General features: G+C 40.4%; 2 protein-coding genes and 2 pseudogenes across 2 annotated transcripts; 2 read left to right on the top strand and 2 right to left on the bottom strand.

The window, feature by feature from the left end:
* Window positions 1-17,227: 17,227 nt before the first annotated feature.
* LOC142447905 (olfactory receptor 7A5-like) lies at window positions 17,228-18,148 on the bottom strand. Its single transcript, XM_075549299.1, has one exon. It carries the CDS (start codon window positions 18,146-18,148, stop codon window positions 17,228-17,230), a length of 921 nt encoding a protein of 306 aa, XP_075405414.1.
* A 13,703-nt stretch (window positions 18,149-31,851) lies between these two features.
* On the bottom strand, window positions 31,852-32,664 carry LOC142447856 (olfactory receptor 7A10-like; annotated as a pseudogene).
* Window positions 32,665-42,739: 10,075 nt separating this feature from the next.
* Window positions 42,740-43,693, top strand: LOC142447747 (olfactory receptor 7A5-like). The gene has a single exon (XM_075549054.1). It carries the CDS (start codon window positions 42,773-42,775, stop codon window positions 43,691-43,693), a length of 921 nt encoding a protein of 306 aa, XP_075405169.1. The 5' UTR covers window positions 42,740-42,772.
* A 2,274-nt stretch (window positions 43,694-45,967) lies between these two features.
* On the top strand, window positions 45,968-60,870 carry LOC142447591 (olfactory receptor 7A10-like; annotated as a pseudogene).
* Window positions 60,871-60,948: the final 78 nt, after the last annotated feature.

The raw sequence follows: 60,948 nt of genomic DNA, 5'->3' as shown, positions 1-60,948 counted from the left end.
CATCTTCATCATCCCTTAAATTACACTTTTGACAACAGTTTCAGAGAGGAGGTAAGGAATTAAATAAAATAACGAATTTAAAATGTCGAGCGTGCCTCCATTGCTCAGTGGGTTCCATGGTGAATTATATTGCAACCCGTCACACTTGACACATCCCTCACTTCTCCTGTGCTGTTTTTACCTCTTCTCTCTGCAAGAATTTGGCAGCAGCAAGACTGGGTTCCTTGCATTGACCAGGACGATTTCTCCACAGGGCGAGCCTGACTGCACACACCCTCTGCTACAGTCTCTGTACCGAATCTCCACAACATTCAGAACGTCAATCTAGTCTTTGTTATCTCACTGCTGCCCACTTGGCCACACTCACCCACCATTTCTCATTCCTGGCCTTCAATCGCCATCAGATATGAGCTATTTCAGGTCATTTTCTAAGCCTAAATAACAGCTTTAAAACAATCCCAATAGTGTCCCACAGTAGCCACCTCCTTTGAGTATTATGATTAAGAGCTTTTCTATGAAGTATTCATTAATCCCCCAAGAAAAGGCCAGTCATATGAGCCACTTCATCAGGATTATTGAACCATCTTAGAAAACGGCAATTATTTACTTATTCATTCTTTTTTACATGTCTGTCACCCTATGAAAACTGTGAGATTCCTGAGAGAAGGAGCAATGTGTCCCCATATATTGGTTTCAAGAAGTTTCGGACTTGGAGAATGTTCTGTTGCACATATTTTTGCCACAATTAGAAGGGAAACTGGAGTTATAACAATGACGACAGGGAAGAAGAAAACAATCTAAAATTGAATATGGTAACACTTTGAAAGCTCTTCTTGCTTTAATTGAATTAGGGCATTGGATAGCATGTGGATGAAGTGCTCATAAAAGTGCTTTTAAAAGTTTTAAAATAGAAAGAAGTTGGATGAGTGAGCCAACACCAAAAGGAAAGAACAGAGAAGGAATACATTGAGTGCGTCTAGAATCATCCTCTAGAACCTGGTACTTTAACTTAGCGGGACTTTATATTATTAAAAGTGCTTTATATATTAGTCCAGTTGATATCCGTATGTCTGTAATAGTGAAGTGCCTCACTCACACCCCGTCCCAGCACCTGTGAGGCTGCTGCAGGTCATCCAGGTGTTTTCCTGGAAGAGTCTCTGTCCAACAGCGCTGTGTCTTCCTTGTGCTGCTGCTAAAGTGAGAAGTGGTGTCTGCAGAAAGGGCATGAGGATGTAAGTATTCGTGAGGCCTCTGGAAGATGAAACTGAGTTTCCTCACCACCTGAAACTGTCAATTACATGAGTCGTGAGAGGTGAAGTATTTACAACCCTGTGGCTTGAGCGGAGAAATCCCCATTTGCCTCATTAAGGACGTAATCTTTTGTCTGACGCAACTTCAGAAATTTATTTCTTTGGATCTCAGAGAAAAACAAAAGGAAAGCTTGTTCCACTTTGACCCTGGGGAGACAACTTGCAGCTCCAGGGTCAAGTTTTTTCCCATCAAACTATTTCTTCCCCAGAGGTTGTCCTTTCTAATTTGGTGTCTCTAGCACACAGGGTAACCCACAATGACTGTGCTATGGGGGCATTTCCTTCTCTAGAGGCTAAAGAACACAGCTGGAAATTATTCACTGAGACCTCAGAGTTTTACAAAATATTTCTGACCACGGACAACTCCACCCAGTCTAACCACTGTGTTTTTACCACATCTTTCATTGTGAGTAATTGCCAATATCGCTTGAATAAAAAGAATGTCATCTTTCTCCGTCAGGTGTTGGCAGAGAGGACTTTCAGATCATCTCAAAGAGTCTCTGCACATCGACAGGTCACAAAGAATGAAGAGAAAGATGACAGTATTGTGAATTTTCACCTGGACAGGAATAGGTTCTTCTATAACACTATTCCTTTTAAAAATAATTTTATTGGGGCTCATGCAACTCTTATCACAATCCACATATACATCAATTATGTAAAACACACTTATACATTCGTTGTTTCATCATTCTCAAAACTCGCTTTCTGCTTAGATTCCTGAAATCAGCTCCGCATTTTCCTTTCCCCCCTCACCTTCCCTCCCTGCTCCTCCCTCCCTCATGAGCCCTTGATAGTTTATAAATTATTATTTTATCTTATCTTCCACTGCCCAGCGTCTCCGTTCATCCACTCTTCTGTTGCCCATCCCCCAGGGAGTAGGTTATATATAGATATTTGTGATCGGTTCCCCCTTTCTACCCCACCTCTCCTCTCGGTATCACCACTCTCACCACTAGTCCTGAGGGGTTCATCTGTCCTGAATTATCTGTGTTTCCAGTTTCCATCTGTAATGCTGTGGATCCTCTGGTCTAACCAGGTTTGGAATGTAGAATTGGGATCATGATAGTTGGAGGAGGAAGCGTTTAAGAACTAGAGGAAGGTTGTGAGTTTCATTATTGCTACACTGAACCCTGAGTGACTCATCTCCTCCCCACTCCCCCTCTGCAAGGGATGTCCAGTTGTCTACAGATGGGCATTGGGTTCCCATCACTTGCTCCCCTTATGCACGATGATAATGATTTTTTCCCACTGCCTTTGGTGCTTGATACCTGCCCCCTCACCCCTTCATGATAACACATGTTGATGTGCTGCTTCCATGTGGGATTTGTTACTTCTGGGCTAGATGGCTGTTTGTTTACTTTCAAGCCTTTAAGACTCCAGACTCTATATCTCTCGATAGCCAATTCCATCGACCTTCTTCACCACACAATGATGGTTTTTGTTCTTTGGTATCTGCTACCTGATCCCTTCAATCCCTCGTGATTACACAGGCTTGTGTACTTATTCTCTGTGGGCTTTGTTGCTTCCGAGCTAGATGGCTACTTGTTGGCCTTCAATCCCTTAAGACCCAAGACACTATATCTTTTGATAGCCGGGCACCATCAACTTTCTTCACCACGTTTGCTTATGCACCCATTTGTCTTCAGCAATCATATCAGGAAGGTGGGTATCATGGAAGGAGTGTTTAGCTGAGCAAAGTGTTCTTGTATTAAGGGAATGCATGCGGGGAGGCCCAATGTCCACCTGCTATCCTACTACTAAACCTATAAATATATGCACATAGGTCTATTTCCCCCATAATCATAAATACATTTACATATGTACATGTCTGTATTTAGCCCTCTATGTATGCCTTTGCCTCCTACCCCTTTCCTCTATTTCCTTACGCTTTCTCTTGTCCCACTACCATGTTCAGCCTTCATTCTGGTTTCAGTAATCCCTCTCAGTTACCTTGCCCTTGGTCACTCCCTACCAGTCCTCCCTCCACTGGTTTTGAACCACTCGTTGTTCCCTTGTCCCTGGGTTGGCCAACACCTCTTCCCTTCCCCCACCTCCCACACTCTCATGCCCCTCTCAGACCTTTGGTCCTGTTATTTTCTTCTCACATGGTTTATGCAGCCTATCTTATCTAGGTGGACCTGCAGAGATAATAATAGGTGCATAAAATTGCAGATGGCTTCCACAGGACCAAACAAAGTAGCCATAAGAACACGGAGGTGACAGCAGCAACACTGACAAGCTAACAAACAAAAAGTCACTTAAACAAAATTTAAAAGAAGAGAAATGCAAAAAACACAACACAACAAAAAGCAAGCAAGCAAGAAAAGCCAGTTAATAGTTCAAGGTTTGTTTGTGGACCTTTAGGAATGTGCGGGGATTTAGACCAGCTATCCCTCATCAAGCTGGGTTCAAACTGAGACGTGCGGATGATAGGAAAATAAAGAGCTATGTACAAAGCATGGGATCGGGAGGACTCCAATCTGATGGATTGAAGTCCCAAGTACATTTGAAGCTTGGTTTTTATATTTTTCTTACACAAGGGAATTGGTCACAAAACAAACATCAAAGAATTTAAACATTCCTAAACTCTTTTCTATGCAAATGTTAGTTAACTAGTCACAGTTTCTTAACTTTAGAATAACAAAAGCACTAGGTTCAAGGACAATCACACAGATAGGCAGGATTCAAGAGAGCCTCAAAGAGATCCTAAATAACTGAGTTATCTCTCAATGTTTTTAGCAGCAAAGTCACAAATAACAGTCATTTTGCAAAGCTTTTGTCTGCAGAGATACAGAGGCACAGGGGACTAAATAGTCAACCACTAGTAAACACCTTGATCAGCCAGATGCTTCCTACAGGAATGTTTTTGGACAGTCTGACAGGGTGCCACGTCCTAGCCCCAAAGTCCATCCTTTATACTCCTTTGGAGCTTCCTTGCTCTGTTTCCCCCGCCACTCCATTGCATAACCCCAGTGTTTTGCCTCAAAGTGGTAGGGTCAGATCAGTCACACATCCCAAATTGTGTCTCTGGTGCTGTCCCATCTGTAGGACCATGGTTCAGTGCAGGATGTTGCATCTTGCAGTGGGGCCGGCCATATGGTCTTCTCTGTGGATTGGGTGCTCTGAGCCAGGCTATCATCCTCTGAGTTTGGTGGGCCCAAGTGTGCTCGACCCTCTTGTGGATTCCTCCATACTTTATGTCACCCACTTGGTTTGCGTGTCATGCTAGGGTCTGTATGCATGTTCTAGTTCTCTGGGAACACAATCAATACTCTCACCTTGGGTGGGCTAGTGCCCTGTTTTCCCCATGCTCTCAAGTCAGTTTCTCCCTGCCCTGATTCTCACTCCACCTGCCCTCCTTCATCTTCTTTATGTTGGACTCTCATGTACCTCCCTGGGTGTGGTCTGACCTCCCCCAACTATCTATGTTTATAACTCACCTGATTATTGTGAGATAGGTATCTATTCTTCTATTCCTGCCATGCTGATCATAATTACCTCAGGGGACTCATGTTATTTCTGTCCTTTGGAGTTTGGCTTACCTCACTTAACATGATTCCTTCCAGCTCTTCCCAGGAAACGACGTGTTTCATGTGATCATCCGTGCTTTTCAGTGCTGCATAGTGCTCCATTGTGTCTATGTGCCATTGTTTACTAATCCACTCATTTATCGATGGAAACTTAGGCTGTTTCCAAGTCTTTGCGATAGTGCCACAATAAACATTGGAGCACAGATGACTTATCATGTTTTATTTGTTACCTCCACTGGGTATATGCCAAGTAGGGGGATGACTGGGTCATAAGGTAGTTCAATATCCATTATTTTTAAGTATCTCCAGATTGCTTTCCACAGTGGCTGTACAAATCTACAGGACCAGCAGCAGTGGAGGGTTCCTACTTCACCACAGCCTCTCCAACACTTGCTGCTCTCTGATGTACTAATTTGGGCTAACCTCAGGGGGGTTAGGTGGTATCTCATGATTGTTTTGATTTGCATTTCTCTTATGGCTAATGACCAGGAACACTTTCTCATATGCTTGTTGGCCATATGGGTCTCCTCCCCAGAGAAAGTTCTTTCAGTTCTTTTGCCCACTTCCTTAGGGGGTTAACTGTTTTCCTCTGTTTGCAGGTCATGATGACGTTGCAGATTTTAGTAATGAGCCCTTTGTCTGATGTGTCATTACTAAAAATCCTATCCCAGTCTGTGGGTTGTCTTGTCACCCTCTTGGCGAAGTCTTTGGAGGTGCACAGGTGCTTTATCCTTATTAAATCCCATTTGATGATGTCCAGTTCACCTATGTGTGTACCCTTCCCTATTGCAGTGAGCCTATGAGTTCCCTGGGCCAGTGCTCTGAGGTTACTCCCAATTCCCTCCTTGATAGTCCTGGTGGTTAGGGGTTTAACTTCTAGGTCCGTGATCCACCTTGAGGTTATTCTTGTGCATGGGGTGAGGTTAACGTCTTGTTTCATCTTTCTACATGTGGATATCCATTGTCTCCAGCACCACTTGTTAAAAAGGGCATCCACATACCACAAGATGGTTTGAGGACCCTTGTCGAAGATCATTTGTCTATATGTTAATGGTTTTACTCTTGGGCTTTCTATTCTTTTCCACTGCTTTGAGTGTCTTTTGGTTTGCCAGTACTATATTGTTTTGACCACTGCAGCTGTGTAATAGGCATTAAATTCGTGTAAGCCGAGTCCTCCAACTTTGTCCTTCTTCCTGAGGAATTCTCTGCTAATTCTGGTTTTCTTCCCACTCCATATGAAATTAGTGATCAGTTTTTCCAATTCTTTAGAGAAGGCTGATGGTATTTGAATTGGTATAGCATTGCATTTCTGAAGTGTTTTACATAAGATTTCCATCTTTACTATGTTAAGTCTTCCAATCCACAAGCATGAGCTGTTCTTCCATTCGTGGAGGTCGCTTTTGATTTCCTGTAGTGGGGTTTTTTAGTTTTCCTTGTATCGGTCTTTAGTTTCTTTGTTAATTATAGTTCTCAGTATTTCATTTTGTTCTTAGCTACTGTGATGGGTCCTACCTTCTGAATCCCCTCTTCCATGGCCCTGTCCAATGTGTATAGAAAACCTACCGACTTCTGTTTATTGATCTTGTATCCTTCAATCTTCCCTATTCCTCTATCGCTGTAAGTACTCCTGCTGTGGAGCTTTTGGGGTTTTCAATGTACAGGATCATTTTGTCTGCAAATAGCGATAGTTTCAACTCCTCCTCTCCCATTTGGATCCCTTTAATGTCCTTCTGCTGTCTCATGTTGTTAGCCAGAACCTCCAGAATGATATTGAATAGACAGGATGCATCCTTGTCTTGTCCTCTTCTTCAGTGGGATTCTCAATGTTAAAAAATTTAAACAACTTCCACTTTGGCTCAAGAAACAGTTAGGTCTCCACTCTGTGCCCCCTCCACCCTTTTCATATTGATAAAATTATTTTTTCTGGGTCTTTGATGCATGATACCTGTTACCATTAACATCTCATGATCACACAGACTAGTGTAATTCCACCGTGTGGATTTTGTTGCTTCTCAGCAACATGGACATTTGTTTTTCCTCAATCCTTTAAGACCCCAGACTCTATATCCATTGATAGCAGCACCATCAAGTTTCTCCATCACATTTGCTTTTGCACCCATTTTATCTTTAGTGATCATGTGGGGAAGGTGAGCATCACAGAATGCCAGATTATCAGAACAAAGTGTTCTTGCATTGAGGGTGTACTTGAGTTGACACCCATTGTCCATCTGCTACCTTAATAGATCTATTTCCCTCTTTTATATATATATTAATATATTTACATATGTACGTGCCTGTATTAAGACCTCTATAAATGTCCTTTGCCTCCTAGTACTTTCCTCCATTTCCATTTACATTCCTCTTGCCTCGCAATCATGTTCAGCCTTCATTAGGGTTTCAGTTATTCTTCACCATTACATTGCTCTTGAATAAGCCCAACCAGGCATCTATGCCCTTCTCCCCATCGATTTTAGTTCACCTGTTGTTCCCTTGTCCTTGGATTGGTTGACACCCCCCTTCTTTTTTCCCATGGTTCTTTCTCCTGTGTCCACCCAGATCTATTGACACCCAGAACCACCTGATTGGGGTGGGCTAGTTAGTTATATTAAGTATTCTCATGTTTCTTGTCAATGCTCACCAAAGTGTTCCCTCTGGAGAGGAAGATTTTCATAAGATAGTGTATCAGATGATCCATTCTGGGAAGGCAGCCACCTCCTCTTCCCACTGATTCTTATCATTACACAATGGGTTCATGAAAAGGGTGGCTATGGTGATAGTTATGAAGGTTATTTGGACACTGCCACTGATGAGGGCCGAATCTCTCAGCGTCAGAGACCAACACAAGTTGAAATATGAGACCACTCTTCTAGGTTGGTTACATGGAACCATCTCCCTTATGAAAAGGACACGATATTGGTCACTTATGAGCCCTGGCTATGTAGTGAATAATCATTTATGAGCCCTGGCTATGTAGTGAATTCCAAGATGGGCTGCTAGCTGCAAGGTTAGCCCATTGAAGCCACAAATGGCTCTGAAAGATGAAACATTTCTCCTGTAAAAGGTAGCAGTCTCAGAAACCCACAGAAGCAAATATAACCCATCCGATAGGGTCATTATGGGTCTCATTTCATTTAATGACAATGAGTTCGGATTTTTCCTTGACACTGATTTGCCTTCTCTGTGCACAGTGCTTCTGCCAAAGCTGTCATTCATAGACTTACAGAATGCCTTACACGCAGAACACTGCCTCAAATCAAAATATTCACTTTCCGGGAGGTCAACTAGTATGATGAGCGCTGCTCCTGGGATACACTGGTCTTACCAGGTTCTCTAACATTCTGAAGTAGTTGGCTTTATGGAACAGTGGCCTGGGATGCAGAAAACTCAATCACAACACCAGCTAGGTGGCAATACCTTGCAGGATTGGGACAGTGTTCTCCAGGAGGCTGTGTATGCTATAACCAATGTTCAATATGTGGTTACAATGCTCCAACAGCCAAGACTCACAAGTCTAGGAACCAAGGGGTGGAAACGGGAGTGGCACCACCCACTGCTACTTCTAGTGCCCTACCTGTACCTCTCCTGGCCATTCTTGATCAGCAGAAAGTAAGAACTCTCCTGAAATGGTTAGTTCAGAGACACTGATACCACCATCCACAGTGTGATTACATCTGTCTGGTGCTTTTTGGTTCCTTGACCAAAAAACTTTTATTCCAAGGTGACCGGAAGGTTGTGATGGTCATTTCTGTTAATGTTTGATCTGGTCATTACTTCATTTGATGAGATATTTTTCTAAGAGGAAAGGCATCAAAAGAGACAGTATAAGGAACAAGAAATCGTCCAAAATCAGTGGTGAGAAGGGTATAGGAGGCCTAGTAGGGCTTGAGCAAGGGTACTGTAACTGAGAGGAAATGCTGAAATCCAAATGAAGGCTGAACATGATAGTGGGAAAAGAGGAAAGCAAAAGAAAATGGAGGAAAAAACTAGGGGGCCGACGGCATTTATAGAGGTCTAAATACAGGCATGTACATATGTAATATATATTTATTTATGAGGATGAGGAAACACATCTATGTGAATATATCAATAGGTTTAGTACTAAGGTACCAGATGGACATTGGGCCTTCACTCAAGTATTCCCTCAATGCAAGAACACTTTGTTCTATTAAACTGGCATTTCGTGATGCTCAGCTTCCCAAAAGGATCATGAAGACAAATGGGTTCATAAGCAAATGTGGTCAAGAAAGCTGATGGTGCCCGGTTATCAAAAATATATAGTGTCTGGGGCCTTAAAGACTTGAAGATCAATAAGTAGAGATTTTCCTGAGAAGTAACCAAGCCCCCACAGAAGAAGCACACCAGCCTGTGTAATCACGATGTTTTGAAGGTATCGGGTTTCAGGCATCAAAAAAAGAAAAATCATATCATTGTGTGGTGCCTTCCAGATAATATCCTGAGGACAAATGATGGCATAAGCAAGTGTGGTGAAGAAAGCTGATGTTACCTGGTTATCAAGAGGTATAGCTTCTGAAGTCTTAAAGACTTGAGGGTAAACAAGCGGCCATCTAGCACAGAAGCAACCAAACCCACATGGAAGAAGTGCACCAGCTTGTGTGATCACAAGGTGCCAAAGGGTTCAGGTATAAAGCATCAAGGAACAAAAATCACATCATAGTGAATGATGGGGAGTGCAAAGTGGGGACACAAAGGCTATATGTGGGCAACTGTACATTTCCTTACAGTAGCGTCTTGAGGAGGAGACTTGCTAATCTGGGGACAGTGTAGAGATGATGAAGCACAATTTTCCTCTAGTTTTTAAATGCTTCCTCCCCGAAAGTACCATGATCCAAATTCTAACTTACAAATCCAGCTGCCCTGGAGGATGTACACTGGAACGGATTGGATCTGGAAACACAGGAAATCCAGAGCAGATGAACCTTGCACTTTCCGTGGTGAGAGGGGTGATATCTAGACAGTGGAGGGAAAGTGGGGTAGAAAGGGGAACGGATAACAAGGATCTACATGTGACCTCCTCTCTGGAGGTCGGTCAACAGAAAGGGGGTGAAGGGAGACCGTGGACAGTGTAAGATATGACAAAATAATAATGACTTGTAAATTATCAAGGGTTCATGAAGGAGGGGAGGAAGATCAGAGGGGGAGAAGGAGGAGATGATGCCAGGGGCTCAAGTGGAAATCAGATGTTTTGAGAATGATGATGGCAACAAATGTGCAAATGTACTTGACACAATGGTTGTATGTAGGGATTTTGATAAGCATTGTATGAGCCCCCCCCCATGAAATTATTTTTCAAAAGAGAGGGAGACAAGTTATAAGGAAGGAAAGTATGGGTTAATTATGATTTCATATACATATTTCATATATATATTTGTTTTTTCTGGGTTTTTGATGCCTGATCCCTAATCCCATATACATCTTATGACCACACAGATATATATTGCAACATACAGTATATCTATTATGTTGTAATATTGAGGTTGTAATTATATACATATATATATTATTACAACAACTCATGACAACTCATCTCCTAAAGGGAGTTTGGGAAAGCTGTGGAAATAACTACATTTCACAGGGTAAGCAGGTTGTGGAGTGATCTTCCCCACATGTTGCTATAATGTTGGACAGTTTGCCATCTGAAATTTCAAATACTAGCAATGTCACTCATGGTGAATAGATAGGATTCAGGGGGTTTCATAGTAAGACAGACGAGGAAGAAGAATGAAATGATCTTTATTTCTGATGCAAAGCATAAGCCTTAAGTGGCAATATTGCAAGATTATAAAAATAAAATATTGAACAATACAGGAAGCAGCAAAAGAAGATATAAAAAACAAACAGGGTCACATTACCAAATGAATTAGTCAATGTTCAGCCATTTCAGGGATAACACATAATTAAGAACAGCTGGGATTGAAGGAAGAAGTCAAATCTGCTCCAAAGAAAGGGAGTGATGAAAAATAAGACTCCCAAAATTATTGAATATTAATTAAAGTGTCTCAACAAGCCAATGCACCCTGCACACTTGCACACATCTAAAAGAAATTGGAAAACAGGTACCAGACCAACTGGTTTTCAGATCCTTGTTCCAAGTCAAAAGAAAGTGAACCCAACACAATGTGGAAATGATCAAGTATTGTCATTCATATCACAAACAAGTAAAATTTTGCTGAAGATAATTAACACTGGTAATGCAGAGGATGACAGGTGACCACAATCCATTAAAAGAACACAACTGTGAGAAGAAAGTAGTTCAAATCCTCAAAAAGCACGAACAAATTCATATCTGGATGATAGAGTCTGCATAGATAATTACTTTACTATTAAAGTTCTGCAGAAACTTTGGAGAGTAGCGAGGTGTAGCATTCTGCCAAAGAGAGAGTGGAGAAGATGAAGGACATGCAAATGTGAAGGTGGGAGTCAGAAATAAAAAAACAGGATAATGAAAGATTCCCTTTGTACGTGACCAGACATGGAAACGAACAAAGTGTTCCTTTGCACGTGGCAGTTACATAATGTAGTGTCAACATGAGAGTATTAAGAATAAAAGGTTGGAGTTTTGCCTGTCAATCAGGCTGCAGCCTCATGACTGCATTTGGAGGTTTGACAATGATAAATAGCCCACTGAGGCGGGACGGTCTCACTGCTTTGTACTCCTGATGACAAACCACATGGAGCTACTCTGATGGAGCCAGAGCCCTGGAGCTGGAGGAACTACGTGGAGACCCACACCAGCACTGAGATGCTTCCACTGCCACAGGACGCACATGACTTTCCATCCATGGGCCTGTGATCTTCCTACATTGAGCATCATTGCATGACTGCATTAGTCTAAAGGGGAATCTATGAACTATGATCAACATGTGGGGTAATATCAGACTTATGGACTTGATTGGGACTGGGCTGGGATGTTTTCTTAATTTAAAATTGCTGTCTGGCTGGGATGTTTTCTTAATGTAAAATTGCTGTCTGGTATAAAGTTCTCTTTTACACATATAGAAATGTCTATGAATTTGTTTCGTCAACTCGCACTAACACATTATAGTATCTTGAGAGTGGAGTACTGGAGAAACTAATCATAAAGATGGAGAGTGGATACTTCCTTGAACTCTGCCTCATGGTAGTTTTTCTTTGGCTAGCCAGAGGTCAGATATGGCCATGGAGTTTACTGGATCGTTTTCTGGAAAGAATATGGAAATTTAGTTTTCATTTCTAGAAATTTCCTTTGGTTAATCTTGTCTGAAATGGTGAGAATGTTTGTGATAAATGTAAATTTTTAGCTGGCTGCTTAGTGAAAATGATTGAGGTCAAAATACCTGGTAGAAGGTCCTGCCCTGGCTTCAGGAAATGCATACAGAGGTCTAAGGCCATATGGGATAAGTTAAGATAAGAATAGAATTTGATAGTTTTAAGATTGAGTTCGGGATCGGATCTACTACTGAGGTAGTTAGTTTATTGTGCCAACCTGTCTGATAAACAGTTGTGGGGTTAATTGGAAGGGTGGAGGGATAAATGGCTCAGTGAGCCTTGCCTTTCTAGGCTTCAAGTCTCCAGCTTTCTGATGGTCGAACCAGCTTGCAGCTGCTATAACCAGGTCCCTGCTTTAGCTTTCAAAGCTCTCTTCCTGCAAGACATTCCTGAGCAGAAGCCTCATGGACCTTCCCCGATGTACCCCTGGGTGCTGGACCACCCATGTGGACACCCCTGCCAACCCTGGGATACTTACACATTCACTATTCACTGACTTGGCTCTCCTCCTGCAGTTGGCATCATTATGTCTGTTTTGTGAGATGGAGAAGGTCTTTGTGGATTGGTGCTGGACTTATGGGTTAATGGATTAATGTTGGACTTGTGGGCTTGGGTAGCACTGGGTTCGGATGTTTTCTTTGAATATGTGCACTTAAACTTTACATAAAATATTCTCTTATACATACATTTCTGTGGATTTGTTTCCCTAAAGTACCCAGAATAATGCAACTAGATCTATACCTTTTCTTCTGCCGAGTTCTTTAATGATTGATAGAAATAATTTGGGGGTCGGGGGAAGAATAGAGGGTTTAGAAGAATAATTGCCATCAATCATTAAATTGAAATTTGAAAGGTTTCAAAACAAAACTTCAAAGAAGGGTCTAAAAGGATAAGCCCCATCCAGTGTCTTCAGTGTTCAGAACCTTCAAGCGTGAAGAATTTTAACCATGGGGCTGTTGACAAGTTGGGTGAGGGGGAAACACTGCCTTTTTGTATTTCAAATTATTGCTTTGTGCCTAAGACTGGAATAATTTGTAACATGGAAGGTAACTCTCCACTATAGGGCTGAACTGTTAAAGGGAGCCTGTGGGCAGGATGAAATGCTTGCTAGGTGACTGGCTGGATCCACATGCTGAGTGCAAGTGAGAGAAATGCAGCAATCAAGAGATGGGTTGAGTCTTTCCACTGACACCCGTGGAGCTGGTTCACAGAGACTAGAGGAGAAAATGAGAGCAGGTTGACTGGTCTGAAGTTCATCTCCTAGCAAAGAGGACTAGCGTTGATAAAAATGTGTGATGTGCCCCATGGTTTAAAGGCAAGGCAGCCAATGGGACACCTTGTTGAGGCAAAGCGAGGCAGCCCCCACTAAGTTAACCAGAACCCGACAAGATAAAGCTAACATGTTTGCACCTGTGAACTGGTGCATATTGCGCCTGACTTTATGGATGGCCTGTTCAGATTTGACTTTGATTATGGATGCTGAAGTCACAAGGTTACAACTTGAAGGCAGAGTCTTCACGTCAAAGATTAGGATTGTTGCCTCAGAGCACCGGGTTGATATAAGATAGCAGTATAGAAATTGGGTACCCAAAATGGGGGATAAAGGCATGAAGTGATTGGGTTACAACTTTCATAGGAGACAGACTGTGTACATAGGACTATGATGGTGGTGATCACACAAGTACAGAATATTTTTGTTTGGTTCACTTGTAGAATATTATGTTTGAATGAGGGGGACACATGTTTTAATTGTATGCATTACAGTTTTATCCTGTTAGATACAGATATGGTTGTATTATTGTTTGAAAATTGCATGTGGTCAAAGAGTTGTGCGAAAGTGTCCAGGTGACAAGGGGTGGGTTATGGTAGTTGCATAATCTGATGTCAACTTGAGACTATTAAGAGTTAGGGGTGGAGTTTAGCATATCAATCAGGTTACAGCTGGTTGGCCTCATTTAGAGGCATTATGAAGATGAATAACTCACTGGAGGTGGGACACTCTCTCTCTCTCTCTCTGCTTCATATTCCTTATGAAAGCCAAATGGAGCTACTCTGGTGGAGCCTGAGCCTTGGACCTAGAGGAGCCATATGGAGTCCCACACCAGCTCTGAGATGCTTCCGCTGCCACTGGATCCACAAGACTTTCCATCCTTGGTCCTGTGATCTTCCCGCATTGAACATCATTTCTGGGTTGCATGAGGCTAAAGGGGAATTTAAGTTGCCTCAACATATAGGGTAATATTGAACTCATGGACTTGCTCGGGACTGGGAGGGATGTTTTCTTAATGTACAATTGCTCTTTGATATAACGTTCTCTCTTGCACAAATATGGGGGTCATAAGAATGTGTTTCTCTCATTAACGGAGATGAGCACACCCTGCAAGTGCCATGAAGATAAATTCTGACATTTGTAGGGAGTTTTCCTTCTTGCTTCTCTGTGGTTGATTACAGTGCTAGAAAAGGGAGACCAAGTCCTGGGTCACAGGGTGCATTCTGAGGGCTGCTGAGATGGTAAATCTTTACATGAGCAGACTGCATCATCTCTCTCCTGAAAGGTTTGAACCACTTACCTAGGGACTAATTTCCTAACACTTAATATACTGCATCACCAGGGATTCTTAATATCACAAGATGTTTATAAAATTATTTCTAGACATCTAGTATGTGTGTGGTGTAAGGTTTAATACACTATCTGATATAGCCTAGAATTAACCGTCATTTCTGTAATGAGAGTGAGCAGAAACTCGAGTGGGACACAGATGACGACTACTTCCTTTACCTTGAAACACCCGGAACTATTCAGAGATTGTCATGAATACAATGTACAAAACTCATTATAGGACATGACATGTCATCATTGGGAGAGAGCTTTCTCATGGACATTTGAATTCTTAGTCTTGATTTTCCGAATTAAGATATTCTACCGTCACATATTTGTTGATGATTGAATTTGGAAATGTGTGCATGTCTCTTTTATAGACTATGTAGGGATTATATTTTAACTTGAATTTTTCTAAAACACCTCCTGTGTTAAATTTTAAACCCAATAGAGAAGTCTCTTTTCTACCATGATTCCATTTGAATATTTGTTTCTAAAAAAATTAAAGTGAATGAGAAGTAAAAATCAATCTTTCATATCTAATTCAGGAAATGCTTCTTTCCCAAAATAGTTAGGATTAAATACAGGTATGACTATATGGAGGGATAAATATAAAACAATATTCGGAAGGAAAACAGGTGCTTGGAATTAAATTTTTTTTCATTCAAATACTTTGGGGATGTGTTTGTATTCTTACTAAAGCTTTTTTAATTACCAATTTTTCTTTAATTTAAAGATGTGTGATATTTTATGGAATTTATTCTAGATAGAGAAAATTACCCATTACCCCTAACTATCTAACTTATGATAGACAAAATTTTTAGATTAAAAACCATTATTGTTCATCATATATGCTATGTACGATATTCTTCCAATAACTTTTGATTGGACAGTTTGAGTTCTAATCCATAAAATCTCTTTCTTTCAGAAAAATAGCTTTTCCTGACTGCTGATTTTTTGTTTTATGTTGTACCTCTTCTTGAAATAAGGATTTTCTTAATGTGTTGTAGCCATTTTTATAATGTAGCATTTGAGAAAAAATTCCTAAGTCCTGAGCTCAAGTCTTTCAATTACCACTTTGTCTACTATAAGAAGTAGCAACCAATCAGCTTCCCTATACTCCTTATCCTGAAACAATTGCTGAAAATGATCAAACACATGATCATCCAGCACTTCACACCTCACCAAACATGAATCTGTTGGTGGTAACACTTTACATAGTAACATTCTCACTTCACTTGACATAACAGCATCACCGTTACTAACAATAGTGGCATATTAATTAAGGCAGAGTTAGTAACACTTGGAGAACTATCAGGTTTTATAATAAATTTGGAAAATTCATACATATGATTCAGTTTCACTACAACCACATTCAGATCAAAGGATGTAGACATCGTTCGTTAGAGAAGCAAAAATCATGATAGTCATAAGTATAATACATAGAAACATTTATATCAAGGAAACAGCACACACAGCTGTAGTAGTGGATAAATTCATTCGGGATCCAAATACAGAGTGTCCGATGTTAGGCAGTACACTTCTGACCAATGTAGCTATGTGGGCTCAGCAGTAACAACATGGTTTCAAGTGTGGATGAAATCAATGACATTAATCAAGCTTCTCAAAGGGGATGAGAGTAAATACAAGGCTTACAGGTCAGAGAAGAGGTTGCCTATATCTCTCGGTATTGGCAGGCAATGTGGCAGACCACTGGGTCAAGTCCAAAGAACTAGAACTCAACAAGACAGATGCAACAACTAGGCCCATCAAGAAATATCCAAATTTTCTCACAGCATCCACTTGTATGAGAATTGGGCTACACGCCGAAAAATGTCCTCGCAACTGGATCAGGGTTGACCTGAGTGAAGAGGTTGCAATCCACACTCATCTTCACGCAGCTAATTGACTGTTAATAGCAGCCCTTATGCTGGCATTGATGACATTGAGTTACAGAACATCATGAAGGATAACCAGGCCGTACCTGCCAACTCACTGAGAATACTGACCATTCAATTGACAGAAACCAACTCTCAAAAACATTCTTATAAGTTCCAAATCAAAACATTTAACAAGACTTCATTTTAAAGAAAATAATCAAAAGATCAAATATCTCCTACCAGAATTGATCATAAGAAACAGGCTATCCAAATAGGAATTTGAAACTTTATATCTCAACAGTTTAAGGTTTGAGAACAATCATAATGCAGTTCCCATGGAATAACTGTAGACAGGTATATTCTGTGACTAGCAGTGGAGGGTGTTTCATGTTTCAATCTGCAGTCGCCCTAAAAGAATTGTATGTTCAGGAGAGGATTTTTATACAAATGATCCCCTTTGAAAGAAATATACAGGAAACACTTGTGTATTGTGTATAAAAAGGGAGCAGATTAAATTGGGATTTTAAAGCAGAGGAGCCTGCTGGGGAAAGTATGATTTAGATATTCACAATTTTCAGCTCTCTTTCTCATCAGTAACTCTCTAATCTAGAGATTGCTCTGCTTTGTAGAGAATAATTGTCACCTGCAAAGTTTCCGTAGGGCCTGCTTTATGTCCTTGTTTCTAAGAGTGTAGATAAAGGGGTTCAGCATGGGTGTGGCTACAGTGTACATCACTGAGGTGATTGCAATGGACCTGGAATCTTGAGAAGCAGCAGAAGTGAGATAAACCCCAAGACCTGTACCATAGAACAAGGTAACCACAGAGAGGTGAGACCCACAGGTGGAAAAGGCTTTATATTTGCCCCCAGCTGAGGCAATTTTCAAAATGGACGACACAATCTTTGAATAAGAAAAAATGACCCCACTGAATGGAACAACCCCCAGAAACCCAGCTGCTAAATAAATTACTAAGGTATTGAGGAATGTGTCAGAGCAAGCAATTTGGAGTACCTGGTTAAGTTCACAGAAAAAATGGGAGATTTCCAACTCCGTACAAAAGGACAAACGCAAAACCATTAACACATGTAGTAGAGCATTCAGCACACTTAATAACCAGGAGGCCAGAAGCAGGAGGCCACAGAACCTTGGGTTCATGATGACCGTGTAGTGCAGTGGGTGACAGATGGCCACAAACCGGTCATAAGCCATCACTGTCAAAAAGAAATTATCCAATCCTGTAAAAAGCAAGAAAAAGTACATCTGAGCGATGCAGTGTTCATATGTAATGACTTTGTTCTGCATCTGGATGTTCAGCAACATCTTTGGGACAGTGGTAGTGGTGAAACAGATGTCAGCAAAGGAGAGGTTGGAGAGGAAGAAGTACATGGGTGTGTGGAGGTGGTTGTCCTTGATGATGGTCAGGATGATGAGCAGGTTCCCAGTGAAGGTGACCAGGTACATAGACAGGAACAGTCCGAAGAGGAGGGGTTGCATCTCTGCCTCTTTTGAGAGCCCCAACAGGATGAAATGTAGATAATGCGTGTGGTTTCTTGGTTCCATGTAGCTAAAGAAGCTATTGGAAAAGAATAGAGCAAAGGAAACTTAGATATAAGAAGTTAGCACCATTGTAAAGGATATGCTGTATATTCCATTTGAGCATGTAGTTTAATTCCAATATGATATTAACTTGATAATGTCATAAGTCCCGAATGCTCAACCTTTTGATAACACACCTTATTAGCCTTCCTTTTTTCGAATCACATTTTTTTTAAAAGTGATATAAATTCTACAATTTCCATGAAACTTTGTCTTCTTCCTTCAACAAATGGGTTCCACTAATTATTGCTTGCCCAGTATTCTCTTTTTTTTCATCCTTTTTTAGGCCCTGTACAGCTCTTATCACAGTGCATACATGCATCTATTGTGTCAAGTACATTTGTACATAGGTTGCCATCATCATTATCTTTTTAAAAAATCATTTTATACGGGGCTCATACAACTCTTATCACAATCCATACATACATCCGTTGTATGTCAAGCACTTTTGTACTTTTGTTGCCTTCATCAAGCTGAAAACATTTGCTTTCTCCTTCAGAACTTGGAATCAGCGCCAAATATTCTGGAAGTCACTGAAAACTGCAAAGAAATTTTTTAACCATTGCCCTTATTTGATGAGTAGTAAGTATAGCATTTCAGGGCTATTAAGAAGTCCGCTGAGTTTTACCTACTGACATCTCCTCAGCCAGAAGAAAGATGTAAAATGAAAGACACATGAAAAGAATGAGGCAAGGAGACTGATGGAGCCTGCCAACATCAGTCTCCACTACTGTGGATCTGAAGAACTAGATGGTGCTGCTCTACAGATATCATCTGCTCTGAACAAGCTCAGGTTAGAAGATCTCAGACAGAATGGGTTGCAGTAAGGAGAGTTTGTGGAACAAAACTCAAAATCATACAGGACACTAGGCATACTGGCCAAGAGAGACTGATGGAAACCCTAACCCTATAGAGCCATTATCCTTCCAGTCTAGAACTGAACCCACATCCAGCTATAGTAATTAAATATTTAAGATCAACAGGGCAGCAATTCCTCAAGAACAAAGTTCAGAAATATAAGTAAAGAAATGGACACAGGAAGTATAGGGAAGAAGTGGGATTATAAGAGATGAGTTGAATGAGAATGTTCATGAATTATGGAATACATAACTATGATCTGTTCTATAAACCTTCATCTAATTAATTAAAAAATTATATAAATCTGCCCTCAAATGTTCATCTAGGACTATATGTGTTGGAGGTGGAGGGCGAATCCCTTACTTTCACGCTCACACCCACTTGATGCCAACTCATATCAACCCTGTGAGGCAAGCTAGAATTGCCCCTGTGGGTTTCCCAGACTATGACTCTACAGGAGTTGTAAGCCCAGACTTTCTTCTGAAGAGAGACTGGTGCTTTTGACCGTCTGACCTTGCACTTAGCAGTTCAAAGGGTAACCATTGTGCCACCAGGGGGCCAGTAGACTATTAATAATAAGTAAATGATTTCTAATTATTGCCTTGATGAAATACGGTAAAGTAGAGCAGTAGCAACAAAAGTGGAACACCCTCAATGAGATGGGTTGATATAGTGGCTACAAAAATATGTCCTCAAACATAAAAATTGTGTCCATGTGCAGGATTGGGCGGGCTTTCCTATTGTCGTTTTCATGGAATTAGGAGTCACAACAACAACAAAAAGCTATACCGAGGAATAGAAAGGCTTTTTTATAGAACAAAACCCACAGCCCTGAATCAATGCTGACTCACAGTGACCCTCCTGCCGGTTTCTGAAACTGAAACTGTTTAAGGGAATGGGAAGCCCTGTCTTATTCCCACGGAGCTGCTGCCTGTTTCCAGCTGCCAACCCTGCAGGTGTCAGGACAATGCATGACCACTACTGCACCAGGGCTCCATTTCGTTGTACAGTCATCTTTAATAAGGAGAATTTCAATAGAAAATCAGAAGGTATTTTGGATGCTAGTCAAACAAAAAATGTGAAAACATCTTATACAAAGATGACTAGTGCAAAGTCCTTGGTACAATAATATTGCTCACATGTTGTGACAATAACAAGGAGGACGGTATGAATGAGTGGAACAGGAAGCTGGATTGAGTTACAGTTAGGGGTAGAGCAAAAACAAGGGTCTGATGAACATGATATCACGGAAGACACCATGGCATGGGGCCTGAGAGTTCAATGAGTATTCCTAGATGTAATATTGCACCACATCATGATACAGTAGCTGTTACTGCATTAAGATTACTTGGTATTACACTTTTATATTATCCTGAGTCCCTGCTGGGACAAATGGTGAAGCACTTGATTGGTACCAGAAAGGTTGACAGTTGCAGCCATATCAGAGGAGCCTCAGAGAAAAGCCTACTCACTAGCTTCCTAAATGCCCCGCCCTGAAACCTTAGAGAGCGGTTCTGCTCTGCAGGCACGCATCTGCCAGGAGCTGGAAATGATACATAATTCAGCTTTCCATAAAATGGACTCTCTCTCCTGTTTGGCATAACATTTACATATTCTGATTATAGAAGACAACTTAAGATGTTTGCTTAAGATATTTGATCAACAGTTGTCTCTTCAGTAATATCTTCTCCTACCCCCTCTACTTTCAACCATAATGGTAAATTATACACCTCAGGCTGAGCGCATCCAGCAAGGAAAACACTCCACAAATGAGCTAATCTGCTTTGCCCTCCTCTGAGAACTGAATTCCATGATTCAGGGATTCTGAGGGGACAGTCATGGTTGTGGGAATATCAAGGACCAGTCAACTCTGTCCCATAGGTTCTTTGTATTGATATTGTAGCATGTAATAGAGAGAGAAAGAAAGCTAGTCTACTGAGAGGGAAAATGGTGTAGACAAAAAGAGGAGATTATTAAAAGATATGAAAGAATCACAGTAAAGAAGACAGCAGCCTCACAATCCCTACTTCCAAATCCCAAAACACCCAGAACAGTAATATAACTAGATAAATATTTCAACCTTTAAGACATAAAGGATTCCTATACTCACATTATAAAGATACTATTCAAATATCAGTAAATGATGAAATATGTATAAGAAAAAATACAAGAGAATACAATGGAAGATTTCAACTATTTTTTCTAAAAATTCAATGTATTTGGGAGACATTTTTGGTATAAGGACAATAATTTTTAAGCATATTAGGGAAAGGCTAATGGATTCTATCAACTTTAAAGAATGTAATGAAATAAATCCTGTATAATCTCTTCGAAAAAATAAGCACAGGGAACATTTCCCAACTTATTCTCTAAAGTTAGCATTAGTGTCATATCAAAAACAAATTTAGAAATTGTAGCAAGTTGCAGATCAACATCACTCATGAATGTAAATGCAAATATCCTCAGCAAAATACTAGCAAATCTAATGAAATACCCTATGAAAATAATTGTATACTGCAACTAGTAGGAGTGGTTTTAGGAATTAAAGACTTAATTAATCAAAATTCCAATTCAGATTATGTAATATATCAGCTACATAAGAAATAATCATATCTTATCAACTGAAGCACATTAAGCATTTTGTAAAAAATAAAATAATTATTTTTGCTTTTTTCCACAAAATTCCTTACATTCATAAAGACCATTTATTAAAACTTGTAAATATGGATCATGCTGAATGTTAAAAATTTAAACAATTTCCACTTTGTCTCAAGACATAGTTAAGGATGACCACTTTTATACATCTCTGTGTGTCCTAACTAGCACAAGAGCAAAAAAATTTAAAATGAGAAGGTATACAGACTGGGAAGGAAGAAATAAAGCACTCTTTGTTCACAGAAGTCATCATTGTCTACAGAGAAATCCTAAAGAGCAACCATAAAAATATAGAAGAGTGAATTGCTGTCTACATATCAACAATCAAAGAAATCACTTCAAAAATAATAATAATACATAGGAGTTGGTGTAACAAAAGTCCTGCAAAGTTGATAGAATCTAAGCTAAAAAATACTCCTAATAGAAGAATTAAATATATTCTTTGTCCATGATTTGGAAGGACCAAAACTAGTGTGAAGATATAATTCCTTCACAATTTGACCTGTATGTTTAACACAATCACAAACAAAACCCAAGTTAATTTACACCTATTGTTAAAAGGATAGGTGAATAAGACACAAAACTCCTGGTTCATAAAAACAGAAAGAAAATCCAAAATAAACTGAAGCATGTGACAGGCATTAGGCAAAAGTCAACTGAAACACAGTCTCTAAAATGTTTGACCACTTTGCCTCAACACTAACATGATCCTCAAAATCAATAAGTGCTTCTCAGCCAGAGGAGTCTAAGCAGATCGTGACCGATAAACGCAACCTGGGACTTTGCATGGAAGATATTAATAACAGGGAACTACAGATGAGGCTAAAGAAAACTATTTTATTGTAGTTGCGTGTTTTCTGTAATTACAAATGTTCAAACAATACAATTCAGTAAAATGAGAGGCAGGAGTTAAATGAAAACCCCTTGGAAACAAGCTTCATGCAGACGCCATGACACACGTTGGAAAAGCAAAGTCACTGTGGTAACTCTCATCTTCATCATCCCTTAAATTACACTCGTGACGACAGTTTCAGAGAGGGGATAAGGAATTACATAAAATAACGAATTTAAAATGTCGAGCGTGCCTCCTATTACTCAGTGGGTTCCAGGGTGAATTATATTGCAACCTGTCACACATGATGCATCCCTCACTTCTCCTGTGCTATTTCCACCTTTTCTCTCTGCATGGATTTGGCAGCAGCAGGACCGGGTTGCTTACATTGACCAGGACGATTTCTCCAAAGGTCGAGCCTGGCTGCACACACCCTCTGCCACCCTCTCTGTACCGACTCCCCACAACTTTCAGAATGCCAATCCTGTGGTGAGAATACGGCTTTCTGTTATCTCACTGCTGCCCACTTGGCCACACTCATCAGCCACTTCTCATTTCTTGCCTTCAGTCGTCATCAGAGATGAACTACTTCATGTCGTTTCCTAAGCATAAATGACAGCTCTAAGAATAATCCCAATATGGTTGCCCTGTTGCCACCTCCTCTGAGGATCAATATGATTAAGAGGTTCTCTGTGAAGTCTTTACCAGACCCTGCAGAAGAGGGCAGTGATATGACCCACTTCTCCAGGATTGTTGAACCAACTCAGAATAGGGACATTTATTTACTCATTTATCATTTTTTACATGTATGTTACCCTATGAAAACTATATGACTCCTGAGAGAAGGAGCAATGTCTACCCATTTCTTTGATTCCAAAGTATAATTTAGTGCTAAATAAATATTTCATGAGTTGATGGATGAGAATATAGTTGAGTGAGTTTGCATAGATCCTTCTCACAACGTGGGGGGAAAAGAGGTGGTGAAATGAGGATAAGTTGAGAGAAAGAACTTGGCTGTACAATGAAGACTATAATCAACGACACTGAATTGTACAAGTAGAAGTTTTGGACTCGGAGAATGTTCTGTGGTGCTTGTTTTTGCCACAATTAGAAAGAAAACTATACTTATAACAATGACTACAGGGAAGAAGAAAGCATTCTAGAATTGAATATGGTGACACTTTGACAGCTTTTCTTGCTTTGATTGAATTACTGCATTGTATACTATGTGGATGAAGTGCTAATAAAACTGTTTTTAAAAAAAGAAAGAAATTGGATGAATGAACCAACACCGAGAAGAAAGAACAGAGAAAGAAAACGTAAAAGTGTTTAGAGAATCGTCCTCCAGAACCTGGGACTTTAACTTAGCAGGATTTTAGATAATTAAAATTACTTCATACATGTTAGTCCAGTTGCTATCCCCATGGCTAGCATAGTGAGGTCCCTCACTCACGCCCCATCCCAGCACCGGTGAGGCTGCTGCAGGTCATCCAGGTGTTTTCGTGGAAGAGTCTCTGTCCAACAGCGCTGCGTCTTCCTCGTGCGGCTGCAAAAGAGAAAAGTTGTGTCTGCAGAAAGGGCATGAAGATGTAAGTACTCGTGAGGCCTCTGGAAGATAAAACTGAGTTTCCTCACCACCTGAAACTGTCAATTCCATGAGTGTGGAGAGGTGAAGTATTTACAGTCCTGTGGCTTTAGCGGGGAAATTCCCATGAGCCTCATTAAGGAAGTATTCTTTTGTCTTATGCAACTTCAGAAATTGACTTCTCTGGATCTCAGAGAAAAACAAAAGGTAAACTTGTGCCACTTTGACCCTGGGGAGACAACTTGCAGCTCCAGGTTCAACTGTTATCCCATCGAACTCCTTCTTCCCAAGAGGTTGTCCTTTCTATTTTGGTGTCTCTAGCACACAGGGTAACCCACAATGACTGTGCTATGGGTGCATTTCCTTCTCTGGAGGGCTAAAGAACACAGCTGGACATAATTCACCACTGAGGCCTCAGAGATTTACCATATATTTCTGACCACATACAACTCCACACAGACTCATCCCTGTATTTTTACCATATCTTTCATTGTGAGTAATTGACAATAACACTTGAATAAAAAGAAAGTCATCCTTGTCAGTCAGGTATTGGCAGAGGGGATTATCGAATCGTCTCAAAAGAGTCTCTAAACATCTGCAGGTCACAAAACAATGAAGAGAAAAGATGGCACAACTTTAGATTTCTACCCAGACAGGAATTGGATCTTTGATCAGACCATTTCATACTGTGGGAGGCATGCCCGAGCCCACCCCACCACACCGGGGTGAGCACTAAGTGTGCACAGCAGAGCAGCAAGGGGAGCAAAGCAACTAAGTGCCAGATGAATACCACATGTGGAGTTTGGGTCAGGGCCTGGCACCCCAGAACTCAACTGGAAACACTCATAAGGTCAGCATCCAGACCTGAAACAGTGTCAGCGCTTTTCCGTTTGAGCTGTTGATGTTCTTTTTGTTTTTTCTTATTTGGTTTTATTGTATTAGCTGTTGTGGATTTATTTTCTGTCTTCTTTTTTTGTTATGTTATACTCCACTTTGTTTTTGTGTGTATTTCTATCTGTACAAATTAGGCGGGATGCACAATCCGGAGCAGAGAACAATGGAACCAACAGTTCCTTGAGGACATGGGGGAGGAAGAAATGGGGGAAAGCAGGGCAATGCCAACAAACCCAGGGACAAGGGAAGAATGAGGTCTCAAAAATTGATGCTGAGGAGGATGTAGGATGCTTGTGGGGCTCGATCAAGGGCAATATAGCCGAGAGGAATTACCAAAACCGAACATGATAGTGGGACATGAGGAAAGTAAAACGAAATAGAATATAGAACTAGGTCAAGTCAAAAGGAAAGTGAACCCAACACAATCTGGGAGTCGTAAAATATTGTCATTCATATCACAAACCAGTCAAATTTTCCTGAAGATAATCAAAACTGGTAATGCAGAGGATGACAGGTGACCAAGACCAATAAGGGGCCACAACAATGAGAGGAGCATGAACAAATACATATCTGAGCAACAGAGTCTGCATAGACAATTATTTTACTACGAATGTTCAGCAGAAACTTTAGAGAATAGTGAGGTGCAGCATTCTGCAAAAGAGAGATTGGAGAAGATAGAAGACATGAAAATGTGAAGGTGGGAGTCAGTAATAAAGAGCAGGATGGTGAAAGATTCCCTTGGAAGGTGACCAGACATAGAAAAGTACAGCCAATGTGTTCCTCCAATGGGTTTCTCGGTGCAGTAGTAACATAATCTGGTGTCAACTAGAGACTATTAAGAATAAAGAGGTAGAGTTTAGTCTGTCAATGAGGTCGCAGCTTAATGACCGCATTTAGAGGCATGAGGAAGATAAATAGCTCACTGGAGGTGGAACAACCTCTCTGCTGTATACACCTGATGATACCCCACATGGAGCTACTCTGATGGAGCCAGAGCCCTGGAGCTGGAGGAGCCATATGGAGAACCACACCAGCACTGAGATGCTTCCACTGCCATCGGATGCACACGACTTTCCATCCATGGGCCTGTTATTTTCCTACATTGAGCATCATTGCATGACTGCATTAGTCTAAAGAGGAATTTATGGACTAGGATCAACATGTGGGGTAATATCATACTCCTGAACTTGTTCGGGACTGAGTTGGGATGTTTTCTTAGTGTACAATTGCTCTCTGACATAAAGTTCCCTGTTAAACATATATGAGTGTGTATGAATTTGTTTCCCTAGTAGACTTGGACTAACACGTTATAGTACCCAACTTCCAAGGTACTATAATGTGTTAGTCCAAGTTGACTAGGGAAACAAATCATAAAGATGAAGAGTGTATACTTCTTTGACCTCTGCCTAATGGTAGTTTTTCTTTAGCTAGCCAGAGGTCAGATATGGCCATGGTGTTTACTGGGTAGTTTTCTGGAAAGCATATGGGGATTTAAGGTTTTAATTTCTAGAAATTACCTTTGGTTAATCTTGTCCAAAATAGTGAGAATGATTGTGATGAATGTAAGTTTTGAGCTGAAGTGGCAAAACAGCCTCTTGAATTTCTCTGAGATCCACTTGCTTAGTGAAAATGGTTGGCTGAGGTCAAAATAGCTTGCAGAACGTCTTCCCCTGGCTTGAGGCAATGCAAACAGAGGTGTAAGGCCATATGGGATAAGTTGAGATAAAGATAGCGTTTGATTGTTTTAAGATAGCTTTTAGGATGTGGCTCTACTAGTGAGGTAGTTAGTTTATTATCCCAACCTGGCTGACAAACACATGTGGAGTTCATTGAAGGGAGAAGAGATAAATGGCTCAGTGAGCCTTCACTTTCTAGTTCTCGAGCCTCTAGCTTTCTGATGGTCGGACCAGGGTGCAGCTGCCTTAGCCAGTTCCCTGCTTTAGCTTGCACGGCTCACTTTATGTAAGACATTTGTGGTGAAGTTTCATGGACCTACCCAGATGCAGCCCTGGGTGCTAGAGCACCCTTGTGGACACCGGTGCCAGTGCTGAGATGCTTGTACATTCACTGACTCAGCTTTGTTCTAGTAATAGGTTTCATTGTGTCTGTTTTGTGAGATGGAGGTCTTTGTGGATTGGTGTTGGACATATGGGTTAACGTATTAATGTTGGACTTGTGGGCTTGGGCAGCACTGGGTTGGGACGTTTTCTTGATGTGCACTTAAACTTTATATAAAACTCTCAATTATACATAAGTTTCTGTGGATTTGTTTCTCTAAAGTACCCAGACTAATACAACTAGGTTTATACTATTTTCTTCTGCCTATTTGTGGGATACAGAAGGATTTCTCCCAAGCTGTCTCCCCCAAATATATGCCAGACAGCTGCTTGGGAATGACTATACTTGGAAGTCATCAGAAGTAGGTCAGGGGTTATTCTCCCTGAGAGCTATCAGCCATCTAGAGCAAGTAGTCACCACTGTTTATCCCACAACAAATAGGGCCCACTCCCTTCTGATAAGGAAAGAAGTTGTCTGTTTCCCTGTAGGAGACCCCCGAGAGGCCAAACCTGTCCAAGGATGATCAAGGTTAGGTCGCCATCTTGAATCTAGGGTCCGCCCATCTTGTCACATGCATACCCCCAATCCCTCCCCTTCCTATTGCGTGTATGTCCCTAGACCACCCTTTCTGATTACTGTATTACCTATAGTACAGCCCCTTCCTGTGACGTATGTCCTCACCTGTAATTAGGGGGCTTGCAAGTCCCCAGAGAATATAAAAGGGGCCGGGGCTGCCATTAAACTCTCTCTCTCTCCCTCCACATGGACCATCATGCAGGGAAGAGGTGAGCATGCTACCATGAAACGTGTCTGACTCTCATTTATTTCAATAGTTCTATCTCTCATGCTCTCTATAACTTTACTATGATCTTTACTTATTATCGCTGTACAATTGCGCCTACCGGACCCATAATGATGTGCTAGGGGCTGGCTTCTCCTGACACCTATTGATATAATTATTGATAGAAATTATTTGGGGGAAGTAAGAATAGAGGACTTGGAGGGATACTTGCCTTCAGCCATTAAATTGAAATTCAAATGGATTCAAGACAACACAGCCAAGAAGGTTCTAAAAGAATAAGTCCCATGAAGTGTCTTGAGTGTTTAGGACCTTCAAGGATGAAGAGTTTTGCCCCGGGGGCTGTTGACAAATTAGTGTTCAGGACATTCAAGGGTGAAGAATTTTACCCAGGTGACTGTTGACAAATTTGGAGGGGCGGGGAGGAAACTCTGCCTTTTTGTATTTCAAAGTAGTGGTTTGTGCTTAAGGCTGGAATAATGTGGAACATGGAAGGAACTCTCTACTACAGGACTGAACTGTTAAAGGGAGCCTGTGGGTTAAAGGATGAAATGCTTGCTAGGTGAGCAGCTGGATCCACTTGTTGAGTGCAAGTGAGAGAAATGCAGCAATCAAGAGAGGGGTTGAGTCTTTCCACTGCCACCAAGGGAGCTGGTTCATAGGGACCAGAGGAGAAAATGAGAGCCAGTTGACTGGTCTAAAGTTCATGTCCTAGCACAAGAGGGATAGGGTAGTTGAAAATTTGAGATGGGGCCTGTGGTCTAAAGGCCAGGCAGCCAATGGGGCACCCTGCTGAGGCTAACTGAGGCAGCACACATTCAGTTGACCAGACACAACAAGATGTAGAGAAGACGTTTGAGCCTGTGAATTGGTGCATATTGTACCTGACTTTATGGATGGCTTGTTCAGATTTAACTTTGCTTATGGATGCTGAGGTCACAAAGTTTCAGCATGAATGCAGAATCTTCACATCAAAGATTAGGAATGTCTCATCAGAGCATTGCATTGAGTACAGAAATGTGAATACAGGAATTGGATACCCATAACGGAGGGATAAAGAAATGAAGTGGTTGGTTTACCACTTTCATAGGTGAGGGAGTATGTTCATAGGACTATGATGTAGGTGATCACATAGTGTAGAATATTTTTGTTTTGTTCACTTGTAGAATGTTATGATTAAATGGGGGTGACAATTGTTTTAATTGTATGCATTTTCATTTCATCCTGTTAGGTATTGATATTATCTTATTATTGTTTAAAAGTTATATATTTCTGAAGAGTTGTGTAAAAGGGTCAAGGTAACAACGGGTGGTCTGTGGTAGTTAGAGTTAGGGGTGGAGTTTAGTACATTAATCAGGTACAGCTTGGTGACCTCATTTATTGGTATGATGAAGATAAATAACTCACTGGAGGTGGGACACTCTCTCCCTCTACTTGGCATTCCTTATGACAAACCACATGGAGCTACTCTGGTGGCACCAGAGCCCTGGAGCTGGAAGAGTCATATGGACCCCCACACCAACGCAGATGTTTCCACCACCACTGGATCCACAAGACTTTCCATCCATGGATTTGGGATCTTCCCGCATTGAGCATCATTACACAGTTGCCTGAAGAGGAATTTATGAACGGGGGCCAACATATTGGACTTACAGAATTGATCGCGACTGGGCTGTTTTCTTAATGTACAATTACCCTTTGATATAAAATTCTCTTTTACACACAGAAGAGTCTCTCATGAATTTCTTTTTCTAGTTAACCCAGACTAACACACTCTGGGAGACCCATGAGGATGAATTCTGACAACTGTGGGGGGGTTTCATTCTTATTTCTATGTGGTTGATTAAATTGCTATAAAGGGAAAGCTAAATCCACTATCACAGGTTGAATTCTGAGGGCTGATGGGATGGCAAATCTTTATCTGAGCAGACTGCCTCATCTTTCTCCTGGAAGGTTTGAACTGCTTAACTTGGGACTAATTTCCTAACACTTAACACCCTGCACCATCAGGGCTTCTTAATATCACACAATGTTTGTAAATATATTTCTAGTCATTTAGAAGGTGTGTGATATAAGATTTAATACACTATTTGATGTAGCGTAGAAGTAAGCGTCATTTCTGTGGTGAAATGTGAGAAGAAACTAGAATAGGACACAGATGACGACTACTTCCTCTAACTTGAAACAACCTGAACTTCTCAGAGACTTGTCATGAACACAATCTGCAAAACCCACGACAGGACATGAAGCGTCATCACTGGGAAACAGAGCCTTCTCATGGACATTGAACTCTAATTCTTGGTTTTCAGAAATAAAATGTCCTACCATCACATATGGGTTGGTCATTGGTTTTGAAATGTGTGCATGTCCCTTTTATAGTCGGTGTGGGGATTATAATTCAACTTGGATTTTTCTAAAGCAGTTCTTCTTTTAAATTTCAAACGCAATGGAAAACTCCCTTTTCTATCATAACAGCACTTGGAAACTTGTTTTTTGGGGTTTTTTTAATCAAACAAATGAGAGGGGGAAAGCCATGTTTCATGTCTAATTCAGGAAATGCTTCTTTCTGAGAACAGTTAGGATTAAATACAGGTGTGAACATATGGAGGGGTAAAGCAACAACAATCTTCAGAAGGAAAGCCTGGTATTGGAATTTAAAAAATATTTTCATTCAAATAGTTTGGGAATATGTTTTTATTCTTACTAAAGCTTTAAAATTTACCAACTTTCTTTAATTTAGAGGTATGTGATACTTTATAGAAATTTTTTCTAAATCAATGTAAATGACCAATTATACCTTTCTGACTTCTGATAGACAAATATTTTAGATTTAGAAACCATTATTGTTCATCATAAAGGCTATGTATAATAACTCATATGTTCTTCTCATAACTTTTGATTGGACAGTTTGATTTCTAATCCATAAAATCTCTTTCTTTCAGAAAAATAACTTTGCCGGACTGCCGATTTTTTGTTTTATGTTGTACAACATCTTGAAATGAGATTTTTTTTAATTGTATTATGAACAGGTCTTTCATGTGACTTTTGAAAAATGATTCCTAATTCCTGAGCCCAAACATTTTAAATTACCACTTTGTCTATTATAAGTAGTAGCAACCAATCAGCCAGCTTCCCTATACTGCTCATCCTGACAAAATTGCTGAAAATGATCAAACACATGATCAGCCAGCACTTCATTCCTCACCAGAAGTTAATCTCTTGGTGGTAATACCTTACATAATAACATTCTCACTTCACTTGACTTAACAGCACCCTCCTTACTAATAACAGTGACAGATTAAAGAAGGCAGAGTTAGTAACACTTGGAGAATTTGTCAGACTTTACAACAAATTTGGAAAATTCATCCATATGATTTTGTTTCTCTACAACCACATTCAGACCAAAGGTGTTAGACTTCATTCTCTAGAAAGCAAACATCACGATACCCATACATATAATAAGCAGAAACATTTATATCAAGAAAATATCTCACACAGCTATAGACATGAATAAGTCTAGTCTGGTTCCGAACACAGAGGGCCCAAAGTTAATAAATAGACTTCTCCTGGCTGGTGAGGTTTGGTGGGTTCAACAGTAACAACGTGGCTTCAAATGTGGTTGAATTCAATGACATTAGGTCAGGCTTCTCACTGGAGCGGAGAGCAAATCCAAGGCTCACAGATCAGAAAAAAAGTCACAGGTATATTCTGTGACTAGCAGTGGAGGATGTTTCATGTTTCAATCTGCTGTCGCCGTAAAAGAATTGCCTTTTGAGGAGAGGCTGTTGATTCAAATAAAATACCTTTGAAAGAAATATACAGGAAACATAGGTATATTATTCATAAAAAGAAAGCAGATAAAATTGGGATTGAAAGCAGATGAGTGAGCTGAGGAAAGTATGATTTAGATCCTCACGATGTTCAGCATTCTTTATCATTAGAAGCTCTCTAACCTGGACGTTGTTCTGCTTTTTAGAGAATAATTGTCAACTGCAAAGTTTCTCTAGGGCCTGCTTTATGTCCTTGTTTCTAAGAGTGTAGATAAAGGGGTTCAGCATGGGGGTGGCTTCAGTGTACATTACTGAGGCGATTGCACTTGACCTGGAATTTTGAGTAGCAGCAGAACTGAGATAAACCCCAAGAGCTGTACCATAAAACAAGGAAACCACGGAGAGGTGGGACCCACAAGTGCAAAAAAGGCTTTGTACTTTCCCCCAGCTGATGAAATTTTCAAAATGGAGGACACAATCTTCGTGTAAGAGAAAAGGATCCCAGTGAGTGGAATAACACCCAGAAGTCCAGCTGCAAAATAAATCACTAAGGTATTGAGGGATGGGTCAGAGCAAGCAAGTTGGACTACCTGGTTAAGTTCACAGAAAAATTGGGAGATTTCCAACTCTGTACAAAATGACAGTGGCAAAATCATTAACCCATGTAACAGAGCATCCAGTACACTCAATAACCAGGAGGCCAGAAGCCTGGGTTCATGATGACCGTGTAGTGCAGTGGGTGACAGATGGTCACAAACCGGTCATAGGCCGTCGTCACTGTCAAAACAAAATGATCTACTTCTACAAGATCCAGGAAAAAAAATACATCTGGGTGATGCAATGCTCATATGTAATGAATCTGTTCTGCATCTGAATGTTCAGCAGTATCTTTGGGACAGTGGTGGAGGGGAAACAGATGTCAGCAAAGGAGAGGTTGGAGAGGAAGAAGTACATGGGTGTGTGGAGGTGGGAGTCTGTGGTGATGGCCAGGATGATGAGCAGGTTCCCAGTGAAGGTGACCAGGTACATGGAGAGGAACAGTCCGAAGAGGAGGGGCTGCAGCTCTGTAGCTTCAGAAAGCCCCAGAAGGATGAATTTTTGAAAATGTGTGTGGTTTCTTGTTTCCATGTAGTTGAAGAAACTATTGGAAAAGAAAAGAGCAATGCAAACTTAGTTATAAGAATTTAACACCAGTTTAACAGATATTCTGTATATTCTATTTTAGCTTGCTACTCTTGCTATGAGTTAAACTCTTAGAAGCTCATAGGGATAGTTTTACTTCATTTTTAGTGTCCCTCTGAGTCAGCTTCAACCCAATGTCAATGGTTTGGGGCTTTGGTTTCTAATACATTAATATAAACACATTTATATTATTATTTACAAAGATGTGTTGCTAACTAAAGTCAGATTGATATGCTGAGCCCCAGATTTATGTATTATGAATGGAAAGCACAGAGAGTTGTGTATGCATGGTGTGAAGGATGCAATCTACATGAAGGTATTAGGAGAGGTGAGCACAGTCCTTCTGGGGACGATCCATTTAACTCAATTGTTGAAAGATGGGGAGTGCTTTTGGTCCAAAGACCAGCATGTGAGAAACTGTGGAAGTTGGGCAAAATCTTCATTCCTGAATAAATATATTTTTTCACTTTACAAAAAAAAGATTGAAACCGTCAATGTATGACGATATTACAAACTGATGTTAAGCAAATAAGAAGAAATAAAAGTTTGTTTTGACTGAGATAATTGGTTATTATTTGTCCGAGGATTCACATGCATGGACTAACCAGTCTCACAAGAAAATGGCCTGTCTTTTTAAAAATTACATGTATAAATAGTAGCAATGATGAGAGAATCCATTTTTAATTTTTCATTTTGAATTACTAAGGGTTTACATTTCAGATCATCAGTTTTGTATTCAACACCTTAATTTATCAAACCTCTGCATCGCTGGTCTTGTCACTTTTCCCTCCCCCAGTTTTTGCTCTTCTTCCTCCTGGAGGATATTGTCTTCTCCTTGACCCAAGTGAGCCTCAGTCTCCCTTACAGCAGCTTGCTTTCCCTTCCCTACGTCTCCTTCCTACCCCTGGTGTGGTAGGTTTCTTGTGCCAGCACGGCACCTGTAAGAAGACATGATGGAGTACAGCCTGTCAATCAGGTCAGTCTGATGACCGGCCTTACAGGCACTATGGAGATAAATCACTCTCAGAAGGATTCTCTCTCTCTCTCTCTCTCTCTCTCTCTCTCTCTCTCTCTCTCTCTCTCTCTCTCTCTCTCTCTCTCTCTGTCTGTCTGTCTCTGTCTCTCCCCTTCCCCTTCCCTTCTTGGTCTTCCTGCTTGCTGGCCACCCTCAGAACTGCAGGTGACCTGCCATGATTCAACCGACCTCAGATCCATGCAACTTTGCATCAACCTTGTGATCTTCCTGTGCTCTGCATCATTGAATGTGACTGCATGAGTCTGAAGAGGGACTTATGAACTACTATGGGACTAATGGATTGAGTTGGACTGGGCCGACGTGTCTCTTTTTTTCTTCTTAAATCATTTTATTGGAGGTTCTTATGGCTCTTATCACAATCCATGCATACACCCATTGTGTCAAGCACATTTGCATGTATATAACCATGATCATTTTCAAAGCATTTCCTTTCTACTTGAGTCCTTAATATCAGCTCGTTATTTCCCCCTACCCTCCCCTCCCTCCATTGTTGGCCCTTGATAATTTATAAATTTATGACCCACCCACCCCCATCTTACACCAACTGCTGTCTCCCTTCACCCACTTTTCTGTTCCCATCCCTTGAGGAAGGGGTCATATGTAGATCACTGAGATCAATTCCCCATTTCTCCCCCCACCCTCCCCTTACCCTCCTGGTATCTCTATTCTCCTCCTGGTATCTATACCCTCCTGGTATATCTGGTTCTGAGGAGTTCATCTGTCGTGGATTCCCTGTGTTACAAACTGAATCTGTAGCAGTGTACATCCTCTGGTCTAGTCAGATTTGTGAAGTAAAATTGAGATCACGATAGTGGGAGGGAGGAATCATTAAAGAACTAGAGGAAAGTTTTGTGTTTCGTAGGTGCTATACTGCACACTGAATGGTTCCTCTTTTCCTTGTGATGCTTCTGTAAGGGAATGTCCAATTGTCTATAGATGGGCTTTGCGTCTCCATTCTCCATGCCCCTGCATTCACATTGATATAATTTTTTGTTCTGGGTGTTTGATGCCTGATACCTGATCCCATCGAAACCACACAATCACACAGGCAGGTGTAATTCTTCCATGTGAACTTTGTTGCTTCTCAGCTAGATGGCCGCTTGTTTATCTTAAAGCCTTTAAGACCCCAGATGGTATATCTTTTGATGGCAGGCACCACTGGTTTTCTTAATCACATTTGCTTTTGCACCCATTTTGTCTTCAGCAATCATGTAGAGAAGGTGAGCATCACAGAATGCCAAATTATCAGAACAAAGTGTTCTTGCATTTAGGGTATACTTGAGTTGAGGTCCAATGTCCATCTGCTACCTTAGTAGATCTATTTCTGTATCATTCTATATAAATATATTTATATATGCACATCCCTGTATTTGAACCTCTATAAATGCCTTTGCCTCCTAGATCTCTCCAATATTTCCTTTTACTTTCCTCTTGTCTCACAATCATATTGAGACTTCATTCAGATTTTAGTTATTCCTCACGATTACATTGCCCTTGTTTAAGCCCCACTAGGCATCCTACACCCTTCGCTCCATTGATTTTAGTTGGCTTGTTATTCCCTTGTCCTTGGGTAGGTTGACATCCCCTTCCTATCTCCCACCTCCCCTCTCCTTTGTCCACACAGAACCATCACTATATGGAAACATCTTTCTGAATAGGGGTGGAGTAGTTAGGTATAGTATAGTATTTAGGTATAGTAGTATATTCATGTTTCTTGTCAATGCTCAACAAAGGGTTCCCTCTGGAGAGGAGGATGTTCATAATGCAGTGTATAATATGACCCATTCTGGGAAGATTGCCATCTGCTCTCCTCACTGACTCATCATTACACAGGGTTCATGAAAAGGGTGGCTATGGTGGTAGATATGAAGGTTGTTTGGACACTGCCACTGATGAGTGCCCAATCTCTCAGCGGCAGAGACCAACACTTAAGCTGAAATGTGAGATCATTCTTCCAGGTTGGTTACATGGAACCATCTCCCTTACGGAAAGGACACAATTTTTTTCTTACTGGAATAATCATTTATGAGCCCTGGTTGTGTAGTGAGTTCCAAGATGGGCTGCTAATTAAAAGGTTAAACCTTTGCAGCCACAAATGGCTCTGAAAGATGAAACTTTACTCATGTAACATGTAACAGTCTCAGAAACCCGCAGAAGCAAAAATAACACCCTTAGTGTTCACCCCATTGCAGTGGGGTTGGATCAGGCATGTCTCCCACAGTATGGAAGAAGAATCTATTCCTGTCCAGGTAGAAATCTAAATTGTGTTATCTTTTCTCTTCATGATTTGTGACCTGTAGATGTGTAGAGATTTTTTTGAGGTGATTTGGTAGTGCCCTCTACCAATACCCAATTGACAGGGATGACTTTCTTTTTATTCAAGGATTATAGTCAATTAATCACAATGAACGATATGGTAAAAATACAGGGATGAGTCTGTGTGGAGTTGTACATGGTCAGAAATATTTCATTAAACTCTGAGGCCTCAGTGAATTGTGTCCAGCTGTGTTCTTTAGCCCTCCAGAGAAGGAAATGCACCCATAGCACAGCCATTGCGGGTTACCCTGCATGCTAGAGACACCAAAATAGAAAGGACAACCTCTTGGGAAGAAGGAGTTCGATGGGATAAAAGTTGAACCTGGAGCTGCAAGTTGTCTCCCCAGGGTCAAAGTGGCACACGTTTGCCTTTTTTCCCCTTAGATCAAGAGAAATAAATTTCTGAAGGTGGATAAGACAAAAGAACACTTCCTTAATGAGGCACATGGGAATTTCTCCGCTAAAGCCACAGGACCGTAAATACTTCAACTCTCCACACTCATGTAATTGACAGTTTCAGGTGGTGAGGAAACTCAGTTTCATCTTCCAGAGCCCTCACGAGTACTTACATCCTCATGCCCTTTCTGCAGACACCACTTCTCACTTTAACAGCAGCACGAGGAAGACGCAGCGCTGTTGGACAGAGACTCTTCCACGAAAACATCTGGATGACCTGCAGCAGCCTCACAGGTGCTGGGACGGGGGGTGAGTGAGGGACCTCACTATATAAAGTGGACTAACCTATAAATCAATTTTAATGATATAATATCCTGATAAGTTAAAGCCCCGGTTCTAGAGGATGATTCTAGATACACTAAATGTATTCTTTCTCTATTCTTTCTTCTTGGTGTTGGCTCACTCATCCAACTTCTTTATTTTTTAAAACTTTTAAAAAGAGTTTTATTAGCACTTCATCCACATGCTACAAAATGCAGAAATTCAATCAAAGCGAGGAGAGCTGTCAAAGTGTCACCATATTCAATTCTAGAATGTTTTCTCCTTCCCTGTAGTCATTGTTATAACTGTAGTTTTCTTTCTAATTGTGGCAAAAATATGCACAACAGAACATTCTCCAAGTCCAAAAGTACTTGTAAAGTTCAGTGTCGTTGATTATACTCCTCACGTTGCACAGCCACCTTCTTTCTCTCAACAGCGTTTACCCAGTTTCACCACATCTCTTTCTCCCACGTTGTTAGATGTATCTATGCAACCTCACTCAGCCATTGCGCTCATCCACCAGCTCAGGAAAGATTTATTTCACACCAAATTATGCTCTGCGTCAAAAAAATTAGCAAACATTGCTCCTTTTTTCAGTCATCATGTAGTTTTCATAGGGTAACAGTCATGTAAAAAATGAATCCCATATCTTAAAATGGTTCAAAAATCTTGGTGAAGTGGATCATATCACTACCTTTCTGGGGGATTTAGTGAAGAATTCACAAGGGAGCTCTTAATCATATTGATCTTTGAGGAGGTGGCAACAGAGCAGCAATATTGGGATTATTATTAGTGCTGTCATTTATTTTTAGGGAATGACATGATCTAGTTCACATGTGATGATGACTGAAGGCCAGGAATAAAAAGTGGTGGATGAGTGTGGCCAAGTGGGCAGCAGGGAGATAACGAATAGCTGTATTCTTACCACAGGATTGACATTCTGAAAGTTGTGGGGAGTCGGTACGGAGACTGTGGCAGAGGATGTGTGCAGTCAGGCTCGCCCTGTGGAGGAGCGTCCTGGTCAATGTAAGCAACCCAGTCTTGCTGCTGTCAAATCCACGCAGAGAGAAAAGGTGGAAATACCACAGGAGAACTGAGGGATGTGTAATGTGTGACCGGTTGTAATATAATTCACCCTGAAATCCACTGAGTAGTGGGAGGCATGCTCGTCATTTTAAATTAGTTGTTTCGTTTAATTTCTTATCTCCTTTCTGAAACTGTCATCACGAGTGTAATTTAAGGGATGCGGAAGATGAGAGTTGCCACAGTGACTCTGCTTGTCCAATGCGTGTAATGGCGTCTGGGTGAAGCTTGTTTCCAAGGGGTTTTCATTTAACTCCTGTCTCTTATTTGACTGAATTCTATTTTGTGAACACTTTTATAATTACAGAACACACACAACTACAGTAAGGTAGTTCTCTTTAGCCTCATCTGTAGTTCCCTGTTATTAATATCTTCCATGAAGAGTCCAACATTGCATATATTAGTCACGATCTGCTTAGACTCCTCTGGCTGATAAGCACTTCTTGATTTGAGGATCATGTTAGTGTTGAGGCAAACTGGTCAAACATTTCAGAGACTGTCCTTCAGATGCTTTGCCTAATGCTTGTCACATGCTTCAGTTTATTATGAGTTGTTTTTATTTTTATGAACCAGGAATTATATGTCTATTCATCTATTTTTATAGCAATAGCTATAAATTAACTTGTTTTTTTATTGTAATTGTGTTAGACCTACAGATCAAGCTGAGAAGAATTTATACCTTGACAATACTTATGGTCCTTTCAATTCATGAACAAGGAATATCAATTTATTGAATTCTTCTTTTATAATTATATTTTAAGTACTCTGCTAGACTTTTGGTAGACTAACTCCTATGTATTATTATTATTGATGTGCTCTCTTTGGTTGTTGATATGTAGAAACCAATTCACTGCTGTATATTTTTATGGTTGTTTCTTTGGGGTTTCTCTGTAGACAATTATTACTTCTGTGAACAAAGATTGCTTTATTTCTACCTTCCCACTCTGTAAACCATCTTATTTTTAATTTTTTGCTATTGTGCTTGTGAGGACACCCAGAGCAATATAAAGTGATCATCCTCAAGTGTGTCTTGAGCTAAAGGGAAAATTGTTTAAATTTCAAACATTGAGCCTAATCCCTATTTGCAAGTTTTAATAGATGTCCTTTATGAATGTAAGGATGTTTGTGGAAAGAATAAAAGTGCAAATAATTATTTTAATCTTCACCAAATGCTTATTTTCATTCAGATGATATGATATGATTATTTTTTATGTAGCTGATATAAGACATTACATAACCGTATTTTCAAATCTTGAAACAGTACCAGTGTTTAATTCCTGAAACAACTTCTACTAGTTGCACTGTACAATATTTTCATATGGTATTTGATTTGATTTGCTAGTATTTTTTCTCAGTATATTTCCATTTATGTTCATGAGTGATATTGATCTGCAGCTTTGCTACAATTTCTATATTTGTTTTTTATATAAGATTAATGCTAATTTCACAGAATTAATTAGGAAATATTCCCTATGCTTATTTTCTATAAGAGATTGTACAGGATTAATGTCATTACTCTCTTAGAAGTTGATAGAATCCATTAGTATTTCTCAAATATGCTTAACAATGATTGTCCTTATACCAAAAATGTCTCCCAAACACACTGAATTTTGAGAACAATGTAGTTGAAATCATTCTTTGAATTTTCTTCTATTTTTTCCTATAGCTATTTCCATAATTTACTGATTTTTGAATAGTATCTTTATACTATGAGTACAGGAATCCTTTTATGTCTTAAAGTTTGGAATATTTATCTAGTTATATTACTGTTCTGGGTGCTGTGGGATTTAGAAGTAGGGGTTCTGTGTTAGAAGGGGTTCTGTGTTAGAAGTGAGGCTGCTGTGTTCTTTACTGTTTTTCTTTCATATCTTTTAATAATCTCCTGTCTTCTCTTTTCGTCTACGCCATTTTTTCAGTAGAATAGCTTTCTTTCTTTCTCTATTACATGGCAGAGTATCAATACAAAGAACTCCGCGACAGGGCGCCGTGGTCCTTGATATACCCACAATCATGACTATCCCATTGGAATCCATGAATTAGGAAATTCAGTATTCAGAGGAGGGAAAAATGAATTGGATTATTTGTAGAGTGTGTTTCCCTGGTGGATCAGCTCAGCCTCGGGGCATAATACAACATTATGGTTGAAAGTGGAGGGGGTAGGAGAAGATATGACTGAATGAGACAACAATTGATCAAATAGCTTACATAAACATCTTAAGTTGTCTGCTATAATTAGAACATGCAAATGTTATGCCAAACAGGAGAGAGCATCCATTTTATGTAAAGCTGAATTATTTATCGTTTAGTTTTCTTTTATTAGTATATACAAACAACATAATGTGGTTAGTTGGTATCAAGTTAGTTCCAGGTCGTGGCAGACACATGAATGCAGAGCAGAACCGCTCTCTAAGGTTTCAGGGTTGGGAGTTATAGGAAGCTAGTGAGTAGACTTTTCTCTGAGGCTTCTTTGATGTGGCTGCAACTGACAACCTTTCTGGTACCAATCAAGTGCTTCACCATTTGTCCCACCAGGCTCAGAATAATATAATAATGAAATACCAAGTAATCTTAATTCAGTAACATCCACTGTGATGTGATACAATATTACATCTACGAATACTCATTGAACTCTGAGACCCATGTCATGGTGTCTTCCGTGGCATCATGATCATCAGACCCTTATTTTTTTCTACCCCTAACTGTAACTCAATCCTGCTTCCTGTTTCACTCATTCATAATGTCCTCCTTGTTATTGTCAGAGCATGTGAACAATATTCTTGTACCAAGGACTTTGAACTACTTCTGTCCTTGTCTAAAATGTTTTGACACTTTTTGTTTGGCTAGCATCCTAAATACCTTCTGACTTTCTATTGAAAGCCTCCTTATTGAAGATGACTGTGCAACGAAGCGGAGCCCTGGTGCAGTAGGGGCCATGTGTTGGCCTGATATCTGCATGGTCGGCAGCTGGAAACCGCCAGCAGCTCCGTGGGAGTAAGACAGGGCTTCCCATTCCCTTACATAGTTTCAGTTTCAGGAACTGGCAGGAGGGTCGCTATGAGTCAGCATTGATTCAAGGCAGTGGGTTTTGTTCTGTAAGGAAGCATTTCCACTCCAAGGTAGAACTTTTTGCTGTTGTTGTGACTCCTAGCTACAGGAATACAACAATAGGAAAGTCCACCCAATCCTGCTCCATGGTCACAATTGTTATGTTCGAGGACATAGTTTTGCAGCCACTGTGTCCATCCATCTCATTGAGGGTCTTCAACTTTTGTTGCTACTGCTCTACTTTACTTTATTTCATCAGGTAATAATTATAAATAATTTACTTATTACTAATAATCTACTGGCACCCTGGTGGTACAATGTGTACTCTTTGGGCGCTGCTAAGTGCAAGGTCAGCAGGTCAAAGCTACCACTCTCTTTTCAGGAGAAAGGCTGGGTTTATGACTTGTGTAGAGTTATAGTCTTGGAAATCCACAAGGGCAGTTCTACCTTGTCTCACAGGGTTGATATGAGTTGGCATCACATTGATATGAGAGTGAGAGTAAGCAATTCACACTCCACCTTCAATACATATATGTCCTAGAAGAACATTTGAGAGTGGAGATATATAATTTTTTATGAATTAGATGAAGGTTTATAGAACAGACCATAGTTATGCATTCAGCAATTCTTAAACATTCTGATAGAACTCATCTCTTGCAATCCCCCTTGGTCCCTATATTTCCTGTGTCCATTTCCTCTTTCCTATCCCTCTGAACTTTGCTCTTGAGGATATTCTGCCCCTTTGATCTTAAATGTTTAATTATTGTAGCCGGATGTGCATTCAATTCTAGACTGGAAGGATAAGGATTATATAGTCTTTAGGTTTCCGACAATCTCTCTTGGCCTGTGAGCCTGGTGTCTTGTATGATTTTGAGGTTTGTTCCGCAAAGTCTGCCTACCCCAACACATTCTATACAAGAGCTTGTTCAGAGCAGATGATATCTGTAGAGCAGCACCATCTAGTTCTTCAGATCCAGAGTTGTGGAGAGTGATGTTGGCTGGCTCCATCAGTCTCTTTGACTCATTTATTTCATGTGTATTTCAATTTACACCTTTCTTGTTTCTTCTCGATGAGGAGAGGTCAGTAGGTTTCAACTCAGCTGACTTCTCATTAGCCTTGAAATTACTACTGCAGTTACTACTCATCAAATAAGGGCAATGGTTTAAAATTTTTACTGCAGTTTTCAGGACTTCCAGAATTTTTGGCACTCAGAACAAGGGCTCAAGTAGAAAAGAAATGTTTTGAGCATGATGAAGGCAACAAATGTAGAAATGTCCTTGACACACAATGAATTTATGTATGGATTGTGGTAAGAGTTGTATTAGCTCCCTTTAAAATTATTTTTTAAAATGATAATGATGATTGCAACCTTTGTACAAATGTACTTGACTCAATAGATGGATGTATGCATTGTGATAAGAGGTGTATGAGCCCCCCAAAAAGGATTAAAAAAAGAGAATACTTGGCAAACAATAATTAGTCAAAGACGTTTGTTGATTGAAGAAAAAACAAAGTTTCATGGAAATTGTAGGATTTACATTTCATTTTCAAAAAGATGTGATTTCAAGAAAGGGATGCGAGTCAGGTGTGTTATCACAAGGTTAAGCATTCAGGACTTGTGACATTCTCAACTTAATATTATATTGGAATTAATTACATGCTAAAATGGAATATACAGCATATCTGTTACAACGGTGTTAAAGTCTTATATTTAAGTTTCCATTGCTCTTTTCTTTTCCAATAGTTTCTTCAACTACATGGAACCAAGAAATCACACACATTTTCAACATTTCATCCTGTTGGGGCTCTCAGAAGAGGCAGAGCTGCAGCCCCTCCTCTTCGGACTCTTCCTGTCTATGTACTTGGTCACCTTCACTGGGAACCTGCTCATCATCCTGGCCATCATCAAGGACAACCACCTCCACACACCCATGTACTTCTTCCTCTCCAACCTCTCCTTTTCTGACATCTGTTTCACCACCACCACTGTCCCAAAGATGCTGCTGAATATCCAGTTGCAGAACAGAGTTATTTCTTATGAACATTGCATCACTCAGATGTATTTTTTCCTCCTTTTTGCAGGATTGGATCATTTTCTCTTGACAGTGATGGCTTATGACCGGTTTGTGGCCATCTGTCACCCACTGCACTACATGGTCATCATGAATCCAAGGTTCTGTGGATTTCTGCTTCTGGTCTCCTGGTTATTGGGTGTACTGGATGCTCTATTACATGGGTTAATGGTTTTGCGTTTGTCATTTTGTACAGAGTTGGAAATCTCCCATTTTTTTTGTGAACTTAACCAGGTAGTCCAACTTGCTTGCTCTGACACATTCCTCAATACCTTAGTGATTTATTTTGTAGCTGCGCTTCTGGGTGTTATTCCATTCAGTGGAATCCTTTTCTCTTACACAAAGATTGTGTCCTCCATTTTGAAAATTTCATCAGCTGGAGGCAAGTATAAAGCCTTTTCCACTTGTGGGTCCCACCTATCTGTGGTTTCCTTGTTTTATGGTACAGCTCTTGGGGTTTATCTCAGTTCTGCTGCTACTCAAAATTCCAAGTCCAGTGCAATAGCCTCAGTGATGTACACTGTAGCCACACCCATGATGAACCCCTTTATCTACACTCTTAGAAACAAGGACATAAAGCAGGCCCTATGGAAACTTTGCATTTGAAAATTATTCTCTACAAAGCAGAACAATCTCTAGATTAGGGAGCTATGCAAAAGAAAAAGAGCTGAAAATTGTGAAGATCTAAATCATCCTTTCCTCAGTGCACACATCTGCTTTATAATCCAAATTTTATCTACAAAAATACACCCATGTTTCTTGTATATTTCTTTTAATGGTGTTTATTTGTATCAAAATACTCTGCTCAGCAGATAATTCTTTTAGGGCAACTGAAGATTAAAACATCCTAAAGTGGTAGTCGCAGAATATACCTGTCTATAATTATCCCATGGGAACAGTATTATTATTGTTCTCAAACCTGAAAGTGTTGAGATATAAATTTTTAAATTCCTATTCTGGAAACGTTTCTTGTGATCCATTCTCCTATGAAATATTTGATCCTTTGATTATTTTCTTTAAAGTGAAGTCATGTTGAGAATTTTGATTAGGAACTTTATAAGCATGTTTTTAGAGTTGGTTTGTGTCATTGAATGCTCATTATTCTCAGTGAGTTGGCAGGTAAGGCCTGGTCATCCCTCATGATGTTCTGTAACATAATGTCATCAATGCCAGTGTGAGGGCTGGTATTAACAGACAATTAGCCATGTGAAGATGAGTGTGGATCGCAACCTCTTCACTCAGGTCATGGCCCTGATCCAGTTGCAAGGACATTTCTTTGGCTATGTAGCCCAATTCTCATACAAGTGGATGCTTTGAGATAATGTGTTTTCATCTTGATCGGCCTTGTTATTGCATCTGTTTTGTTGATTTCTTATTCTTTGAACTTGAACCAAAGGCCTGCCATATTGCCTGCCAATACTGAGAGCTATAGGCAACCTGTTCTCTGACCTGTGAGCCTTGTATTGCTCTCATCTCCAGTGAGAAGCCTGATCTAATGCCATTGATTTCATCCACATTTGAAGCCATGTTGCTACTGTTAATCCTATAAAGTTACATTGGTCAGGAGAATTCTATTGCTTAACATGGGACACTCTGTGTTTGGAACCAGACTGAACTTATCCACTTCTGCTGTGTGAGCTCTTTCTTTGATATAAATGTTTCTGTTTATTAAATTTGTGATTATCATGATTTTTGCTTCTCTAGAGAATGAAGTCTAACACCATTGTTCTGGACGTGGTTGTAGAGAAATAAAATCATATGGATGAATTTTCAAAATTTGTTATAAAATCTGCCTAGTTCTTCTAGGGTTACTCTCTCTGCCTTCATCAACCTGCCACTTTTGTTAGTAATGAGAGCGCTGTCAACTCATGTGAAGTGACAATGCTATTATGTAAAATATGACCACCAACATATTGATTTTGTTAAGGAATTAAGTGCAGGATGATCATGTATTTGATCATTTTCAACAATTGTGTCAGGATAAGAAGTATAGGGAAGTTCGCTGGTTGCTACTATGTATAATAGACAAAGTGGTAATTGAAAGTGTTGAGCTCAGGACTTACGAGTCATTTCTCAAATGCCACATAAAAGACATAGTCACAATACATTAAAAAATCCCTATTTCAGGAAGTAGTACAACATAAAACAAAAAATCAACAGTCAGGAAAAGTTATTTTTTCTGAAAGAAAGAGTTTTTATGGATTAGAAGTCAAAGTGTAAAATCAAAATTTATTGGAAGAATATGTATGTTATTGCACATAGCATATACGATGAACAATAATGTTTTAAAAATCTATAATGTTTGTCAATCAGAAGTCAAATAGTTAGGTGTGATGGGCAATTTTCTTTATTTAGAAAAAATTATGTAATATATCACACACATCTAAATTAAAGAAAAATTGGTAATTTTCAAAGCTTTAGTAAGAATACAAACACATCCCCAAACTATTTGAATGAAAAAAAATTAATTCTAAATATCTGTTTTCCTCCTGAAAATTGTTCTTTATTTACCCCTACATATGTTCATACCTGCATTTAATCCTAACTGTTCTGAGAAAGAAGCATTTCCTGAATTAGACATGAAACATTGTTTTTCCCTCTCATTTCCTTTAACTTTTTAAGAAACAAATATCTAAGTGGAATCATGGTAGGAACTAGATTTCTCTATTGGGTTTGAAATTTAACACAAGAGCTGTTTTGGGACAATCCAAGTTGAATTATAATCCCTACACTGTCTATAAAAGGGACATGCACACATTTCCAAATTTAATCATAAAAAATATGTGATGGTAGAACATTTTATTTCTGAAAACCAAGAATAATATTTAAAATGTCCAGGAGACAGCTCTGCTTCCCAGTGATGATGCTTCATGTCCTATCATGACTTTTGCAGCTTATGTTCCTGACAAGTCTCTGAGAAGTTCAGGATGTTTCAAGTTAAAGTATGTAGTCATCATCTGTGTCCTATTCTAGTTTATGCTCACATTTCATTACAGAAATGACGCGTAATTCCTGGTTATATCAGATAGTGTATTAAACCTTATATCACACACCTACTAAAGGTCTAGAAATATTTTTACAAACATTTTGTAATATTAAGAAGCCCTGGTGGTGCATGGTGGTAAGTGTTAGGAAATTAGTCCCAAGGTAAGCAGTTCAAACCTTCCAGGAGAAAGATGAGGCAGTCTGCTCAGATAAAGATTTACCATCTCAGCAACCCTCAGAATTCACCCCATGACAGTGGACTTGGTTTCCCTTTTCTAGCTCTTTAATCAACCACATAGAAACAAGAAGGAACAACTCCCCCACAAAAGTCAGAATTTATCCTTATGGGGCTCACAGAGTATGTTAGTTCAGGTTAACTAGAGAAACAAATTCATAAGACACTAATCTGTGTGTAAGAGAGAACTTTATATCAAAGAGCCATTGTACATCAAGAAAAATCCCAGCCCAGTCCTGATCAAGTCCATAGTCCAATATTACCTTATATGTTGAGCCCAGTTCATAAATTCCTCTTTAGCCTCATGCAACCATGAAATGATTCTCAATGTGGGAAGATCACAGACCCATGGATGAAAAGTCTTGTGGATCCAGTGGTGGTGGAAGCATCTCAGTGCTGGTGTGGGTTTCCATGTGGCTCCTTCAGCTCCAAGGTTCTGGGTCCACCAGAGTAGCTACCTTAGTAATTTATTTTGCAACTGGGGTTCTGGGAGTTATTCCACTCACTGGGATCCTATTTTCTTACACGAAGGTTGTGTGCTCCATTTTGAAAATTTCATCAGCTGGCCGTAATATTAAGCCTTTTCCACTATGGGTCCCACCACTCTCTGGTTTCTTTGTTTTATGGTACCACTCTGGGGGTTTATCTCAGTTCTGCTGTTACTCAAAACTCTAGGCCGAGTGCCGTTGCCTCAGTAATGTACACTGTAGCCACACCCATGCTGAACCCCTTTATCTACACTCTTAGAAACAAGGATATAAAACAGGCCCTAGGGAATATTTGCAGCAGAAAACTATTCTCTGCAAAGTAGAACAATCTCTAGATTAGCGAGCTACTGATGAGACAGAGAGCTGAAAATTGTGAGGGTCTGAATCATACTTTCTGTAGCATGGACATCTGCTTTACAATCCCAATTTAATCTGCTTTCTTTTTATTGATAACACACCAATGAATCCTGTATATTTCTTTCAAAGTTGTTTATATTTATAAAAATACTCTCCTCAACAGACAATTCCTTCAGGGTGAGAGCAGATTGAAACATGAAACATACTCAATTTCTAGTCACAGAATATACCTGTCTACCATTGTCCCATGGGAACAGCATTATTACTCTTCTCAAACCTGAAACTACTAATATATAAATATTCGAATTCCTCTTTGGATAGCCTGTTCTTATCACCAATTCTGGTATGAAATATTTGATCCTTTGATTATTTTCTTTAAAGCAAAGTCCTGTTGAGAACTTTGATTTGGAATTTATAAGCATGTTTTTGAGAGTTGGTTTGTGTCAATTGAATGGTCAGTATTCTCAGTGAGTTGGCAGGTACAGCCTGGTCATCCCTCATGATGTTCTGTAGCATAATGTCATCAATGCCGGCGTGAGGGCTGCTATTAACAGTCAAATGAAGTATGTGAAGATGAGTGTGGATTGCAACCCCCTCACTCAGGTCATGGCCCTGATTCAGTTGCAAGGACATTCATTGGGTGTGTAGCCCAAATCTCAGACAAGTGGATGTTGTGAGAAAATGGGTTTGCTTCTTGATGGGCCTTGTTATTGCATCTGTCTTGTTGAGTTCTTATTTTTTTGGACTTGAACCCATGGCCTGCCATATTGCCTACCAATACTGAGAGCGCGAGGCAACCCATTCTCTGACCTGTGAGCCTTGTATTTGCTCTCATCTCCAGTGAGAAGCCTCATTTAATGTCATTGTTTTCATCCACATTTGAAGCCATGTTGTTACTGCTGAACCCACAAAGCTACATTGGTCAGGAGAAGTCTACTGCTTAACATCAACATGCTGTGTTTGGAACCAGGCTGGACTTATCCACTTCTACAGCTGTGTGAGCGATTTCCTTCATAAAAATGTTTCTGTTTATTATATTCATGAGTATCATGATTTTTGGTTCTCTAGAGAAGGAAGCCTAACACCTTTGTTCTGAATGTGGTTGGAGAGAAACAAAATCACATGTGTGAATTTTCCAAATTTGTTATAAACTCTGAGTAGTTCTCCAAGTGTTACTAACTCTGCCTCCATTAACCTGCCACTATTATGATTAAGGAGAGTTCTGTTCACTCAAGTGAAGTGAGAATATTTTTATGTAAACTATTCCCACCAACAGATGAACGTTTGGAGAGAAGTGAAGTGCTGGGTGATCTTGTGTGTGATCATTTTGAACAATTGTGTCAGGATGAGAAGTATAGGGAAGCTGATTGGTTGCTACTTCTTATAATAGACAAAGTGGCAATTGAAAGAGTTGAGCTCAGGACTTAGGAATCTCTTCTGAAATGCCACATAAAGGAACTAGTCACAATACAAGAATCCCTCTTTCAAGAAGTAGTACAACATAAAACAAAAAAGCAGTAGTCAGGAAAAGTTATTTTTCTGAAAGAAAGGAGATTGATGGATTAGAAAACAAACTGTCTTTTCAAAAGTTATTGGGAGAATATATAAGTTATTGCATATAACTTATATGATGAAAAATAATGGTTGTTAAGTCTAAAATATTTGCCTATTAGGAGTGAGATAGGTATAATGGTTAATTTTCTATATGTATAAAAATTTGTACAAAATATCACACACGTCCAAATTTTTAAAAAGGTGATTTAAAAAGTGTTAGTAAGAATGCAAACACATCACCAAATATTTGAATGAAACAAATTTAATTCCAAATACTTAGTTTTCCTTCTAAAAATTGTTGTTTCTTTAACCCCAGATATGTTCATACCTGTATTTATTCCCAGCTGTCTGGGAAAGAAGCATTTCCTGAATTAGACATGAAACATTGCTTTTTCCCACTCATTTGCTTTAATACTTTTAAAAACAAATATCCAAGTGGAATCATGATAGAAAAAAAGAGTTCTATAATGAATTTGAAATTCCTAACAAGAGCTGTTTCAGAAAAATCCAAGTTGAATTATAATCCCTACACAGTCTATAAAAGGGACATAAACACATTTCCAAATTCAGTCATCAACCAATATGTAATGGTAGAACATTTTTTTTCTGAAAACAAAGAATAAGAATTCAAATGCCCATGAGAAGGCTCTGTTTCCCAATGATGACACATCATGTCCTGTAATGAGTTTTGCAGATTGCATCCATAACAAGTCTCTGAGAAGTTTAGCTTGTTTCAAGTTAAAGGAAATAGTCATCATCTGTGTCCTATTCTAGTTTCTGCTAAAATTTCATTACAGAAATGATGCTTAATTCTAGGCTATATCAGAGAGTGTATTAAACCTTATATCTCACACATACTGAATGTCTAGAAAAATTTTACAAACATTTTGTGATATTAAGAAGCCCTGGGGGTGCAGTGTGTTAAGTGCTAGGACATTAGTCCCAAGGTAAGCAGCTCAAACCTTCCAGGAGAGAGATGAGGCAGTCTGCTCAGAAAAAGATTTACCATCTCAGCAACCCTCAGAATTCACCCCATGACAGTGGACTTGGTCTCCCTTTACTAGCACTGTAATCAACCACAGAGAAGCAAGAAGGACCCCGCCCCCCCAAAAATGTCAGAATGTATCCTCAGGGTGCACGCAGGGTGTGCTAATCTGGGTTAACTAGGGAAACAAATTCATAAGACACTCATCTGTGTGTAAGAGAGAACTATATATCAAAGATCAATTGTACATTAAGAAAACATCCCAGTCCAGTCCTGATCAAGCCCATAAGTTCAATATTACCCTACATGTTGACCCCAGTTCATAAATTCCTCTTTAGCCTGATGCAAGCAGGCAATGATGCTAAATGCGGGAAGATCACAGGTCCATGGACGGAAAGTCTTGTGGATCCAGTGGCAGTGGAAGCATCTGAGTGCTGGTGTGGGTTTCCATATGGCTCCTCCAGCTCCAGGGCTCTGGCTCCACCAGGGTAGCTGCATGTGGGCTTGTCATAAGGAATAGGAAGCAGAGAGAGAGAGAATGTCCCACCTCCAGTCAGTTATTCATCTTCATCATGCCTCTAAATGAGGTCATCAAGGTGTGACCTTATTGATATGCTAACCCTTACTGGTCTCAAATTGGCACCAGATTATGTCACTACCACAGACCACCCTTTGTCACCTGGACACTTTCACGCAACTCTTTGGCTATATACACCTTTCAAATAATAATATAATGGTATCAAACAGGATAGAACTAAAATGCATAAAGTTAAAACATGTGTCAGCCTCATTTACACATAGCATTCTACAGGGGAAGCAAACAAAAATATTCTATACTAATGTAACCACCTACATCATAATCCTATGAACATACTCCCTCACCTATGAAAGTTGTGAGCAAACCACTTCATGTATTTATCCGCCCATTTTGGGTATCCAATTTCTGTACTGCTGTCTTCTACGAACCCAGTGCTCTGAGGAGACAATCCTATTCTTTGATATGAAGACTGCATTCATGTTGGAATCTTGTGACCTTAGCATCCATAAGCAAATCAAATCCGAACAGGCTATCCATAAAATCAGCTGCAGTATGCACCAGTTCACAGGCTCTAACATCTTCTCTTCATCTTGTTGTGTTCTGGTCAACTCAATATGGGCTGCTTTATTTAGCCTCATCAAGGTGCCCTATTGGCTGCCTTGCCTTTAGACCATGGACCCCATCACAAATTTTCATCAACCCTAGCCCTCTTGTGCTAGGACATGACTTTAGACCAGTCAACCTGCTCTAGTTTTCTCCTCTAGTCCATATGAACCAGGTCCACAGGTGTCAGTGGAAAGACTCAACCCATCTCTTGATTGCTGCATTTCTCTCACTTGCATTCAACAAGTGGATCCAGCTGGTCACCTAGCAAGCATTTCATCCTGTCCATGGGCTCCCTTTAACAATTCAGTCCTATAGTGGAGAGTTCCTTCCATGTTACAAATTATTCCAGCCTTAGGCACAAAGCAATAGTTTGAAATACAAAGAGGCAGAGTTCCTTCCCCCCTCCCCACCCCCCAATTTTTCAACAGCCCCCTAGGCTAAACTTCACCCTTGAATGTCCTTAACACTCAAGACACTGGGGGGAGGGGGCTTATCCTTTTAGAGCCCTCTTTGTAGTCTTCTCCTGAATCAATTTGAATTTCAATATAATGCCCTAAGTATTCTTCTAAACTTTGTATTCTTACTTCCCTCAAATAAATTCTATCAATCATTATAAAAATAGGCAGAAGACAATAGTAGAAACCTAGTTGTACTAGTCTGGGTACTTTAGGGAAACAAATTCTCAGAAACTTATGTGTAAAAGAGGGTTATATATAAAGTTAAATGCACATCAAGGAATCGTCCCAGAGACACAGGGGAAGATGGTTGTCAGATAGTTAGCTCAAGCCCAGAACTCAGAGGAGATTGGTGAATGGGGACAGTTGGTGGTGAAATAGGGGTATCAAATCTGTCTGTTCCATTCCCAAGACTCCTCAGAACATCTCTCAGAACCAGAGGTGGACCCGCACCTGATCGCCAGGGCTAGTGCGAACACCCGGGGTCTCTGGTGTGGGACTGGCAGCACAGGACAGCCAAGGCAAGGTGGAGGCTGCGCCTACCTTGGTGCTCCGTGAAAAACCTCCAGTTAGTAACCCCCACCCAGCCTCAGGGTGTCCATGGTCTGAGTGTGTGCGCCAACCAGCATACACCCGCCTCCAGATTCGGGCACCACCCCTGCACCCCTTGTGGTCCAGCATGCCAGACCCTTCACCTTTCTCCTGGAATGCTCCTGCCTGGCGCCACAGCCAGGAAAAAGTAAGAGGCTGTGGTCCTGCCTTAATGCTCAGCGCAAACTGCCAATCGGAGCTGCTACATGCTCAGAGGTCTCAGCCCAGAGGTGCCTGCTCCTTCTCTGCACTCCTTGCAGATCTGCCAGCCTGTTCCATGTGTCTTCGCCCCTCCCCCGCCTCCCCAACCTTCCTCCTCTATACAGGCAGAGGTTCCCATCTGATCACACTGCTTCAGGTCTGCTAGGCAGAGGACCCAAGTCTGGTAGCACTTTCTGCAGCTGTGGGATAGGAATCCAAGCTATTGGGGCTTGCTCACTGCATTCTCCCTTCTCACGCTGTCCCACCAACTCTTGTGGACCATAGAAAACGATGGCAAACTTCCAAATTCCTTCTATGAAGCTAGTATAACTCTAATACCTAAACCGGGCAAGGATCCCACAAGAATTGAGAACTACAGACCAATTTCCCTAATGAATATCAATGCAAAAATCTTTAATAAAATACTAGCCAAGAGAATACAAAAATATATCAAACAAATAATTCACCATGACCAAGTGGGATTCATACCAGGGATGCAGGGATGGTTCAATATAGGAAATACCATTAGTGTGATTCGTCACATTGACATGAAGGAATGTAAGAACCACATGACAATATCAATAGAAGCAGAAAAATCATTGGACAACATCCAACACCAATTCATGTTTAAGACCTCAAGAAGATAGGAATGGAAAGAAAATTCCTCAATATAATACAAGTTACGTATGAAAACCAACAGTCAATGTGGTAATCAATGGAGAAAAGACGAGACCAATTCTTCTGAAAAAGGGGAGTATAAAAGGATGTCCCTTGTCCCCACTCCTATTTAACATCGTGCTGGAGGTCCTAGCTAACAATATAAGACAAAGAAAGGACATAAAAGGTATTCGTCTGGGGAAGGAAGAAATGAAACTATTGCGATTCGCAGATGATATGATTTTATATATGGAAAATCCTAAAAGTTCCACAAGAAGAGTACTGGAAGCAATAGAGGAATATGGCAGAGTAGCAGGTTACAAGATCAACAAACAGAAGTCTATCACATTACTGTACACATTGGACAAGGCCACAGAAGAGGGGATCAAAAAGGGGGTACCCTTCACAATAGCCAAATACAAATAGAAATATCTAGGAATATAATTGACTCAAAAAAAACAAAAGATCTGTATGAGGAAAACTACAAAACACTATTGAAAGAAATCAAGGATGACCTCAACAAATGGAAGGAGATCCCATGCTTGTGGATTGGCAGACTCAATATTGTAAACATGTCAATTACACCCAAGGCCCTACATAAATTCATGCTATCCCCTTCCAAATCTAGCAACTTTCTTCAAAGAAGTGGAAAAACAGATTACCAATTTGATATGGAGAGGAAAGAAACCGAGAATTAGCAGAGAACTCCTAAAGAAAAAGGACAAAGTCAGAGGGCTTGCTTTACTTGCTTTTGCACCTACTGTACAGCCACAGTGGTCAAAACAGTGTGGTACTGGTATAATGACAGATATTCAGACCCATGGAAAAGCATTTCAAACCCAGAAATAAAATCATCAACATACAGACAACTGATCTTTGATAAGGGGCACAAAACTGTCAAATGGGAAGTGGATGCACTCTTCACTTCATGGTGCTGGAAAAAATGGATACGTAGTTGCAGAAAATTGAAGCAATATCTTTACCTCACTGCATTCACAAAAATAAGCTCAAGGTGGATCACAGACCTTGAGGTGAAGCCCCAGACTATTAGGTCCATCAATGAGGGAATTGGGACAAACCTGAAAACCTTGGCACAGGGATTACATAGGCTGTCAGAAATTGGGAAGGACACCAACACAGAGGAGGCACAAATTGACCAATGGGACATACTAAAAATAAAACATTTATGTACATCAAAAGAATTCACCAAGAGAGTAATAAGAGAGACTACAGAATGGGAAAACATCTTTAGCAATGACGCATCAGACAAAGGCCTTATTACTAAAACCTACAAAACACTGTTAAACTACAACAAGAAAAAAAAAAAGCAATTGTCCACTCAGGAGGTGGACAAAGGACCTGAGCAGGAGGTTCTCAAGGGCAGAAATCCAAATGGCCAATAAATATATGAGAAAATTCTTCAGCTCTCTAGCTATGAGAGAAGTGCATATTAAAACAACTATGAGATACCATGTAACACCCTCAAAGATAGCCCAATTCAAGAAATCAGAAAGTAACAAGTGTTGGAGGGGATGCGGAGAGATAGGAACTCTTGTGCACTGCTGGTGGACCTGTAGGTATGTACAGCCATTATGGAAATCGATTTGGCAAAATCTAAAACAATTGGAAATTGAGCTACCTTATCATCCAGCAATACCTCTATGAGCATATACCCAGAAAAGACAAAAGACAAACCATGGCCAGACATCTGTGCCTCAATGTTCGTCGTGGCACAATTCACAATTCCAAGGAGTTGGAAACAGCCCAAATTTCCATCAACAGACAAAGGGATTAAAAAACTCTGGTACATACATACAATGGAGTATTACGCATCCCTAAAAAGCAGTGACGAATGCATGAAGTACATCGCCACATGGGAAGCACTGGAGGAAATCACGCTAAGTAAAGTAAGCCAAGCACAAATGGACAAGTAATACATGAGTCTGCTGAGGTAAGTTTAAAAAAATCAAAAGGAGCATAGGGAAGAAGATGCTGTATAAATATGTCCCGGGGGTGAGGCCCAGGTAATATGGTAGAGGCCAGACTAAACTCAGCCCCTTATAAGGTATGAGGGAAAAAGGTATGAGTAGCTGGGGGAACAGGGCACTAACCCACACAGCGGGAGGGTGTTCATTGTGTTTCCACAGGGAAAGAGGGATCATGCTTCAAACCAGAGCTCCAAGACAAGAACGCAACACACTGACATGAAGCAGGGAACACTTAGAGAGGCCTGGGTGGCTGGCCCCATTACCAACTAAGTGGACAGCACCATCCTCCCCACAAGAAGAATTCCCTTCAGAAGACAGCACTGAATCTATAGCTCAAGAAGAATGGAAGAGGGACTGGTAGGTCAGAGCACACAGTAACCAACAAGAGGGGATAGGGGGGGAAAAAGTGAGGCACATCCTGGCTCACCAAGCCCAGAGGACAATGTTCCTGCTCAGAACAGCAATGCACAGAGATGACCACAGGACCGCCCCACCACGGGACACAGCATTCCTCATTGACCCATAGCACCATTGGGGGTAACACTAGAGACACACAGCGGGAATTGTGGCCTCCATAAGCTCACCACACTGAACCCACCCTCTGGGGGCATGGAGCAGAGCAGTAGCAAGAGCAGAGCAATGAAGTTCCCAGAAGCGAGAACAACTGGATGACAGTTCTGGGCGGGATATGGGGGTAGGGAAGGCAGGGGGGAAAGGAAGAGGATGTCAACAAGCCCAGGGACAAGGGAACAACAAGTGATCCAAGATCAGTGTCGATGAGGGTGTGGGGGGTCTGGCTGGGCTGGATCAAAGGCAATGTAACTGAGAGGAATTCCTAAAACTCAGATGAAGGCAGAGTATGATAGTGGGACAAGAGGAAAGTATGAAGAAATAAAGGAAAGAACTAGGAGGCAAAGGGTAGTCATAGAGATTTAAATACAGGCATAAAAAGATGTAAATATATTTATATACGACGAGGAGGAAATAGATCTACGTACATATATTTATGCATTGAGTATTAAGAAAACAAATGGACAGTGGTCCCTGCACAAGTACTCCCTCAACACAAGAACACTTTGTTCTAACAATTCGGCAATCTGAGATGCTCACCTGCCTGGCAAGATCGCTGAAGACAATGGGTGCACAAGCAAATGTGGTGAAGAAACCTGATGGTGTCCAGCTACCAAAAGATATAGCACCTATAATTGTAAAGACCTGAAGAAAAACAGGCAGCCATCTAGCTGAGAGACAACAAATCTCACATGGAATTAGCACACTAACCTCTCCCGACTTGATCACTGAGGACAAAATGTGTGCATAAGCAAAAGTGGTGAAGAAAACTGATGGTGAAGTCTATCAAATTACATAACATCTGTGGAATTAAAGACTTAAAGACAATCAGGTGGCCATCAAGCTAAGAAACAACAGAGCCCACACGGAAGAAGATCACCAGCCAAGCCCGACACGAAGACAAAGCAGGCGCATAGGCTGATGGGGCCCAGCTGTAAAAATATATAGAAGCTGGGGTCCCATAGACTGGAAGATAAACAAGGGACCATCTAACTGAGAAACAACAAAGCCCACATGGAAGATGCACAGCAACCTGTGAGATGACAAGGTGTTGACGGGATCAGGTATCAGGTATCAAAGACCGAAAAATATATATATATATATTAGGATTGTGAACGAGGGGAAGTGCAGAGTGGGGACCCAGGGCCCATCTGGGGGAAATTGGACATCCCCTTGCAGAAGGGCTGCGGAAAGGAGACGAGCCAGTCAGAGTGCAGTGTAGCAACGATGAAATATACAATTTTCCTCTAGTTCTTAAATGCTTCCTCCCCTCCACTATCATGATCCCAATTCTACCTTACATATCTGGCTGCACCAGAGGATGTACACTGGCACAGATAGGAATTGGGAATACAGGGAATCCACGACAGATGAACCCCTCAGGACCAGTGCTGAGAGTGGCAGTATTGGGAGGGTGGATGGAAGGCGAGGAAGAAAGGGGGAACAGATGACAAGGTCTACATATAACCTCCTCCCTGGGGGACGGACAGTAGAGAAGTGGGTGAGGGAGACATTCGATTGTGTAAGATATGATAAAATAATAATAATTTATAAATTATCAAGGGTTCATGGGGAGCAGGAGTGAAGAGGGATGGGAAAATGAGGAGCTGATACCAAGGGCTCAAGTAGAAATCAGGTGTTTTGAGAATGATGATGACAACATATGTATGAATGTGCGGGGCACAAATGATGTATGTATGGATTGTAAAAAGAATTGTATGAGCCCCTAATAAAATGATTTTTTTGAAAAGAAAAGAAAACGTCCCAACCCAGTGCTGCCCAAGCCCACAAATCATATAATCATTTTATTAGGGGCTTATACAACTCTTATCACAATCCATACATATATCAATTGTGTAAAGCACATTTGTATATTTGTTGCCCTCTTCATTCTCAAAACGTTTGCTCTCCACTTAATCCCCTGGCATCAGGTCCTCATTTTTTCCTCTCCCTTCCCCCACCCCCTCCCTCATGAACCCTTGATTATTTATAAATTATTATTTTGTTGTATTTTGCTCCGTCCCATGTTTCCCATGCATCCCAAGGTAGTATAAGCATCTCAGTGCTGGTCTGGGTTTCCATATGGTTCCTCTAGCTCCAGGGCTCTCGCTCCATCACAGTAGCTGCATGTGGCTTATCATCAGGAGTCCAAAGCAGTGAGAGTGTCCCGCCTCCACTGAGCTATTTATCTTTGTCATACCTCCAAATGCGGTCATCAATCTGCAGCCTGATTGAAAAGCTAAAGTCTACCACTTCATTCTTAATAGTGTCAAGTTGACATCAGATTATGTAACGGCCACATGGAGGAACTCTTTCGCGTAACACTTTGCCTGTTCTTGTCAATGTCTGGTCACGTTCACAGGGAATCTATTCATTGTCCTCTTCTTTATTACTGATGCCCACCTTCACATTTGCATGTCCTTCATCTTCTCCAATCTCTCTTTTGCAGAATGCTGCCCCTCGCTACTCTCCGAAGTTTCTGCAAAGTATTCATAGTAAAGTAATTATCCATGCAGACTATGCTGTCCAGACATGTATTTCTTCATGGTTTTTGAGGATTTGAACTACTTTCCTCTAACTGCTGTGGTCTCTTATTGATTTGTGGTCACCTGTGATCCTCTGCATTACCAGTGTTAATTATCTTCAGCAAAATTTTACTTGTTTGTGATATGAATGACAGTATTTGATCACTTCCAGATTCTGTTGGGCTCACTTTCCTTTTGACTTAGTACCAGTATCTGTAAGCCCATTGGTCTGGTACCTGTCTTCCAATCTTTTTAGATGAGTGGGAGTCTGCAGGGCTGCATTTATTTGTTGAAACATTTTCATTAATATTTCATCAATTATTGGAGTCTTATTTTTCACCAATGCCTTTCTTTAGAGCAGATTCAACTTCTTCCTTCAATCCCAGATGTTATTGATCATGTGTTATACCTTAAATGGTGGAACATTGACTAATTCATTTGGTAATGTGACCCATTTGCTTTTTATGTCTTCTTTTGTTGATTCTTGTATTGTTCAATATTTTATTGTTAGAATCTTTCAGTACTTCCACTTAAGTCTTGTGTTTTTTTAGTTAGAAATAAAGATCATTTCATTCTTCTTCCTCGTCTGTCTTACTATGAAAACCCTCTGAATCTTATCTATTCACTATGGATGACATTGCTATTATTTGAAATTCCAGCTGGCAAACTGCTCAGCATTATAAAAACACGTGGGCAAATCACTCCACAACCTACTTACCCTGTGAAATATAGTGATTTGCACAGCTTTCCAAAACTCACTTTAGGAGATGAGTTGTCAGTTGTCATGTGTTGTTATAATACATACATACATATATATATATAACATATTACAGCATAATAGATTTATTGTATATTATAATATACATCTGTGTGGTCATAGATGTATTTGGGATTAAGTATCAGGCATCAAAGACCCAGAACAGAAATTTATGTACACATGCATATACATATGTTATAGATATATTTATAAAATCATATAGTGCCCATAATTAACCCATATTTTCCTTGTTTACAATCTCTCTCGCTCTCTTTTTAAAAAATCATTTTAAGGGGGCTCATACAATGCTTATCACAATCCCTGCATACATCCATTGTGTCAAGAACACTTGCACATTTGTGGCCATCATCATTCTCAAAACCTCTGTTTTCCACTTGAACCCCTAGCATCATCTCCTCATTTTTCCTCTCCCTTCCTGTTCCCCACTCTCTCATGAATCCTTGACAATTCACAAGTTGTTATTATTTTGTCATATCTTCCAAGGTCTCCCTCCACCCACTTTTCTGTTGACTGATTTCCAGAGAGGAGGTCACATGTACATCCTTGTAATCGATTCCACTTTCTACATCACCTTCCCCTCTACCAGCTAGGTATCACCACTGAACCTGAAAGTTTCATCTATCCTGTATTCCCTGTTTGCAGATCCCATCTGTACCAGTGTACATCTTCCTGTCCAGCTGAACTTGTAAGGTAGAATTGGCATCATGGTAGTTGGGGGGAGGAAGCATTTAAGAACTAGAAGAAAGTTGTATGCTTCATCATTTCTACACTGTCCCCTGACAGGCTTGTATCCTCCCTGAGACCCTTCTGTAAGGAGATGTCCAGTTGCCCACAAATAGCCTTTGTGTCCCCACTTTGAACTCTGCCTCATTCACTATGATGTGATTTTTGTTGCTTGATGCTTGATACCTGCTCCCTTTGACACCTTGTGATCACACAGGCTGGTGTGCTTCTTCCATATGGCCTTGGTTGCTTCTCTACTAGATGGCCGCTTGTTTACCCTCAAGTCTTAAGACGTCAGATGCTATATCTCTTGATAACCAGGCAACATCAGCTAACTTCAACAAACTTGCTAATGCAATCATTTCTCCTCAGCGATATTATCTGGAAGGTGAACACACAATGATATGATTTTTCCTTCTCTGATGCCTGAAACCTGACACTTTCAAAACCCATGATTACACAGGGTGGTGTGCTTCCTCTGTGAGGGCTTCGTTGCTTCTTAGCAAGATTGCCACTTATTTATCTTCAAGTCTTTAAAACCCCAGATGCTATATCTTTTGATAGCTGGGTGCCATCAGCTTTCTTCACCGCATTTGCTTATGAACCCATTTGTCTTCGCGATCCTATTGGGAAGGTGAGCATCACAAAATGCCAGTTTAACAGAACAAAGTTTTCTTGCATTGAGGGAGTACTTGAGTGCAGGCCCAATGTCTATCTGGTACATTAGTACTGAACCTATGAATATATACACATAGATTTGTTTCCTCATCCTCATAAATAAATATATTTACATATGTACATGCCTGTATTTAGACCTCTACAAATGCCCTTTACCCACTAGTTCTTTCCTCTATTTCCCCTCCACCACTGTCCCAAAGATACTGCTGAACATTCAGATGCAGAACAGATTCATTACATATGAGCATTGCATCACCCAGATGTATTTTTTTCCTGGATCTTGTAGAAGTAGATCATTTTGTTTTGACAGTGACGACGGCCTATGACCGGTTTGTGACCATCTGTCACCCACTGCACTACACGGTCATCATGAACCCAGGCTTCTGGCCTCCTGGTTATTGAGTGTACTGGATGCTCTGTTACATGGGTTAATGATTTTGCCACTGTCATTTTGTACAGAGTAGGAAATCTCCCAATTTTTCTGTGAACTTAACCTGGTAGTCCAACTTGCTTGCTCTGACACCTTCCTCAATGTCTTAGTGATGTATTTAGTAAGTGGACTTCTGGGTGGTATTCCACTCACTGGGATCCTTTTCTCTTACACGAAGATTGTGTCCTCCATTTTGAAAATTGCATCAGCTGCGGGGAAATACAAAGCCTTTTCCACTTGTGGGTCCCATCTCTCCGTGGTTTCCTTGTTTTATGGTACCACTCTGGGGGTTTATCTCAGTTCTGCTGCTACTCAAAATTCCAGGTCTAGTGAAAACGCCTCAGTGATGTACACTGAAGCCACACCCATGCTGAACCCCTTTATCTACACTCTTAGAAACAAGGACATAAAGCAGGCCCTAGGGAAACTTTGCAGTTGACAATTATTCTCTAAAAAGCAGAACAATGTCCAGGTAAGAGAGCTTCTAATGAGAAAGAATGCTGAAAATCGTGAGGAT

The sequence above is a fragment of the Tenrec ecaudatus genome, chromosome 1 (assembly GCF_050624435.1).
Source record: "Tenrec ecaudatus isolate mTenEca1 chromosome 1, mTenEca1.hap1, whole genome shotgun sequence".
NCBI lineage: Eukaryota > Metazoa > Chordata > Mammalia > Afrosoricida > Tenrecidae > Tenrec > Tenrec ecaudatus.
The sequence above is the reverse complement of the archived record's forward strand: the minus strand, read 5'-3'. Positions and strand labels throughout refer to the sequence as shown.

What these genes read in the sequence shown, in the direction of transcription:
- LOC142447905 (XM_075549299.1), bottom strand. Translation starts at nt 18,148, where the DNA reads ATGGAACCAAGAAACCACACGCATTATCTACATTTCATCCTGTTGGGG.
- LOC142447747 (XM_075549054.1), top strand. Translation starts at nt 42,773, where the DNA reads ATGGAACCAAGAAATCACACACATTTTCAACATTTCATCCTGTTGGGG.